Source organism: Salminus brasiliensis, chromosome 8 (genome assembly GCF_030463535.1).
Source record: "Salminus brasiliensis chromosome 8, fSalBra1.hap2, whole genome shotgun sequence".
NCBI lineage: Eukaryota > Metazoa > Chordata > Actinopteri > Characiformes > Bryconidae > Salminus > Salminus brasiliensis.
This window is the reverse complement of record NC_132885.1, coordinates 8,376,531-8,448,619: the sequence shown is the minus strand read 5'-3', so window position 1 is coordinate 8,448,619 and position 72,089 is coordinate 8,376,531. Positions and strand designations below refer to the sequence as shown.

General features: G+C 39.4%; 3 protein-coding genes and 1 long non-coding RNA gene across 9 annotated transcripts; all 4 read right to left on the bottom strand.

The window, feature by feature from the left end:
- Nucleotides 1-1,251: 1,251 nt before the first annotated feature.
- On the bottom strand, nt 1,252-9,998 carry LOC140560875 (nectin-1-like). Its single transcript, XM_072685500.1, has 7 exons — nt 9,812-9,998; nt 8,473-8,814; nt 6,652-6,954; nt 5,590-5,695; nt 4,318-4,460; nt 3,276-3,397; nt 1,252-3,069 (listed from the first exon to the last, which is right to left on the bottom strand). Exons 1-7 carry the CDS (start codon nt 9,876-9,878, stop codon nt 3,043-3,045), a joined length of 1,110 nt encoding a protein of 369 aa, XP_072541601.1. The 5' UTR covers nt 9,879-9,998; the 3' UTR covers nt 1,252-3,042.
- Nucleotides 9,999-13,148: 3,150 nt separating this feature from the next.
- Nucleotides 13,149-28,368, bottom strand: LOC140560874 (nectin-1-like). Of its 3 annotated transcripts, XR_011980002.1 has the most exons (8): nt 28,081-28,368; nt 24,278-24,619; nt 21,975-22,277; nt 21,370-21,478; nt 20,122-20,264; nt 19,030-19,150; nt 17,847-18,819; nt 13,149-17,724 (listed from the first exon to the last, which is right to left on the bottom strand). XR_011980002.1 is itself a non-coding variant. In XM_072685498.1 (7 exons), the coding sequence occupies exons 1-7, from the start codon at nt 28,145-28,147 to the stop codon at nt 18,747-18,749; spliced, it is 1,158 nt and encodes a 385-aa protein (XP_072541599.1). In that variant the 5' UTR covers nt 28,148-28,368; the 3' UTR covers nt 13,149-18,746. The 3 variants fall into 3 exon arrangements, 2 of the variants coding, with proteins under 2 accessions (XP_072541599.1, XP_072541600.1); XM_072685498.1 differs by having other exon boundaries at nt 13,149-18,819; XM_072685499.1 differs by having other exon boundaries at nt 13,149-18,784.
- A 4,807-nt stretch (nt 28,369-33,175) lies between these two features.
- Nucleotides 33,176-50,935, bottom strand: LOC140560873 (nectin-1-like). Of its 2 annotated transcripts, XR_011980001.1 has the most exons (8): nt 50,812-50,935; nt 44,945-45,286; nt 42,508-42,813; nt 41,413-41,518; nt 39,943-40,085; nt 38,875-38,992; nt 38,338-38,667; nt 33,176-34,176 (listed from the first exon to the last, which is right to left on the bottom strand). XR_011980001.1 is itself a non-coding variant. In XM_072685497.1 (7 exons), exons 1-6 carry the CDS (start codon nt 50,876-50,878, stop codon nt 38,919-38,921), a joined length of 1,038 nt encoding a protein of 345 aa, XP_072541598.1. In that variant the 5' UTR covers nt 50,879-50,935; the 3' UTR covers nt 33,176-38,667; nt 38,875-38,918. The 2 variants fall into 2 exon arrangements, 1 of the variants encoding a protein (XP_072541598.1); XM_072685497.1 differs by having other exon boundaries at nt 33,176-38,667.
- Nucleotides 50,936-52,840: 1,905 nt separating this feature from the next.
- LOC140560541 (uncharacterized) lies at nt 52,841-66,310 on the bottom strand. Of its 3 annotated transcripts, XR_011979979.1 has the most exons (6): nt 65,788-66,310; nt 65,020-65,328; nt 64,737-64,857; nt 62,843-62,882; nt 54,836-54,928; nt 52,841-54,266 (listed from the first exon to the last, which is right to left on the bottom strand). It is a non-coding gene; the product is annotated as an uncharacterized lncRNA (long non-coding RNA). The 3 variants fall into 3 exon arrangements; XR_011979978.1 differs by having other exon boundaries at nt 52,841-54,931; XR_011979977.1 differs by having other exon boundaries at nt 52,841-54,928.
- Nucleotides 66,311-72,089: the final 5,779 nt, after the last annotated feature.

Here is a 72,089-nt window from a genome sequence, read left to right as displayed (position 1 = left end):
GAACAACAAACTGGACTGGTCAGTCAACACTGCAGCTCTCTACAAGAAAGGCCAGAGCAGACTCTACCTGCTGAGGAGATTGAGGTCCTTTGGAGTGCAGGGAGCGCTCCTGAGGACGTTCTTCGACACAGTGGTGGCATCTGCCATCTTCTATGGAGTGGTCTGCTGGGGCAGTAGCATCTCGACGGCAGATAAGAAGAGACTGGACAAACTCATAAAGAGGGATGGCTCTGTCCTGGGATGCTTCTTAGACCCAGTGCAGGTGGTGGGAGACAGGAGGATGACAACCAAGCTGGCATCCATGCTGGAGAACAGCTCCCACCCCATGCATGAGACTCTGGCAGCACTGGGCAGCTCCTTTAGCGACAGGCTGCTTCACCCCAAGTGTGTGAAGGAGCGGTATCGCAGGTCCTTCCTTCCTGCTGCCGTCAGACTACACAACCAACACTGCTCCCAGCGGACCACATACACACACACTTAACTACACACACATGTTCATGTTCAGGGAATACTATGTGCAATATCCCACCCCCATGTGCAATTAAGAGTCTTTTGCTGTAAATAATATTGTTTATTGTTTATTGTTTTTTTAATTCTTATCTATATTGTGTGTATATAGTGTAAATTATTTATTTATCTAAATTTTTGTAACTGAGTGTCCTGCTATCCCTTTCTGCTGTTACACTGTGAATTTCCCCACTGCGGGACTAATAAAGGATTATCTTATCTTATCTTATCTTACCAAAGAACAGTTCATCCCCAACTCCCAGACTCCTCTGCACACCTGTGTCAGCAAGGGCTACAACCTAAAGTAGCTGGATGCATTCCTTACAACTGGTGTCTGTTCACAAACAGTCGGACATTATTTTGTTACACTATAAGAAATACTGCATTAATACTTTATTTTAATGAGAAGCCAGTTTGTCTTCCCCAAAGCTAAAATGAAATCTACACCACGGATAAACTGGTGACTGACAATCCTGTGGATCAAATCACTAGAGAACAGGACTATACAGCCATGTGACAAAAATGTAGACACCCGATGAATACTTCAAATTTTCATCTGAACACTACTGAGAGATGGAGGTAATTTACCTAACACATACAACAAAGAAATATCTTCAGCATCAGCAATGGTTACAACTGAAAGAAGCTGAATGCATTCAGTAGAAGAGTGTCCATAAATATTTGGACAAATAGTATATGTTAAAAAAAAAAAAAAAAAAAAAAAAGGGATGTGATGAAAATACATGACTGTATGGCCACCTGAAACAGCTCGGTTGTACTTTTATTTTTGGATCAACACCACCCTGAAGGCCTATTTACAATGTTGGAGGCTTGATGTCTGGGTGCTGGTCAGTTTTACAAGCAATCTAAAATGAAGGGACACAGAAAGAGCATTTACTGAGACATGCAGGACGTCTTACAAAACAACTTCAATCAGCTGCTTTAGAGTAGAGTTGTCTATTTAATCCTGAGATTTTTTGCAATTAACTAATGCAAGCAGCAGTACGTGGCCACTAAATGCACCAGTAATTGAACTTGATTGCTGAGGGTGTAGTGCAATCATACAGTCATAGCTCCAGGTCATTGTCATGGGATGATCACGCTCGTCTCATTAGAAAAACAGACACGTGGGATTCTGCTGGAGAGATTAGTCAGATGATAATTAGACCGATCCATGGGACAAATCCATTCACTAAACTTGATTCATAACTCAGGTTTAGAGTTACCTACAGACACAGATTACAGCAAAACAGCAAGACCTACCCTATCTAACCAGCACTAACCTGCCCTCGACCTGTTCTCAACTACCAGGTTATCCACTCTAGTCTGTGTATTAGTTTGTCCATATGTCCTCCAGGCAGCAGAGCTTGTGAAACGTGTAAAAATGAAACAATCTGTTGTTTACTTGCACAATATACAATATGACCCCTGTAAGGACATTTATGATATTTAGGAATTCTGAACAGACCGAACATGAACATTGTGAAGAGTCTGTTTAAAAGCAAAAGATTCGGTGCTACCTTCCTTTCTGTGGGCTATCTGCCCCATCGTTTCATCAAAGTATTTGATGTCCACTGGTCTTTTATTTTCTGCTCATCACTTTCAGCTGTCTGATCTGTTTACTAAGGAGCAGTACAGGGAAGAGGGGCAAGCAGGGCGGATCTCACACACCCCGGCATATCTGTAGGCAGATACAGTGAAACACTGTTTTGTGTTCCAGAAGTGTCCAAAATCAACAGATTACTGTTACTACTATTGCTGCTACTATTAGATTTGTTTTTTTTTCACTAAATATCTGTAAATTCCAGATCCGCTGTCACTATTTTTGTTTCTGCTGTTTTTCAGCGTTAGAGAGACGACAGCTTAAACTGAACATAGGCGTGGCATGTAATGGAGGACAGACAAGAGCAGTTGGGAGGGTGGCTTGGGGGCTTGTGGTCAAAGTATCACACACCACAGTATAGGCTCATTTCCAGAAAATGTGAAAATGAATAAGCTGTGGGAGACAATATTGGAGTTGGTGTTACCTCCAGAAAACCCAGGGTCTCCCTAAAACTGGCCTAGTGACACCCCTGGTGCTGAGGCCTGCAGTAACATAACATTAAGTAAAGTCTGAAGGACCATTTTGTTCCTCTAATCAAAACAGAGGTTAAAGCCTCCCCACCACGTCAAGGTATGGTCCAATCGGAGAGGGAAAAAAAAGACACCTACTGATCTCACTGATCACCTGACCTGAGATAAAGAATAACGGTGATGCCGACTTTCTTTTCGTTCTTTTAAACAGACCTCCGCTCTCTTGTGTGTCCTATTGTTGCTTCTCTGGTCCTTAGCACTCCTGCTCCTCTAGTCCCTTAAGCGAAGTCTCAGTGTTCGTGGTCATGTGCCTTGTCATCACATTATTTTCAGTTCTTCTGCTGCTACAGTTCCTGTCCCAGGAAGGTGACTGGACTGGTATAGTTGGAGAATTTAGACGACCAGCTCACACAGCTTTATAAGTTCATTCTGCCACTGCTGTCCCGGTGGTTCCCTGTGGTATCAGGCACAGGAACATGTCCAGAAGGCCTAGAGAGGATGGGTTTAAATTAGCATTACATTCATTGTTGGTTGGGTCTTGCATCAGGAATAATTTTGGAAAATATTTTATTAACAATGAGAAAACATTTTAGATGATGTTTGGGGTTATCAGGACTCAAAACATGAACAACAACTTTATAAATCATTTTAGACTTTTACAGTTCTGTACATTACATTAAAATGAATAAACTTACTTTTTGCTCAGTTGTAAAAAACATTTGGAAAATATCCAAGTATAGACACATTTCAAAATAAAAAAATATAGCAAGTCCAATGACAAGGGTGGAGAACAAACTCCAACAGGCAGTACTGGATCCTTAGAGGAAAGAGGAGAAAAGGTTCTTTTTAACACCATGTGAAAAAACGGCACTATAATCAGCTCAAACAGGCTTCACTTGGCTTATAAGAACACTGTTTAAATTACGGAGACCCATGGGACCCACACAATTGGATCAGATAATTCCAGGTTTCCCCAGAAAAAATAATGTATATTTATAAATTAATAAATGTATAAAATTAACTAAATGAATACTATGAATACTTTACTACAAAAGCAACCAACACACCCTTGCTACACATGAAACCGTACATTTAGTTTCTAATAGTTTGTGAGCATTTTCAGCTGACAGAAATAGAACTTGACAGCCACAGACTGATGTAAAAGTGCAGTAAAAGTCTGGTAATAAACACTTACCGATTAGAGCGCTGATTGGTAAGTGCTTATTATTATTGTTAAACTAGAGTAATGAAACCGCGCCAGTGAAGCGCACTGCTGTTTATGTATTGCATTTTTACAGCAGCACTCTGCAAAACCAATAAGGATAGCTGAAGGGTTCATATTGTTCGATCATGTTTCTTGAATATCAGACGTGGCGGCGGCAGAGGAGGCGGAGGCGGGAGTTGGCAGTGGGAATGACACCCTACACCACCCAGATGCTGCTCACCTGTGGCCGTGCAGGCAAATGAGCCAGATGAATGGCATAGAAGGACAGGCTCAGTCACACACAGGGAGTGGCACTGTACACATGTCTAGTGACCCTTTACAGCTCCACTCGGGCTGATCTGTTTTGTAAAGTTTTCGTTTGGGTGTGGTGGAGGGAGGTTAAATAAAGGTATGTGTGTCAGTTGAGCCCTGGGTTTGTGTCGTCAATATTGTACATACAGCCATATATATATACACACACACACACACACACACACACACACACACACACACAAAAAAAAATGCTCACTCACCTGCGGAAATATGCATGTACATAGTGGCTGTTCCATTTCCATACTGGTTTGAAGCTTTACACATATACAGGCCATTATTGTTAGAGTCCAGTAAGATTTCCAGCTTCTCATTATCAACTCTGCCAGAAAGCGTCTTGTTTACCCTGTAAAAAAAACCCCAAAAAACTAAATGTTACTATTCTGTAATACCCTCAAACAGCATAAACCAGGGATGGTCAGAATATTCCGATATTCTGATGACCGTATGCTTAAAACCCTCCCCCCCCCCTCTCCTCGTTGCAGGTTTAAATCTACCCCTACGCCCAAAACGAATGTGTGTCTAGCTGCCTAAAGAATGTGAATGCTGCGAACACAAAAACAAGAACGAGCTGTTGCATGATTGACTGTACAGATTCAGCAGGAGCTCTCCTTCTACAAAGTGCTGAAAGCTAAAGAAAAGAGAAACTGATGGATTGCTGCAATTCTGAAATCCAGGCACTGAACCGTGTGGCAGCTCACTGAATGATGAAGGCATGCTGTGAAAACAGGTGGGCAAAAAACAAGCTTACTGTAGATGCCAATTTAGCGACATGCTAAGGTCAATTACAAGAGAAAGCAATCTAAACCTGGAAGAGCCAGTCTACTAAATGAGCCTGAAAACAGTGGAAACCACTCCTAAGACCCTTCACTCAACTGATATGATGCTTTATCCTCTAAATGGGTATGGTTTGAGCCTCGGTTGGCTGGACATTCCTGGCTACACATCACTGTACATGGACCATTGGCTTTTTGATAATTTGAATGGATCACTGTAGAGTCCAACTGCCTTTAACTTCAGCAGATAATCGCTTGCATCATTCCCAGCTTGGTTGTTTTCCCTAATAAACGCAGCGGCTGTGTCGCAGACTAAAGGGTTGTGCTTCAATGGGAGTGTGATGTCAATGCATAACCCTCTATAGAAGCAGGTAGGAAACGTTCTTACTGTAATGTTTCCTGGGTTTTTGTTTATCTAACTTCAACACAGGAAGATCTAATAAATTTTAACAGGACGTAGTTTTGAATTTGTAGTTAAATAGCTGAGTTCCTCTACTGTAATACACTGTAAATCTGTCTGTGAAACTTTGAAAGTTGCAATTGCAAGTGAGCAAAATCTGAAAGTAGTCCACTAAAGAGAAACTAGAGGTTTCTGGCAGCTGAGCTGGTTCTAGACCAGGTTCTAGATAAACTGATATTTTACCAATGTCTGTTGTGAGCAGTGCAGCTGCACCCAGTCATTGTTCAGCGCTCCATTACCTGCTCCAGGTGAACGTTGTTGGTTGAGGATTGGCATCAGCTACACACCTCAATTCTTGAGATGCTTTAACATTAACTGAATCTATATACACAATCTGCGGAGGATCTGAGAGAAAAAAGCAAACACACACACACACACACACACACATACACACATACAAACAGTCTTTTAACATACAAAATAATAAAAATAAAAATGATTTAGAACTTTTGATAAAATTTAGAAACTAGGAAATCTTAGTTTGACCTTCTAAAAAAAAATGCAAAAAATGCAACAAAACATGCTGTTGCCTACACTATATGTGCAAATGTTTGTGGACACACCTTTTATTAAATGTGTTCAGGTACTTTAAGTTGCAGCCATTGCTGACACAGATTGTCGAGTCCCTGTAGAGAAGTACTGCCAAAAGAATAGGACGCTCTGGAGCAGATAAACATGAACCTGTTGGCACCATGTCTAAAGCCAGGCATGGGCTAGAGGGGTATTTAAGCCCCCCAGCACTGAGCTGTGGAGTAGTGGAACTGTGTTTTCTGTAATGATGGATGATGGGGCTTCATCCAGTACTTTTGGGATAAGTTGGAGAGTGTGGGGTTGTGATAATCCAAAATCCTGACCTCACTGCTGATGAATTTAATCAAATCCTCACAGCAATGCTCCAGAGACAGTTACTCCTAACAAAAGTTGGTGCAGTTAGTCCTTTTTATACCACTGATGTCCGAAAAAACAATGAATAGGCAGGTCTCCCAATACGTTTTCCCCATATAGTGTATTTATGATACTTCTTCTGTCAGATAATGAACAATGGAGGAAAATGAAGGTGGGAAGCACTTAAAGATCTTATTCTTTTGTCTCCAACAACAGAAACTGTGTTATCTTATGAGGGAAACTTGCAAACAGCACAGCGACATCACTATTTCAGTTTGTGTTGATATGAATAGAATGCTGGAGGTGAATACGGTGGTGTTGTTTATACAGCCTCATATTGTCTAAATACAATGATTGATTGTTTGCAATGGACCACTAGGGTATTAAGGACAGTCACCTTGCTGACAGCAACTTACAGTGGATGACTAGTGCATAGTCCAGTATGAGCTCCTCCTTCAGGGTAGGGTGATTCACCAAACACTGAACCTTCTGCTGGTTCAGCTCTCGGGATGCTACACCAATCAGGCGGCTTTTGACAGTGTAGAATCCATCAGGTTCTGCAGACAGATCAGTCTTTACTTTCACAAGGTCACTCAGAGCACCGAGATTCCAGGAAACATGTGCCTCAGGCTGAGCTTTAGCGGTGCAGGTTACCAAGATCACTTCAGAATCACCAGCAACAGGAATCACATCAGCGTTCACACTGACGACAGGAGGAACTGTAATAGAAGACAGATACATCAGTACACAGCAGAATGAAAATGAAAAGCAAATAAATGCAGCGTTTAATTTTGCATACAAAGATAAACTACAGTTTCTGCCAATTTGCAAATGTAAATTAGTTTAAGACCACAAACTAAATTTAAAATAAAATTAACCACACCACAAAGGAACAGGGAACAAACCAGACCATGTCACAGAAGTGACTTACACACCAGATTTCAAAATATTATATATATATATATATATATATATATATATATATATATATATATATATATATATATATATACACACAGTGCCCTCCATAATTATTGGCACCCCTGGTTAAGATGTGTTCTTTAGCTTCTAATAATTGAGTTTTTTTTCTAAATAATATAGGACCACGATGGAAAAAAAGGTAAATCCAACCTATATATATATATATATATATATATATATATATATATATACATAGCAGAACTGCAAAACAGTTGTTTTTAGTTCCTGCTTGATGTGCTGTTCCTCTTTACTAAAAACGAGCCTAACGGACACTATCTGTCTTTTAATCCTTTAGTTTCATTATCGGAATGAGGTTTCTGTCCTGCCGTGTTTTGTGCTGCAAGTAAACCATTAAAACCTTTTTAAATTCCACATTCTTGAAAGTCATTAAAGGGTCCCTAGAATGGAAAGCTTTCTCTCTTGGTATAACTGAATAATAAAAGTTACATGAATCTAACAAACTGAACCTCAAACACTCATCTGAGGAATCACATTTTCCTTTGCATTATTCAGACGCCCTGGTGTGTGTGCGTCACTTAACTGGGGAAAACATTGGACCAGGACGCACTGTAGGAAAAAGGCAAGCCAGCAGAGGCATTGAGATGCTTTGGCCAATGTTGGGCAACCTTGGGTCCTGGTATTCTTGTGGATGACTCTTTTGAAAGCACTGACTCCAGTAGACCTTGGAAGGTACTGTGGTATCTGGTATCAAGACGTAAGCAGCAGATCCTTTAAGTCCTGCAAGTGGTAAGGTGTGTCCTCCATGGATCAACTGGTTGCTGAATAATGGCAGGGTGTATTATCCTAAATAGGGAATACTGTTGCCATGAAGGGATGTACTTGGTCTGCAACAGTGTTTAGGAAGGTGGCATGTCAAATAAATATCCACATGAACAGCAGGGCCTAAAGTTTCCAGAAGAACATTTGGAAGAGCACCACACTGCCCCAGTTTGTTTGCCTTCTTCCTGTAGTGCATCCTGCTCCCATATCTTCCTCAGGTACGTGACTCACACAGAAAAACAAGAAAACAAGATTCCTCAGTTCTGGTGTTCAAATTTAGGCACATTCAGTGGTGGGCATCAGTATTCTGGCTGGTCTTCGGCTATGCAGACCCTCAGTCAACAAGACATTAGACAAGGGATTAGACAAGACAGTCTGGCCTTAACACCCCACGCCTATAAATGATCATTCAATAGAGTTGAAGAAAAAAAAATCCTAAATGTATTGCTTACATTAACATGAAGGACATCTCTTACCATGTACAGTAAGCGGTATCTCTCTCTCAAAGGGTCCACTTGGAAAGATGTTGAAAATGCACGTGTAGATTCCTTCATCTGCTAAGTTCACATTCTTCAGACGAACTGAACCAATGTATTCTTGAATGTTTCCAATAAATTCAATTCTGTCTCCTAATCCATTGATGTTTTCTGTTTTGCCGTCTGGAGTGATGACAAAAATATTCTCATTCTTAGGGCTGTTCGGTGTCCTTTTTTGCCATGTAATCCGTGTAAGTTGCTCACTTGTGTCGACCAGCTGACAGAACAAGGTGCCTTCCTCTCCTGCTGTGAAGGTGACCCTTTGACCAATGACCTTTATGGCTGTTCAAAAAGAAACAAACAAAAATGAAGTAAGGTTAAAACAATAGATCAATTATACCTAATAAATGTTGCCATCTGCTCTAGAGGAGATCTGCATGGAGGAATGGGCCAACATACCAGCAATGGTGTGTGCCAACCTCGTGAAGACTTACAGAAAAGTCCAACAAAGGATATATAACAAAGTATTGAGATGAACTTTTGTTATTGACCAAATTCTTTAAAAATCAGATTTTTATTTTCTCATTTTGTCTCTCATAGTTGAGGTCTACCTATGATGTCAATTACAGCCTCTCTCCTCTTTTTAAGTGGGAGAACTTGCACAATTGGTGACTGACTAAATACTTTTTCCCCCCACTGTATGTGTGTAGCATTGACCTCTATGTATGATCCACAAGACCTCTGAAGGGGGACTGTATTTTCTGGCACCAATGTTAGCAGCAGATCCTTTCCTAGTCCTTTACGTTGTGAGGTGAGACCTCCATGAATCACATTAGTGATTCGTATTTTCCCACATATTATCATTTGTCCTGCATCATCACCTTAATGTGTGTCTCAGTCTGTTAACTGCAGCATATTAAAATGGACAGAAATAAGGTGGAATTGGTCCTGTTAGACTGTTTAGTAGCTAGCAGTGTTTACACTGACTGGAGGAGGTAAGTGTGGAGCTGAAGGGAATAATACAGTGCTGGAGACTGCTGGATTAAACTACTGCCACACAGTCAGCCTGGCTGTAGGTTACTGCAATGTGTCCTTTAGAGTCAGAGAGAACATCTATGCTTTTCTGCTCAAGTAAAAATACTGAAATACATGTTAACATATTTTATAATACCACATTATTATAATAGTAATACTGAACAAAACACAGGTTTTAAAAAGCAGTTTTTAGTGTTTCTGTACAGGTTCAAACTTCTTCTTCCTCTAATTCAGTGTAGTTCAGCTGGAGCTAGCCCCCCAGCTCTGCTACATGAAAGACCACCGTGCAGCCATGAGCCCCTACCTGTACTTGTGCTGCAGAGCTGAATGGATACAAGACAGACCATCAGACGATGAGCAAGAAGATTCATGATCTTCAGGTCAAATTAATCCAGCAGAAAAACAAAAACTGCATCATATTTTAGAGAAGCCAGGTCAGACCACCTGGACCAAGCAGCTCTTTGCTCCTCCTCTACTCATGACGCAGCTTAATAATCAACCATAACCATTGATGATTATTATTTATTATATTTAATTAAACGATGGAGGAACAGAGGACAAACCATCGTTATATTTTGTCTCAATTCCTGAACTTTCTATTTTACCGAGTTCATTTAATCAAAATAGGAGGAGTCTCTGCATCTGTATGTTCACCTAACCAGGAAATATTAACCCCACAGCCACACCCTCTACCAAAAGTCCCCTTCACTGTACAACACTGCGCTCTACTGGCTCTGCAGAGGTCAACAAGAGCTAGTGCTGCTGATCATACAAGGTTCAGTGCCCTCATTTGATTCCTGTATTTGCTGGTAAGCAGACACACACTGGCAGCAGGCAGCAGTATAACAGTACCACAAACATCTCTAAATCAGTAGAATAATGCTGACATTGTGATTATTTGACACTATTGTTGAAAATTAAACACTATATTAAAGTGCTATAAAAACTTTAAGAAAAGTGATGGAAATGGTTGGTGTAGTAAAGCATCGTTTAGTATTAAAATCAGCTCACTCCCCTTTTCATATGACAAGAACAGGATGCCTGAGGTCCCTCACCCAGCTCCATGTGAGAGACACTGGACTAGTACCCACAGGAAGGTTTGAGAGGTTCCTAAAAACCATACAGAGGAGCAGAGACTCGCCTCAGCTGCATCTTTCTCTGTACTGAGCCTTTCAGACAGCAGCCAATAAACAGTTGCAGAAGAAGCAAGGGACCGTCTAAAAAGTGCGGACATTGTTTAAAAACGAAGCTTCATTTATTTTAAAAGATGGGTATTTTTTAAACTTCTAAAAAATAAATGAGTTTGACATATAGATGTCAAATCACTTGTGGTCTACAGGGACACGTAGATACACCTACCTTACTCCTCAGGCGAATTTCAATGATTATTATTATATATTATTAAGTTATTAAATTGCTTCTCATGTCTTTGGGAAACAGTGGAGGGCTTTGTGTTTTAAGCTACCTTTACTCCTGATTCGCCAGCAATGTGTAATGTGGTGTATTCTGGTGTCTGTTGTTTCAGGGTTAGTTAGTGTGCTCAGACAAAGGACATGCAGGCACTGAGTACCCCTAGGTGTTCTGGGCACTGGGGCTTCCACTGGGTGCCTTGCCGTTGCTGCCCTCTGCTGGGAGACAGCAGCACAGACCGACCCCTTACAGATACCAGCTGGATTAAACTACTGCCACACAGTCAGCCTGGCTGTAGGTTACTGCAATGTGTCCTTTAGAGTCAGAGAGAACATCTATGCTTTTCTGCTCAAGTAAAAATACTGAAATACATGTTAACATATTTTATAATACCACATTATTATAATAGTAATACTGAACAAAACACAGGTTTTAAAAAGCAGTTTTTAGTGTTTCTGTACAGGTTCAAACTTCTTCCTCCTCTAATTCAGTGTAGTTCAGCTGGAGCTAGCCCCCCAGCTCTGCTACATGAAAGACCACCGCGCAGCCATGAGCCCCTACCTGTACTTGTGCTGCAGAGCTGAATGGATACAAGACAGACCATCAGACGATGAGCAAGAAGGTTCATGATGTTCAGGTCAAATTAATCCAGCACTTAAACCTGCATCATATTTTAGAGAAGCCAGGTCAGACCATCTGGACCAAGCAGCTCTTTGCTCCTCCTCTACTCATGACGCAACTTAATAATCAACCATAACCATTGATGATTATCATTAATTATATTTAATTAAACGATGGAGGAACAGAGGACAAACCATCGTTATATTTTGTCTCAATTCCTGATCTTTCTCGACGCAGAAGCAAGGGACCGTCTAAAAAGTGCGAACATTGTTTAAAAACGTAGCTCCATTCATTTTAAAGGATGTTTTTTTTTTTTTTTTTTAGCACTTTCACATTTAAACTATGCATGTAGTGAACTTCTAAAACATAAATAACATATAGATATATTTGACATAGATATCAACTGAAAACTGAGAGAACTGAAATGGAGTATTTTGAAGTGATGTCCATAAAAATGGTATAGGATATAGGACAAAGGGTAGTGAATAGGGGAGAAGTTTTGGACTCAGCGTGTGTGAACCCTTGGCTAAATCTTAGAGGTATGTGGACAGTGGTAAGGATGGTGGCATGACCTGGGCTTGGGCACCAGAATATATATATATATATAAGTCATAGTACAGAATATTTTCATGCAATATTTTTAATACTTTTTCATCTTTTGATCAATACATTTTTATTTTTTTCATTTTTACATTAATTATCATGTGGTTTTCCAGCTTCACCTCATGACACAGTACATTATTGGCTGCAACTGTTTATTGGCTGCTGTCTGAAAGGCTCAGTGAGCTGATTTTAATACTAAACGATGCTTTACTACACCAACCATTTCCATCACTTTTCTTAAAGTTTTTATAGCACTTTAATATAGTGTTTAATTTTCAACAATAGTGTCAAATAATCACAATATCAGCATTATTCTACTGATGTAGAGATGTTTGTGGTACTGTTATACTGCTGCCTGCTGCCAGTGTGTGTCTGCTTACCAGCAAATACAGGAATCAAATGAGGGCACTGAACCTTGTATGATCAGCAGCACTAGCTCTTGTTGACCTCTGCAGAGCCAGTAGAGCGCAGTGTTGTACAGTGAAGGGGACTTTTGGTAGAGGGTGTGGCTGTAAGGTTAATATTTCCTGGTTAGGTGAACATACACGACAAAAGACATATGAAGGAGTTTCATATGCTGAATGAATGAATGAGTGAGTAAGGGAGGGAGGGAAGGGGAGAGAGGGAAGGAGAGCTATAGAGAAAGAATGAAGGGAGGGTAGTAATTTTCATATGCTGGAGAGGTTTCACTTTCCCAGTGCCTGGTTTATGAAGATGATTCAGTACAGAAACGATCATTGGGTTTTGTATGGGGTTCATATATACAGAGTCCCCTCTGTCCGGCTGGGGTTTTCCCTCTTGGGTTTCAGGACAGCGTCTAAGCGTTTACAAAACACTATGAATAGTGTTATATAATTATATAATGTGTTAAAATAAACACGAGTGTTAACATACCAGTAGTACACAGACACTAACTAAGATCACCTGAAACGGGTACAGAGTGAGTGAGGGAGGGAATGAGGGAAAGAACACAGAAGTGAGATAAGGAAAGGAAAAAAAGCACTATATTTCACTCCACTGCGCTCCAACTTTTTAATCATATAGACACAGAAATAAAAGACAGAATATGAGTTATGTTTAATGTGAAGATAAAAAGACACATCTATTCTATACCTCTAACACTGTTCATTATTGAGTAAATTCAGGTATTTTATCTGAATAAAAGCATAAATGTTGCGAACACCAGCCAGTTCTCATGACCCATTTCCTGACACCCAAAACCTGTTTTTTTAATCATCCAGGCCTGCAGCTCTAAAACATTCAAAAGTACAATATCACTCATACATGAGCCTGTAGTTTTATGGGAACTGTACAGGTTCCTCTGCAGATAAGATTAAGATCTAGTTTTTGACCTCATAAATGCAAATCCATTGCATCAGCAGTACAACAGACCTTACACGGTCGGTTGCTACACCAGTCCTACTGGATTCAGTCTTACTCAGTTTCCGCTTACACTGAATTCTTTACTGTTTGATTAGTTAAACAGGTGTTACTAGACCTTAAACACTGCAGACATTCTTTTCCCTACTTCACATTTCAACTATCAAAATGAGCCTTACTGCTTTCACTGCCTTGTTCCATTACAAATACATCAGTCCACAGGCACCAGCACTCTAAGTAAAGATGCTACATTATTTGGTTCTATAAAGAGCCATTACTGCAAAAGAGATTATTTTTTAAGAGTGAACTTGGTCTATAAACTGTTTTTGATAAAAAGAGCTAGACCATTCACTTATCCAGAGTGACTTTCCTCTCCTTTAGACACATATATGCATTAGAGGTCAGCTGCAGTTAACAATGTTAACACTAACACAGGTAGTGACTGATAAACCCATGTGAGCTCATTACAAATAAATATCCTTAACAGAGACTGACCAGAGTTTGTGTTTCCTAAATCTTGACTAACACTACTTTAATGCTTGTAATAAGGGTTTCTCAGGTCAGTCAGAAGTTACTTCATGTGATGAACAGTTTAAATCTAATAAATACTTAACAATGCAAAGCTAAATCAAATAGAAGAACAAAAGCAACTATTTTTTAAATCAATCAAAGCCACAACACTTCAGTTCAACTTCATGTCCAATAGTACTTCAATAGTGGCATTATTTTCAGCATGTTTAATTCATTAATAAATTAATATGAATAAATATTCATTAATAAATGAAAATGAAAAGCAGAGACAGCAACTCCTGTTGGCTCCTCTATTAGGTCGTCCTACAGTAAGTATGCCAATTTCAGGCTGAGCACAAAAACACCTTTAACAAGACATTTGAAGAGCTTTTCAGAGATCATTAGTATTAGTAATGCTTTGTGATGCTTTAGAGGTCATTCTCCCTACAACTTTGTTCTGCTCTGTGAAATGTTGATACTGAAACATGCAGACACACAAACATGGATAGGCTGTTAAAAAAACAGAATTGCATTTCAGTCTAAAGGATTTTGCAACAATAACATGACATCAGCAGCGTCAGCCTCTCCTTTTCTGAAGGACACCAATAGAAACAGGTGCAGCTGCTATTATTAGTCAGCCCTGTGAGTCATCACCTTAAGTATCTTCAAATTCCATTAGCAAACCAAAATAAGGCCTTAATGGCCTGCAGTCATTGTAACATGCTTTAAAAGGCTATCTGGCCAGGCTGTCTGGCTTCCTTCTGCATGCACCAGCTAGCTGTGAAGTGACAAACACACAATGAAAAGTGTTAGCACTTTCTGCAACTCCTTGAAAAAGCTGTTGTACTGTTCTGTACTGTACAGCTTCTCTCACTTCCTCTCACAAGGATGGCCTAGTCATTCCACCCACCCAAAAAAAACCCGAATCATGTGCAGATTGCTCATCCTCATCAAGGATACCTGCAAGGACTAAGGGGGCAGCATGAACAGCCAAAAAAAAAAAAAAAAAAAAAAAAAAACGTCCCCTAGCCACTGAGAACAGAGCCCCAAAATTGGCCTCATTAAATGCTAAATATTTAAATGAGACATAATATCGTATAAATAAAATACATTTCACACCTGCACTAACGTGCGTGTTTCTAATTGTATCCTTTGGTTTCCCATCAAACTCTTCCAAGGCTGACATTGCAATATTTACTTCAGGCAGTAATAAGGTTTGATATTTTGCAAATGCTGCAACAGCTTAAGCAAATGCTGCAACTCTCAGGCATAGGCGGCGAGGCTCATGCAATCAGCTCTAATCTCTTGCCATTCACCAACAGAACATTCCTCTCAGTACATTCTGAGCTGAATCCCACTCCAAGAACCTCACAAAATACATTATATGGACAAAGTATTGTTGGGAGTAACTGTCTCTGGAGCATTGCTGTAAGAATTTGAATGCATTCAGCAACAAGCGCGTTAGTGAGGTCAGATTGTGGGATGATCCCCATCCCAGTCAATCCCCAACTCCACAAATCATCCTAAACGTATTGGGTGAAGCAATATCCATCCATCATTCCAGAGAGCGCAGTTCCACTGCTCAATGCTGGGGGGCTTTTTACCCCTCTAGACCATGCCTGGCATTAGGCAGCATGGCGCCAACAGGGTCATGTTTATCTGCTCCAGAGAGTCCTACTTTATTGGCAGTGCTTCTCTACAGGGACTAGACGAGCTGTGTGTGTGTGAGTGTGTGTGTGTGCGTGTGCACGCATTTGCACATCTGTGTCAGCAATGGGGACAACTTAAAGTAGCTGAATGCATGGACTTCATGGGATGTCCTAATTCATTTACATGACTGTATGGTCACCTAAAATGGCTCAGTGGTACATTTTCTTTTTTTAATCGGTGAGACATGCCCTCTATAAATGTTTTTGATGGTTTGACCTCTGGGTGCTGCTGTTACAAGTCATCTTAAATGTATTAATGGGAGCATGTTGAGCTTTACATGAATTTAGATATCAAAAGTCATTTCCATTAGATTAGATTGCTGGTAACTCAAATTACAGAGGCCAGTGTAGTGTTAGGAGTCTTGCCCAAGGACTCTTATTGGTGTAGCACAGCATAGTCAGCCAGACTGGGAATCAAACCCCAGTCTCCCACGTGGTATGGTAGTTCACTGGCAGGTAGTGGTGTTATCTGTTGCGCCACACATACCACGTCATTACAGTACTCCTACTGTTAGTTCAGGACTTGGAAGTGAGCAATCTTGTGCCCCAGTAACTGCTGTGTTCATATATGATATAAGCTGACCATAAACTACCTGTGTGTTTGCATTACATAAACTATATGGACAAAAATATGATTATTCATGGACACAAGATTATGCTATATGGATGCTTATTCATTGTTTCTTCTGAAATCACTTTTGTTGGAGTGACTGTCCAGGGAAGGCTTTCTACTAAACTTTGGAGCATTGCTGTGAAGATTTGCTTGCATTCAGTGATGAGAGTTAGTGAGGTCAGGATGTTGGATGATCACCACCCCACCTCATCCCCAACTTATCCCATAAGTACTGTATGGAGCAACAGCGTTCTAAAGAACAGTTCATCCCCAACTCCCAGACTCATCTGCACACCTGTGTCAGCAAGGGCTACAACCTAAAGTAGCTGGATGCATTCCTTACAACTGGTGTCTGTTCAAACAGTCAGACATTATTTTGTTACACTATAAGAAATACTGCATATTATAACTTCATGAAGTCCTGTGTAGTGCTGTGTTGCTCTATGTAGCACCATGGTCCTAGAGGAAGGGGAGATAGCTTTGTAAGTGTTGCAGATTAATTTACCTAGCCTAATTAAAGATAGAAGTTAGTTCTGTGACTAACTTGGTTTTCTAAATATTAAGCTCCACTGTCCAGTTGGTCGTTAAAATGCCTGGTTAAGTCTCACTCTAAAAGCATTCCTTTTATTAGCATACATAAAGTGATGCTCTGTCATTGTGTCTCTGTCACACACTGGGGTTTTCACACAGCTTTCAGTACATGGTGTGACCTATCTGCATTAGAGCATATACCAGGGTATGTAAATGAAAGACTCATATTAGAACTTTACTATAAGTGTAAGGAGGTGTTTAAAATAGGCCTAGAGAGGCCCATCGTTGTTTTCACCCAGACCTCTACAGCCTCTGGTGCTAGACAGGGCGGCCTCATTTGTCTTGCGTGCAAAGCGATCGTGGGAACTGTGCTTAATACTTTATTTTAATGAGAAGCTAGTTTGTCTTCCCCAAAGCTGAAATGAAATCTACACCACATCTAAACTGGTGACTGACAATCCTGTGGATCAAATCACTAGAGAACAGGACTATACTGCCATGTGACAAAAATTTAGACACCCCATGAATACTTCAAATCTTCATCTGAACACTACTGAGAGATGGAGGTAATTTACCTAACACATACAACCAAAGAAATATCTTCAGCATCAGCAATGGTTACAACTGAAAGAATCTGAATGCATTCAGTAGAAGAGTGTCCATAAATATTTAGACATATAATATATGTTTAAAACAAATGTGATGTGATGAAAATACATGACTGTATGGCCACCTGAAACAGCTCAGTGGTACTTTTATTTTTGGATCAACACAACCCTGAAGGCCTATTTACAATGTTGGAGGCTTGATGTCTGGGTGCTGGTCAGTGTTAGAAGTCATCTAAAACGAAGGGACACAGAAAGAGCATTTACTGAGATATGCAGGACGTCTTACAAAACAACTTCAACCAGCTGCTTTACAGGGTTAGAGTTGTCTATTTAAGCCTGAGATAATGCAATTACCTAATGCAAGCAGCAGTACGTGGCCACTAAATGCACCAGTAAGTGAACTTGATTGCTGAGGGTGTAGTGCAATCATACAGTCATAGCTCCAGGTCATTGTCATGGGATGATCACGCTCGTCTCATTAGAAAAACAGACACGTGGGATTCTGCTGGAGAGATTAGTCAGATGACAATTAGACCATGGGACAAATTCTTTCACTAAACTTGATTCATAACTCAGGTTTAGAGTTACCTACAAACACAGATTATAGCAAAACAGCAAGACCTACCCTATCTAACCAGCACTAACCTGCCCTCGACCTGTCCTCAACTACCAGGTAATCCACTCCAGTCTGTGTATTAGTTTGTCCATATGTCCTCCAGTCAGCAGAGCTTGTGAAACGTGTAAAAATTAAACACTCTGTTGTTTACTTGCACAATATACAATATGACCCCTGTAAGGACATTTATGATATTTAGGAATTCTGAACAGACCGAACAAACTCTCTCTCCAGCAGAATCCCATGTGTCTGGTTTTCTGAAGGACCATTTTGTTCCCCTACTCAAGAGGATAAAGCCTCCCCACCACGACAAGGTATGGTCCAATCGGAGAGGGAAAAAAAAAAAGACACCTACTGATCTCACTGATCACCTGACCTGAGATAAAGAAGAACGGTGATGCCGACTTTCTTTTCGTTCTTTTAAACAGACTCTGCTCTCTTGTGTGTCCTATTGTTGCTTCTCTGGTCCTTAGCTCTCCTGCTCTTGCTCCTCTAGTCCCTTAAGCGAAGTCTCAGTGTTCGTGGTCCTGTGCCTTGTCCTCACATTATTTTCAGTTCTTCTGCTGCTACAGTTCCTGTCCCAGGAAGGTGACTGGACTGGTATAGTTGGAGAATTTAGACGACCAGCTCACACAGCTTTATAAGTTCATTCTGCCACTGCTGTCCCTGTGGTTCCCTGTGGTATTGGGCACAGGAACATGCTCAGAAGGCCTAGAGAGGATGGGTTTAAATTAGCATTACATTCATTGTTGGTTGAGTCTTGCATCAGGAATAATTTTGGAGGATATTTTATTAACAATGAGAAAACATTTTAGATGATGTTTGGGGTTATCAGGACTCAAAACATGAACTTACAACAACTTTATAAATCATTTTAGACTTTTACAGATCTGTACATTACATTAAAATTAATAAACTTACCTTTCTCTCAGTTGTGAAATACATTTGGAAAATCTCCAAGTAAAGACACATTTTGAAATAAAAAATATAGCAAGTCCAATGACAAGGGTGGAGAACAAACTCCAACAGGCAGTACTGGATCCTTAGAGGAAAGAGGAGAAAAGGTTCTTTTTAACACCATGTGAAAGAACGGCACTACAGTCAGCTCAAACAGGCTTCACTTGGCTTATAAGAACACTGTTTAAATTACGGAGACCCATGGGACCCACATAATTGGATCAAATAATTCCAGGTTTTCCCAGAAAGATCAAATAATATGATAAAATTAATCAAATGAATACTATGAATACTTTACTACAAAAGCAACCAACACACCCTTGCTACACATGAAACCGTACATTTAGTTTCTAACAGTTTGTGAGCATTTTCAGCTGACAGGAATAGAACTTAACAGCCACAGACTGAGGCGTTAGTTTAACATGCAGTAAAAGTCTGGTAAACTGCTGCAACTGCAATTTAATATAGTTACTCACATGCTTGAGTGCTGATTGTGTCTGTGACAGCATGTTCACGTACAGAGTGCTGGTCGGTAAGTGCTTATTATTATTGTTAAATTAGAGTAATGAAACCGCGCCAGTGAAGCGCACTGCTGTTTATGTATTGCATTTTTACAGCAGCACTCTGCTAAACCAATAAGGATAGCTGAAGGGTTCATATTGTTCGATCATGTTTCTTGAATATCAGACGTGGTGGCGGCAGAGGAGGCGGAGGCGGGAGTTGGCAGTGGGAATGACACCCTACACCACCCAGATGCTGCTCACCTGTGGCCGTGCAGGCAAATGAGCCAGATGAATGGCATAAAAGGACGTGCTTAGTCACACACAGGGAGTGGCACTGTACACATGTGTAGTGACCCTTTATAGCTCCACTCGAGCTGATCTGTTCTGTAAAGTTTTTGTTTGGGTGTGGTGGAGGGAGGTTAAATAAAGGTATGTGTGTCAGTTGAGCCCTGGGTTTGTGTCGTCAATATTGTACATACAGCCATATATATATATACATACACATTATATATATACACATACATACACACACACACACACACACCTTACTCACCTGTGGAAATATGCATGTACATAGTGGCTGTTCCATTTCCATACTGGTTTGAAGCTTTACACATATACAGGCCATTATTATTAGAGTCCAGTAAGATTTCCAGCTTCTCATTATCAACTCTGCCAGAAAGCGTCTTGTTTACCCTGTAAAAAAACCCCAAAAAACTAAATGTTACTATTCTGTAATACTCTTTAACAGCACAATCCAGGAATGGTCAGAATATTCCGATATTCTGATGACCGTATGCTTAGAATTCCCCCCCTCTCTCTCCTCGTTGCAGGTTTAAATCTACCCCTACACCCATAATGAATGTGTGTCTAGCTGCCTAAAGAATGTGAATGCTGCGAACACAAAAATAAGAACGAGCTGTTGCATGATTGACTGTACAGATTCAGCAGGAGCTCTCCTTCTACAAAGTGCTGAAAGCTAAAGAAAAGAGAAACTGATGGATTGCTGCAATTCTGGAATCCAGGCACTGAACCGTGTGGCAGCTCACTGATTGATGAAGGCATGCTGTGAAAACAGGTGGGCAAAAAACAAGCTTACTGTAGATGCCAATTTAGTGACATGCTAAGGTCAATTACAAGTGAAAGCAATCTAAACCTGGAAGAGCCAGTCTACTAAATGAGCCTGAATGCAGTGGAAACCACTCCTAGGACCCTTCACTCGACTCTGTGCTCTCAGATATGATGCTTTATCCACTAAATGGGTGTGGTTTGAGCCTCGGTTGGCTGGACATTCCTGGCTACACATCACTGTACATGGACCATTGGCTTTTTGATAATTTGAATGGATCACTGTAGAGTCCAACTGTCTTTAACTTCAGCAGATAATCGTTTACATCATTCCCAGCTTGGCCAGGTTTTTCCCTAATAAACGCAGCGGCTGTGTCGCAGACTAAAGGGTTGTGTTTCAATGGGAGTGTGATGTCAATGCATAACCCTCTATAGAAGCAGGTAGGAAACGTTCTTACTGTAATGTTTTCTGGGTTTTTGTTTATCTAACTTCAACACAGGAAGATCTAATACATTTTAACAGGACGTAGTTTTGAATTTGTAGTTAAATAGCTGAGTTCAATTTAAGCTGAGTTCCACTGAAATGGAGTTCCTCTACTGTAATAGACTGTAAATGCTGATAATACCAAGTGAAAGCACAAAATGTCTGTGAAACATTAAAAGCACTGATATTTTACCAATGTCTGTTGTGAGCAGTGCAGCTGCACCCAGCCATTGTTCAGCGCTCCATTACCTGCTCCAGGTGAACGTGGTTGGTTGAGGATTGGCATCAGCAACACATCTAAATTCTTGGGATGCTGTCGGAACATTAACTGAAACTATATACACAATCTGCGGAGGATCTGAGAGAAAAAAGCAAACACACACGCACACACACATTAACAGACTTTTAACAGACAAAATAGCAAACCAACCAGACCAAATTTCACTAAAAATTATTTAGAACTTTTAATAAAATTTAGAAGTTGACCGAACACTAAACAGAACGGTCAGTCTGCCTGAATGAAGGGCAGTGGAGTGCTTCTAGTGAGTGGATCCATGCCTTTGCTGGTGCTTTTCAAGCCTAGCTTAAAGCCTAGCTTCAAGTCATGTTCTTTGGTACAAACATACTTATGAACCTATCTTAATTTGACCTTCTTCTGCACATTTTTGCTGAAAATGCAAAAAAAAAAAAATAGAAAAAACAAATATGCTGTTGCCTACACTATGTGTCCAAATGTTTGTGGACACTCCTTCTATTGAATGCATACAGCCTCATATTGTCTAAATACAATGATTGATTGTTTGCAATGGACCACTAGGGTATTAAGGACAGTTACCTGGCTGACAGCAACTTACAGTGGATGACTAGTGCATAGTCCAGTATGAGCTCCTCCTTCAGGGTAGGGTGATTCACCAAACACTGAACCTTCTGCTGGTTCAGCTCTCGGGATGCTACACCAATCAGGTGGCTTTTGACAGTGTAGAATCCATCAGGTTCTGCAGACACATTAGTTTCTACCTTCACAAGGTCACTCAGAGCACCGAGATTCCAGGAAACATGTGCCTCAGGCTGAGCTTTAGCGGTGCAGGTTACCAAGATCACTTCAGAATCACCAGCAACAGGGATCACATCAGCGTTCACACTGACGACAGGAGGAACTGTAATAGAAGACAGATACATCAGTACACAGCAGAATGAAAATGAAAAGCAAATAAATGCAGCGTTTAATTTTGCATACAAAGATAAACTACAGTTTCTACCAATTTGCAAATGTAAATTAGTTTAAGACCACAAACTAAATTTAAAATAAAATTAACCAAACCACAAAGGAACAGGGAACAAACCAGACCATGTCACAGAAGTGACTTACACACCAAATTTAAAAAAATATATTTTATATATATACACCAGAACTGCAAAACAGTTGTTTTTAGTTCCTGCTTGATGTGCTGTTACTCTTTACTAAAAACGAGCCTAACAGACACTATCTGTCTTTTTAGTCCTTTAATTTCATTATCGGAATGAGGTTTTTGTCCTGCCGTGTTTTGTGCTGCAAGTAAACCATTAAAACCTTTTTAAATTCCACATTCTTGAAAGTCATTAAAGGGTCCCTAGAATGGAAAGCATTCTCTCTTGGTATAATTGAATAATAAAAGTTACATGAATCCAACAAACTGAACCTCAAACACTGTTCCCTTCGTTAAAAAGAAAGCCCTGCTCTGCTAGCTCCAGTCAAACTCGATGAAGCTGTTGTTTTCTGACATCCAGTTATACGATATACTTCTATGGGAGAACACAGTGTTTTTGTTACTGACTGTTTTCTGAGAACAAATTAGCCACAATTGTGCTTCAGTAGAACAAGCTGGAGAACAACACCTCACAAACAAACACCTCACAAACCAGGTCTCTACTACAGCTTTGCCTGAAACTGATGTATGGAAGGGGGAGGGCTGGGTGCAAAAGCTGGGGAAGTGGCATCTCAGGTATCTGTGCTAGACTAAAAGCTAATCCCAGCGTTTTCTTCATTTTTTTGTGGTTTGCAGCAGCAGCAGACCCAAACTCACCCACACGCATATGGTGCATTTCTACATAAGAATTGTGAAACTCTTGTGAAAGGGTTGTGAGACTTTCATCATGTTGTCTGCTTGCATGGCTCTGCATCGCTCCATCCAATTGTGAAACCTGTCTGTGTTAAAAGTGACCTGGTCACAGAGTACAGCTCCCTCCAGAATTTCTCACAGCCTTAAAATATTATAAAATGAAAAAATTATATATTAATTGGACCCCCCCTTATCCCTTCAAAACAGTCCATCACTAAAAGCGCCTACAAGGGGCATGTGAGCATCAGAACTAGACCATGGGGCAATAGTTCCTCATCTGAGAAATCACATTTTCCTTTGCATTATTCAGACGACCGGGTGTGTGTGAGTCACTTATCTGGGGAAAACATTGGACCAGGACGCACTGTAGGAAAAAGGCAAGCCAGCAGAGGCATTGAGATGCTTTGGCCAATGTTGGGCAACCTTGGGTCCTAGCATTCTTGTGGATGACTCTTTTGAAAGCACTGACTCCAGTAGACCTTGGAAGGTACTGTGGTATCTGGCATCAAGACTTAAGCAGCAGATCCTTTAAGTCCTGCAAGTGGTGAGGTGTGTCCTCCATGGATCAACTGGTTGCTGAATAATGGCAGGGTGTATTATCCTAAATAGGGAATACTGTTGACATGAAGGGATGTACTTGGTCTGCAACAGTGTTTAGGAAGGTGGCATGTCAAATAAATATCCACATGAACGGCAGGACCTAACGTTTCCAGAAGAACATTTGGAAGAGCACCACACTGCCCCAGTTTGTTTGCCTTCTTCCTGTAGTGCATCCTGCTCCCATATCTTCCTCAGGTACGTGACTCACACAGAAAAACAAGAAAACAAGATTCCTCAGTTCTGGTGTTCAAATTTAGGCACATTCAGTGGTGGGCATCAGTATTCTGGCTGGTCTTTGGCTATGCAGACCCTCAACCAACAAGACATTAGACAAGGGATTAGACAAGACAGTCTAGTCTTAACACCCCACGCCTACAAATGAGCATACAATAGAGTTGAAGAAAAAACCTAAAAATCCTAAATGTATTGCTTACATTAACATGAAGGACATCTCTTACCATGTACAGTAAGCGGTATCTCTCTCTCAAAGGGTCCACTTGGAAAGATGTTGAAAATGCACGTGTAGATTCCTTCATCTGCTAAGTTCACATTCTTCAGGCGAACTGAACCAATGTATTCTTGAATGTTTCCAATAAATTCAATTCTGTCTCCTAATCCATTGATGTTTTCTGTTTTGCCGTCTGGAGTGATGACAAAAATATTCTCATTCTTAGGGCTATTCGGTGTCCTTTTTTGCCATGTAATCCGTGTAAGTTGCTCACTTGTGTCGACCAGCTGACAGAACAAGATGCCTTCCTCTCCTGCTGTGAAGGTGACCCTTTGACCAATGACCTTTATGGCTGTTCAAAAAGAAACAAACAAAAATGAAGTAAGGTTAAAAGAACAGATCAATTATACCTAATAAATGTTGCCATTAATGAATAATACAAATAAATAAATTAATTAATTAATTAATAAATAAATGGAAAAAAAGGATAGGAACCCGTAATCAGGCTTCTCCCAGCTTCCCAGCCCCTAGTCTACAAGCCCACCTGCCCACCTACAAGATGCTGCCTTAAGACCTCCCCTTCCCTAGAACATACCATCCTAAAGGGTTACAATCTAGAGATGCATTAAAATCAGTATGTAATATACATTAGTTAACTCAGAGACAATTAATTTAGATTCCAATATATATACATAGCACAAATCTACAGCATAACACAATAATTCATTTCTCCATTCACTTTCTACATGAGATATTGACAGAGGACCCCCCCCCCCCACCCTGCTTTGAGGAGATTAACCAGGTAAGTACCATTATGCCCAACAATATAATTTCAATATAATTATTATATTTATATAATTTCAGGTATAAAAAATACTAAGATACTAAGAAAATTAGCTGGATCGGGTATGGGATAATTAGTCTGATCCAAGGGAATTCATTTTTATAGAATCACCGGTATTCTAGGCTTCATAACTCAGAATCAGAGCAACCTACAGGCATCATACACATATATCATCATATCATAGCAAACAGTGTAGTAATCCAGCTCGTTTTCCATAAAAGAAGAACCGAGAAGGGAGGAGCTGCTCGCTCCTCTTTAGTCTCATAGACTTGGAACTTCATAATAAAAGCCTGAGCCCAGACAACACTGTGTATATAAGCACAAGTATTATATATAGGTGACAACTTAACAGAAATTGGGTTCATTTATATCTGTAAAATCGGTATCAGGTCTTGGCCGACACACAAAGTTGTGTAAAAGTGTGAAAAAGATGGATCGGTGCATGCCTAATAAACAGTACCACCTTTTAGACATGGCACCACATTTGAGGAAGATGAATAGAAGGAATGCAGCATGTTGCTGTAGAAAGGTGGCAGTGGTAATGGTGATGCATTGCTTTGTTAGTACTGTGCACACCTAGTTCACCCCAGAGTTCAAATGTATTAGAATTATACATTTAAAAAAGTTGGATAAAAAGGGGTTAACTCTTCACACTTGGCCGTTTGAGCTACGCAGCAGTAAAGATGCAAACTTGCACAGACCAGTCAATTTTTACTGTATACTCTGTGCCTTGGAATGAAATTACACCCAGGACAGCACTTTGCTCAGCAGCTGCATCAGCAGTGCTATTCACCACTATCCTTAAGATCAAAATCTGCAGACTTAAACGGACATTTAAACTCCTCCACGAAGACAACATTTTCTCTCAAATCGAGCCACAAAACTAGGTGAGAAATGTATGGATTAAAATTAATTTCCTGCAAGATTGTATGGTTAGGGTTCATTAACCTTAAAACACAGACCTCATGTGTGTATATCACTTACATCTAAAATGTCTTTTCAGATGTCACCAAAAGGGGTTCAGTACCCAGGAGCAGAAAATACTTGAGACAGTACTTTGCTGCTATACTAGTATTATTTTGGACTTATATAAACTTATATTTGAGTATTATTTATATTGAATAATTATCTTTTTACTCAATTACACATTTCAGTAAAACAAAAAAAACAAGCTTCTTAATTCTTACATGTCCATTTTGTCCTTAAAGATATAGACTACAAGTCTCAAAGGCCTGTTGTTTTTTCTCTGTTCTTATCAGTAGTGTTGGTGAGCTTTAAGATTTATTGTTGTTGTTATTTGTACTAAAACATCCAACAAAATTCATTCAAAATCAGTGTAACAATGGGAATTTGTGTTGGGACCAGTACCACACATTCATCACTGCACCATACAGCAAGAAATAAAATGCAATATTCTTGTTGGGTCAAAACCCTTTAAACTTTTTGAGTACTTCACAGAGTTTCAATACTGTGACACTTTCATAATTTTGCCACATTATTTTCTCTTCTAACTGAGTATGAATCTGACACATATCCATACCTCCACAAGTTTTAGGAGCCCTAGAATGTCAAACTGCAATTTGGCATGATTTACAATGTTAAAAAAATCCAGCAGAATCAAAACAGAGCTGTAAAACAGGCCGATTCCAAAACCCCCAAACTGTTACATCACAGTCTTGACTGGTTATATTTTCAACCTGATTTCTAGCATCTCTTTGGCGTTTTCTGGGATGGCAAATTCTACTTTTCAGTTTGTCTCACTTTCGGTTGTAAAAGTAGTCCAAAGATTTTCGATACCCTCGCTGAAGCCCTCTGTTGGATACTGCTTAACGTACAAAGGTTGCCTTTTGTTCTCCACCTCCTTGATGAGTCTCGCAGCCCTTTCCGACACCTTTCGTCACCTGGGGATTCCCCTCTCTGATGAGAAAACCATGGGCCCTTCAACCTTCCTCGAATTTCCTTGGCATCACCTTGGACTTCGTTTTTTTCCAAACCTCCCTTCCTCAGGAGAAGCATGACCGCATTACTCAGTCTCTCTCTGCTTTTCTCAGTTCTCCTACCTGTACCAAACAGCAGCTCCTCTCCCTTCTGGGCCACCTTAACTACGCGACCTTATGATTCTCTTGATAACCAACATGTGCACACACAAGTAACTAGGCAGACGCCTATCCACATTACCATAGTTACTTTAGCTGGAGTGAATAAAAGCTAAGGTGTGAGCTAAACTACAGCGTCTGATAAACGCCTTAAATGTAAATGTAATGTGAGTACAATACATTTACATTTAAGGTGTGTATCAGACGCTCTTATCCAGAGCGACTTCGCTGTTTACTCAGAAAATATCCCTAGATAGTTTGTGTTGGCTAGGATCCAAAATATCCCTCTAAGCTTAGATGCTACTAAATCTAAAAGTCAGTATGGAGACCACAGTACTCTTGTTGTCCTCCATGGATCACATCAGTGAGCTTTTTAGAGTGTTCTGACCCAGTCTTGGCTTCAGCTACACTACAGTTACTGATAATGAGAGATGAACAGAGGTCTTATGGGCATTTTTCCCCACTGGTTGGTTGAGCAGAGGGTGATGGCAGATGGACTACTGTTGATAAGCTACGGTTACAGACACTTGATAATGTAGCCAGTGAGCTTATGCATATATATCTTATAACCAGTAGTCCATCTGCCATCACCCTCTACTTATCAGGAACACTGGCATGGTAGTAGTCTCGTGTTAACATATATTGTAATACCATATTATTATTATTATTATTATTATTATATTATTCTCTGGATATGGAAGCAGCAGAGAACTGCTAACCTAGCTACTGAACAAAACACAGGTTTTAAAAAGCAGTTTTTAGTGTTTCTGTACAGGTTCAAACTTCTTCCTCCTCTAATTCAGTGTAGTTCAGCTGGAGCTAGCCCCCCAGCTCTGCTACATGAAAGACCACCGCGCAGCCATGAACCCCTACCTGTACTTGTGCTGCAGAGCTGAATGGATACAAGACAGACCATCAGACGATGAGCAAGAAGGTTCATGATCTTCAGGTCAAATTCATCCAGCAGAAAAACAAATCCAGCATCATATTTTAGAGAAGCCAGGTCAGACCACCTGGACCAAGCAGCTCTTTGTTCCTCCTCTACTCATGACGCAACTTAATAATCAACCATAACCATTGATGATTATTATTTATTATATTTAATTAAACGATGGAGGAACAGAGGAACAAACCATCGTTATATTTTGTCTCAATTCCTGATCTTTCTATTTTACCGAGTTCATTTCATCAAAATAGGAGGAGTCTCTGCATCAGACGCGGAAGAAACAAGGGACCGTCTAAAAAGTGCGGACATTGTTTAAAAACGTAGCTTCATTTATTTTAAAAGGTGGGTATTTTTTTTAGCACTTTCACATTTAAAACATGTAGTAAAATTCTAAAACATAAATGAGTTTGACATATAGATGTCAAATCACTTGTGGTCTACAGAGACACCAGTTACAACCTTTAGTTTGGGAAAGTATTATTTAATGATTTTATTATTAAGTTATTAAATTGCTTCTGTGAAACATCCATATGATACATAGATCTAGATAGATCACTTACAATCACGTACAGACACAAATATTCCTTCCAGTGGCCAGTGTGGCATGAAGTTTCTCCTTGAGTGATGCCTTAGAAGACCCACTTTCGGCTCCATAAGTAACAATATCTGTATGTTTGAAGTATGAAGAACCTTTAAATTCAAGAAGAACATTAGTTCTTTTAACCTAAAAGAACTTTTCTTAAAAGTGTTCTTCATGTGTTTATCTAGTAAACAAAAACAGCACTTTCAGTGTCTGCTGTATCTCGAACATGCTATATGCTGTTGTGGTCAGTACACACCTGTCCTTTAGCGTTTATTATAGAGTATGTTTTCAGTTTTTATTCATTTCTGAATATTGGAAACACACCAATTCCTGTGTCCAATGTCTCAATTCCTGATCTTTCTAGTCGCTGCATCAGACGCGGAAGAAGCAAGGGACCGTCTAAAAAGAGCAGACATTGTTTAAAAACGTAGCTTCATTCATTTTAAAGGATGGGTATTTTTTTTAGCACTCCTAAAACTTTAAACTTCTAAAACATACATGAGTTTGACATATAGCTAGATGTCAAATCACTTGTGGTCTACAGAGACATGTCTGATACATATACTACAACCTTTAGTTTGGGAAAATATTCTTTAGGCGAACTTTTTAATGGTTTTATTATTAAGTTATTAAATTGCTTCTGTGAAACATCCATATGACATATAGATCTAAAATCACTTACAGTCACGTACAGACACATGTCTGATACACATACTACAACCTTTAGTGTGGGAAAATATTCCTTAATTAGAAATGTAATTAATTGCGACTGTGTTGCGACAGTGTGTCAGCAGTGCCCACCACTCCCAGAACTTTTGCCAGTTCTGGGCCAAACCCTGTGTTTGTTCTTTTTCCCTTGTCTGTCTCAGTTCTGGTCCCTGTGTCAGTGGATGTTTCTGTAGCTGTTTGTGGCCCCAGTCCGTGTGCTTCTGTCATGTTCCCAGTCCAGTGTGGCATGAAGTTTCTCCTTGAGTGATGCCTTAGAAGACCCACTTTCGGCTCCATAAGTAACCATATCTGTATGTATGAAGTATGAAGAACCTTTAAATTCAAGAAGAACATTAGTTCTTTTAACCTAAAAGAACTTTTCTTAAAAGTGTTCTTCATGTGTTTATCTAGTAAACATGGCTCTTTATGGAACTAAAAGTGGTTCCTCAATACCTTTGTAGTACCTTTATTTTTAAAGGGTGCTTGTGGACGGCAGGACTGCACAAATAATGAAACAGCATACCAATATATTCACACCCTTTCCATAAGATATGAGTGACCGTCACAGCTGCAGTGTAACCTCATAGGAACAGACACACTCTAAAGAGTGTTAGTAAGAGACGTCGGATTGAGAGAGATTCTTTTTTTGGCTTCAATCAACAACTCCCAAATTCCAAATTCAGCTGAACCGACAAGATCCTGGTCAGTTTATAAATATCGACCCCTGTGCTTATTCTCCTCAATCCTGGACAAGCCAAATTCCTCATATCCTGTGTTTAGTAAAGATCCTTCCTCCACCATATGGTGGACAGGTGTCCAGTCACAATTTACCTCCATCCAGGCTCCATTCAACCCCTAGCTATCAAACCCAATGTCCCAGTCAATCAGCTCTGGTGGACTATATCTGGAGCTGCTCAGTGGATAATATTAAATATGATGCCATGTTTTCCATCCTCTCCTTCCTTCCATCCTCAGATACATGACTATCGGGCCTCTCTCAAAAATACCACTTCTCTCAGAAAGTCACATTTTAAAGAAGTAGTTAATCAGATTGCCTCTTCTAGAATTAACCTTTCCAAAATAACAATAACAATAAAAAGATAACATTAATAAAATTATACATGAAAGCAAAGGAGTGATCAAAGATTGCTTATGATCCTCAGCCGATATCATGTGATATATATGTATAGGGAATACAAGTAGAGACCTGAAAGAACATCCGACCCGCCACGTCCACTTTGTTAGCTTAGTTACATTCTCTAAAAACTCATGTCTTTGGGAAACAGTGGAGGGCTTTGTGTTTTAAGCTACCTTTACTCCTGATTCGCCAGCAGAGAGCTGCTAGCGTAATGTGGTGTATTCTGGTGTCTGTTGTTTCAGGGTTAGTTAGTGTGCTCAGACAAAGGACATCTAGGTGTTCTGGGCACTGGGGCTTCCACTGTGTGCCTTGCCGTTGCTGCCCTCTGCTGGGAGACAGCAGCACAGACCGACCCCTTACAGATACCTGTTCACCCCATATTTCTAAGTCTAATTCCCTACACTGCCTGACAATAACTTGACTGGTTCAAACACCTTTACAATGTCTATTATTTGGTCTGACAGAGGGTCTAGGGAGAGAGCCCACTCTCGTTTTCTGTGCAGGTGAGAATAATGAGAGTAATGATGGATAAAGGTGGTAACAATAATAATAGTGGCAGATGGTTCGAGTCCATGTAAAGCAATGATTACGCAGATATTCCTCTGTGGCTGAAACTCCAGTAAAATTCGGAGACACTGTGTGTTCTGTAGGAACCCAGCCTGAATTATCAGTGCTACTTGATGCAGAGTTAATGAATGCCTGGCCAATAATGCTACTAAAAACAAGACTGCAAATCAAACACTAGTATTTTATATTGAGTGTGTTCTTGTTTTATCAGCAGCTCTGCTTCAACATGTTCTACTATGATAAGATGTGAACATGTTCCCTAGTTTTTATATTACACACACATACATTGTCATGTCTGCCTTTGTTTGGCTCTGTTTGTGTCTTGTCCGCTCTAGCCACACCTGTCCATTAGTGTTCCACCAGTGTCTCCTTTGTAGCCACACCTGTCCATTAGTGTTCCACCAGTGTCTCCTTTGTAGCCACGCCCCCTTGTTAGTCCCAGGTGTTCCTCGTGGGTCTCTTGTTAGTGTCTGTATAAGTACCCCTTTGTTTCAGTTGTCCCTTGTCTGGTCTTGTGCATAAAATAAATAAATAAAGGTGCACGTATTTGTCATGCATGTATGTGTGCAAATGGTCTTGGTCTTGGGTTCATGCCAGTTAATGCTTTGTAGATTTGGTGTGTTTATGGGATTTTGGTGTTTATTCGGTAAGCTTTGCTTGTCTGGTTTCTGTTTTCTTGTCTAGCATTAGAATATATTATATAATAGAATATATATTAAGCAGCTGTAGTATATTCATTGGCTATGCAGATGTTCATAGGCCTGAAGGAATGGTATGGAGTTGAGGAGTGATATGGTAAGCCACACAGGGTAGATGTAGAAAAGAAAGGGGCCCCCGTTTCTTGACCAAATATACACAAATTGAACAGACATAAGATGCTGTTTAGATTTGGACATCCCTTTGGGCGGACATGCCAGTGATTTAAACGCTGTCCAGATGTGGCTGTGGACCACATATGTAATGGTGGAGCTAAGGACTGTTCCTTATGGATGAAATGCAAACATTCCATATATGGCAACAATTCAACAGAATATGAGGTGAAGTAAGGTATAAAAACTCAAGGTATTCCTAAATCGGGGAGAGAGAGGCCGAGGGGCACTCAGAATTGGCAGACTCTCTCCACACTGTTCTTTCGATTACAGACTTTCCTTTTTAAATAAGAAGGCCATCTCCAGAGGAAGACGAACCGAGACGACACAGCTCTTTGCTCCTCCTCTACTCATGACGCAACTTAATCAACAACCATAACCATTGATGATTATTATTAATACATTTAATTAAACGATGGAGGAACAGAGGAACAACCCATCGTGTCTCTATTCCCGAACTTTCTAGACGCAGAAGATGCAAGGGACCGTCTAAAAAGTGCGAACATTATTTAAAAACGTAGCTCCATTCATTTTAAAGGATGTTTTTTTTTTAGCACTTTCACATTTAAATTATGCATGTAGTGAACTTCTAAAACATAAATAACATATAGATATATTTGACATAGATATCAAATCACTTGTGGTCTACAGATGCACGTCTGATACACATACTACAACCTTTAGTTTAATATTAATATTCCTCAGGCAAAGTTCAATGATTCTCTTTCCTCTCTCCTTCCACCTCCTTTCTCTCTCCTTCCACCGTATCCTCCTCTTCCCTCTTTTCTGAGCATATGCAGCTTTGGCCTGCTTTGGCCTGCTTTGGCCCGGTTCCGGAGGAACCAGAAGAGAAGAGAATCATCTCAGTACAGAGCAGAATGAACTGGAAACTGAGAGAACTGAAAATTGAGTATTTTGAAGTGGTGTCCATAAAAAATGGTATAGGATAAAGGGTAGTGAATAGGGGAGAAGTTTTGGACTCAGTGTGTGTGAACCCTTGGCTAAATCTTAGAGGTATGTGGACAATGGTATGGATGGTGGCATGACCTGGGCTTGGGCACCAGAATATTTCCAGAATTTTTCCCTCTAGGTCATATTGAAAAAAATAGTCATAGTACAGAATATTTTCATGCAATATTTTTAATACTTTTTCATCTTTTGATCAATACATTTTTATTTTTTTCATTTTTACTTACATTAATTATCATGTGGTTTTCCAGCTTCACTTCATGACACAGTACATTATTGGCTGCAACTGTTTATTGGCTGCTGTCTGAAAGGCTCGGTACAGAGAAAGATGCAGCTGAGGCGAGTCTCTGCTCCTCTGTATGGTTTTTAGGAACCTCTCAAACCTTCCTGTGGGTACTAGTCCAGTGTCTCTCACATGGAGCTGGGTGAGGGACCTCAGGCATCCTGTTCTTGTCATATGAAAAGGGGAGTGAGCTGATTTTAATACTAAATGATGCTTTACTACACCAACCATTTCCATCACTTTTCTTAAAGTTTTTATAGCACTTTAATATAGTGTTTAATTTTCAACAATAATGTCATATAATCACAATATCAGCATTATTCTACTGATGTAGAGATGTTTGTGGTACTGTTATACTGCTGCCTGCTGCCAGTGTGTGTCTGCTTACCAGCAAATACAGGAATCAAATGAGGGCACTGAACCTTGTATGATCAGCAGCACTAGCTCTTGTTGACCTCTGAAGAGCCAGTAGAGCGCAGTGTTGTACAGTGAAGGGGACTTTTGGTAGAGGGTGTGGCTGTAAGGTTAATATTTCCTGGTTAGGTTAACATACATGACAAAAGACATGAAGGAGTTTCATATGCTGAATGAATGAGTGAGTGAGTGAGAGAGAGTGAGTGAGAGAGAATGAAGGGAGGGTAGTAATTTTCATATGCTGGAGAGGTTTCACCTTTGTTTACAAAACACTATGAATAGTGTTATATAATTATATAATGTTTTAAAATAAACACGAGTGTTAACATACCAGTAATACACAGAAACTAACTAAGATCACCTGAAACGGGTACAGAGTGAGTGAGGGAGGGAGGGAGGGAGGGAATGAAGGGAAAGAACACAGAAGTGAGATAAGGAAAGGGAAAAAAAAGCACTATATCTCACTCCACTGCGCTCCAACTTCTCCATCATCTAGACACAGAAATAAAAGACAGAATATGAGTTATGTTTAATGTGAAGATAAAAAAGACACATCTATTCTATACCTCTAACACTGTTTATTATTGAGTAAATTCAGGTATTTTATCTGAATAAAAGCATAAATGTTGCGAACACCAGCCAGTTCTCATGACCCATTTCCTGACACCCAAAACCTGTTTTTTTTATCCAGGCCTGCAGCTCTAAAACATTCAAAGACACATATATGCAACTGCAAGGTCAGCTGCAGTTAACAATGTTAACACTAACACAGGTAGTGACTGATAAACCCATGTGAGCTCATTACAAATAAATATCCTTAACAGAGACTGACCAGAGTTTGTGTTTCCTAAATCTTGACTAACACTACTTTAATGCTTGTAATAAGGGTTTCTCAGGTCAGTCAGAAGTTACTTCATGTGATGAACAGTTTAAATCTAATAAATACTTAACAATACAAAGCTAAATCAAATAGAAGAACAAAAGCAACTATTTTTAAATCAATCAAAGCCACAACACTTCAACTTCACAGTTCAACTTCATGTCCAATAGTACTTCAATAGTGGGATTATTTTCAGCATGTTTAAATCATTAGTAAATTAATATGAATAAATATTCATTAATAAATGAAAATGAAAAGCAGAGACAGCAACTCCTGTTGGCTCCTCTATTAGGTCGTCCTACAGTAAGTATGCCAATTTCAGGCTGAGCACCAAAACACCTTTAACAAGACATTTGAAGAGCTTTTCAGAGATCATTAGTATTAGTAATGCTTTGTGATGCTTTAGACGTCATTCTCCCTACAACTTTGTTCTGCTCTGTGAAATGTTGATACTGAAACATGCAGACACAGAAACATGGATAGGCTGTTAAAAAAACAGAATTGCATTTCAGTCTAAAGGATTCTCCAACAATAACATGACATCAGCAGCGTCAGCCTCTCCTTTTCTGAAGGACACAAATAGAAACAGGTGCAGCTGCTATTATTAGTCAGCCCTGTGAGTCATCACCTTAAGTATCTTCAACTTCCATTAGCAAACCAAAATAAGGGTTTAATGGCCTGCAGTCATTGTAACATGCTTTAAAAGGCTATCTGGCCAGACTGTCTGGCTTCCTTCTGCATGCACCAGCTAGCTGTGAAGTAACAAACACACAATGAAAAGTGTTAGCACTTTCTGTAGCTCCTTGAAAAAGCTGTTATACTGTTCTGTACTGTACAGCTTCTCTCACTTCCTCTCACAAGGATGGCCTAGTCATTCCACCCACCCCCAAAAAACCCCGAATCATGTGCAGATTGCTCATCCTCATCAAGGATACCTGCAAGGACTAAGGGGGCAGCATGAACAGCCAAAAAAAAAAAAACGTCCCCTAGCCACTGAGAACAGAGCCCCAAAATTGGCCTCATTAAATGCTAAATATTTAAATGAAACATAATATTGTATAAATAAAACACATTTCACACCTGCACTAACGTGCGTGTTTCTAATTGTATCCTTTGGTTTCCCATCAAACTCTTCCAAGGCTGACACTGCAATATTTACTTCAGGCAGTAATAAGGTTTGATATTTAGCAAATGCTGCAACTCTCAGGCATAGGCGGTGAGGCTCATGCAATCAGCTCTAATCTCTTGCCATTCACCAACAGAACATTCCTCTCAGTACATTCGGAGCTGAATCCCACTCCAAGAATCTCACAACATACATTATATGGACAAAGTATTGTTGGGAGTAACTGTCTCTGGAGCATTGCTGTGAGAATTTGAATGCATTCAGCAACAAGCGCGTTAGTGAGGTCAGATTGTGGGATGATCTCCATCCCAGTCAATCCCCAACTCCACAAATCATCCTAAACGTATTGGGTGGAGCAATATCCATCCATCATTCCAGAGAGTGCAGTTCCACTGCTCAATGCTGGGGGGCTTTTTACCCCTCTAGACCACGCCTGGCATTAGGCAGCATGGCCCCAACAGGGTCATGTTTATCTGCTCCAGAGAGTCCTACTTTATTGGCAGTGCTTCTCTACAGGGACTAGACGAGCTGTGTGTGTGTGTGTGTGTGTGTGCACACGCATTTGCACATCTGTCTCAGCAATGGGGACAACTTAAAGTAGCTGAATGCATGGACTTCATGGGATGTCCTAATTCATTTACATGACTGTATGGTCACCTAAAATGGCTCAGTGGTACATTTTCTTTTTTTAATCGGTGAGACACACCCTCTATAATTTTTTTTGATGGTTTGACCTCTGGGTGCTGCTGTTACAAGTCATCTTAAATGTATTAATAGGAGCATGTTTAGCTGTACATGAATGGAAAAGTTATTTCCATTAGATTAGATTGCTGGTTGTTGTTAGGGTTTTATACAAAAACATTAGTGCAGTGATGCAGACAAATTTGGGATCACACACACACACAATCACCTCAATTGTATGCACCCTCACCCAACCTCATTACATTTACATTTATGGCATTTAGCTGACGCTCTTATCCAGAGCGACTTACAAGGTAACTCATATTACAGAGGCCAGTGTAGTGTTAGGAGTCTTGCCCAAGGACTCTTATTGGTGTAGCACAGCATAGTCACCCAGACTGGGAATCGAATCCCAGTCTCCCACGTGGTATGGTAGTTCACTGGCAGGTAGTGGTGTTATCTGTTGCGCCACACATACCACGTCATTACTGTACTCCTACTGTTAGTTCAGGACTTGGAAGTGAGCAATCTTGTGCCCAAGTAACTGCTGTGTTCATATATGATATAAGCTGACCATAAACTACCTGTGTGTTTGCGTTAAATACACTATATGGACAAAAATATGATTATTCATGGGCACAAGATTATGCTATATGGACAAAAATATGCTTATTCATTGTTTCTTCTGAAATCACTTTTGTTGGAGTGACTGTCCAGGGAAGGCTTTTTACTAAACTTTGGAGCATTGCTGTGAAGATTTGATTGCATTCAGTGATGAGTGTTAGTGAGGTCAGGATGTTGGATGATCACCACCCCACCTCATCCCCAACTTATCCCATAAGTACTGTATGGAGCACCAGCTTTCTAAAGAACAGTTCATCCCCAACTCCCAGACTCATCTGCACACCTGTGTCAGCAAGGGCTACAACCTAAAGTAGCTGGATGCATTCCTTACAACTGGTGTCTGTTCAGAAACAGTCGGACATTATTTTGCTACACTATAAGAAATACTGCATATTATAACTTAATGAAGTCCTGTGTAGTGCTGTGTTGCTCTATGTAGCACCATGGTCCTAGAGGAAGGGGAGATAGCTTTGTAAGTGTTGCAGATTAATTTACCTAGCCTAATTAAAGCTAGAAGTTAGTTCTGTGACTAACTTGGTTTTCTAAATATTAAGCTCCACTGTCCAGTTGGTCGTTAAAATGCCTGGTTAAGTCTCACTCTAAAAGCATTCCTTTTATTAGCATACATAAAGTGATGCTCTGTCATTGTGTCTCTGTCACACACTGGGGTTTTCACACAGCTTTCAGTACATGGTGTGACCTATCTGCATTAGATCATATACCAGGGTATGTAAATGAAAGACTCATATTAGAACTTTACTATAAGTGTAAGGAGGTGTTACCCTTGACCTGTCCTCAACTACCAGGTAATCCAGCCGAACACTGTCTTCTGTTCCAGAAGTGTCCAAAATCAACAGATTACTGTTACTACTATTGTTGCTACTATTAGATTGTTTTTTTTTCACTAAATATCTGTAAATTCCAGATCCGCTGTCACTATTTTTGTTTCTGCTGTTTTTCAGCGTTAGAGAGACGACAGCTAAAACTGAATGTAGGCGTGGCATGTAATGGAGGACAGACAAGAGCAGTTGGGAGGGTAGCTGAGGGGCTTGTGGCCAAAGTATCACACACCACAGTATAGGCTCGTTTACAGAAAATGAATAAGCTGTGGGAGACCGTATTGGAGTTGGCGTTAACTCCAGAAAACCCAGGGTCTCCCTAAAACTGGCCTAGTGACACCCCTGGTGCTGAGGCCTGCAGTAACATAACATTAAGGACAGTCTGAAGGACCATTTTGTTCCCCTACTCAAGAGGTTAAAGCCTCCCCACCGCGACAAGGTATGGTCCAATCGGAGAGGGAAAAAAAAAAAAAGACACCCACTGATCTCACTGACCACCTGACCTGAGATAAAGAAGAACGGTGATGCCGACTTTCTTTTCGTTCTTTTAAACAGACTCTGCTCTCTTTGTGTGTCCTATTGTTGCTTCTCTGGTCCTTAGCTCTCCTGCTCCTCTAGTCCCTTAAGCGAAGTCTCAGTGTTCATGGTCCTGTGCCTTGTCGTCACATCGTCGTCGGTTCTTCTGCTGCTACAGTTCTTGTCCCAGGAAGGTGACTGGACTGGTATAGTTGGAGAATTTAGACGACCAGCTCACACAGCTTAATAAGTTCATGCTGCCACTGCTGTCCCTGTGGTTCCCTGTGGTATCAGACACAGGAACATGTCCAGAAGGCCTAGAGAGGATGGGTTTAAATTAGCATTACATTCATTGTTGGTTGGGTCTTGCATCAGGAATAATTTTGGAGAATATTTTATTAACAATGAGAAAATATTTTAGATGATGTTTGGGGTTATCAGGACTCAAAACATGAACTTAAAACTTTATAAATCATTTTAGACTTTTACAGATCTGTACATTACATTAAAATGAATAAACTTACCAATGTCTTTCTTTCAGTTGAGTATAGTATATATGAGTATATATTCATTTCGAAATAAAAAATATAGCAAGTCCAATGACAAGGGTGGAGAACAAACTCCAACAGGCAGTACTGGATCCTTAGAGGAAAGAGGAGAAAAGGTTCTTTTTAACACCATGTGAAAAAACGGCACTACAATCAGCTCAAACAGGCTTCACTTGGCTTATAAGAACACTGTTTGAATTACGGAGACCCATGGGACCCACATAATTGGATCAGATAATTCCAGGTTTCCCCCTGAAAAATAATGTATATTTATGAATTAATTAATTTATAAAATTAATCAAATGAATACTATGAATACTTTACTACAAAAGCAACCAACACACCCTTGCTACACATGAAACCGTACATTTAGTTTCTAACAGTTGGCTTAACAGCCACAGACTGAGGGGTTAGTTTAACGTGCAGTAAAAGTCTGGTAAACTGCTGCAACTGCAGTTTAATATAGTTACTCACATGCTTGAGTGCTGATTGTGTCTGTGACAGCATGTTCACGTACAGAGTGCTGGTCGGTAAGTGCTTATTATTATTGTTAAATTAGAGTAATGAAACCGCGCCAGTGAAGCGCACTGCTGTTTATGTATTGCATTTTTACAGCAGCACTCTGCTAAACCAATAAGGATAGCTGAAGGGTTCATATTGTTCGATCACGTTTCTTGAATATCAGACGTGGCGGCAGCAGAGGAGGCGGAGGAGGGAGTTGGCAGTGGGAATGCCACCCTACACCACCCAGATGCTGCTCACCTGTGGCCGTGCAGGCAAATGAGCCAGATGAATGGCATAGAAGGACGTGCTTAGTCACACACATGGAGTGGCACTGTACACATGTCTAGTGACCCTTTACAGCTCCACTCGGGCTGATCTATTTTTGTTTTTGTTTGGGTGTGGTGGAGGGAGGTTAAATAAAGGTATGTGTGTCAGTTGAGTCCTGGGTTTGTGTCGTCAATATTGTACATACAGCCATATATATACACATACACATTATATATATATACACACACACACACACACACACACCTCACTCACCTGCGGGAATATGCATGTACATAGTGGCTGTTCCATTTCCATACTGGTTTGAAGCTATACACATATACAGGCCATTATTGTTAGAGTCCAGTAAGAGTTCCAGCTTCTCATTATCAACTCTGCCAGAAAGCGTCTTGTTTACCCTGTAAAAAAAAACCCAAAAAACTAAATGTTACTATTCTGTAATACCCAGTATAAACCAGTAAAACCACTAAAAGATCAGTCCAATCTTTCACTTTAAGGTTTCAACCCTATTCCTGGGTCCCATGGTGACTGTTTTGCACTCTGCTAACTACCTAGTGTGCTTGCCTATTTATACGTGCAGCAAACCCCATCATGTGGCATCTGTGACCTCCTGGGTCGAGTTCGGTCCAAACCAGGGATGGTCATAATTTTCCGATATTCTGATGACCGTATGCTTAACCCCCCCCCCCCCCCTCTCCTCGTTGCAGGTTTAAATCTACCCCTACACCCAAAACGAATGTGTGTCTAGCTGCCTAAAGAATGTGAATGCTGCGAACACAAAAATAAGAACGAGCTGTTGCATAATTGACTGCACAGATTCAGCAGGAGCTCTCCTTCTACAAAGTGCTGAAAGCTAAAGAAAAGAGAAACTGATGGATTGCTGCAATTCTGGAATCCAGGCACTGAACCGTGTGGAAGCTCACTGAATGATGAACGCATGCTGTGAAAACAGGTGGGCAAAAAACAAGCTTACTGTAGATGCCAATTTAGTGACATGCTAAGGTCGATTACAAGTGAAAGCAATCTAAACCTGGAAGAGCCAGTCTACTAAATGAGCCTGAAAACAGTGGAAACCACTCCTAAGACCCTTCACTCAACTGATATGATGCTTTATTCTCTAAATGGGTATGGTTTGAGCAACAGTTAGCTGGACATTCCTGTCTACACATCACTGTACATGGACCATTGGCTTTTTGATAATTTGAATGGATCACTGTAGAGTCCAACTGCCTTTAACTTCAGCAGATAATCGCTTGCATCATTCACAGCTTGGTTGTTTTCCCTAATAAACACAGCGGCTGTGTCGCAGACTAAAGGGTTGTGCTTCAATGGGAATGTGATGTCAATGCATAACCCTCTATAGAAGCAGGTAGGAAACGTTCTTACTGTAATGTTTCCTGGGTTTTTGTTTATCTAACTTCAACACAGAAAGATCTAATACATTTTAACAGGACGTAGTTTTGAATTTGTAGTTAAATAGCTGAGTTCAATTTAAGCTGAGTTCCACTGAAACAGAGTTCCTCTACTGTAATACACTGTAAATCTGTCTGTGAAACATTAAAAGCAAAACCTGAAAGTAGTCCTTCTATATTAACCACTAGAGAGAAACTAGAGGTTTCTGGCAGCTGAGCTGGTTCTAGACCAGGTTCTAGATAAACTGATATTTTACCAATGTCTGTTGTGAGCAGTGCAGCTGCACCCAGTCATTGTTCAGCGCTCCATTACCTGCTCCAGATGAACACCGTTGGTTGAGGATTGGCATCAGCTACACACCTCAATTCTTGAGATGCTTTAACATTAACTGAAACTATATACACAATCTGCGGAGGATCTGAGAGAAAAAAGCAAACACACACACACACACACACAAACAGTCTTTTAACAAAATAAATAATAAATAATAATAAATAATAAATAAATAATAACAAAATAATAAAAATTGAAATGATTTAGAACTTTTGATAAAATTTAATAGTAGACTGAACGCAAAACTAGGAAATCTTAGTTTGACCTTCTAAACAAAAAAATGCAAAAAATGCAACAAAACATGCTGTTGCCTACACTATGTGTCCAAATATTTGTGGACACACCTTTTATTAAATGTGTTCAGTACTTTAAGTTTCAGCCATTGCTGACACAGCTTGTCAAATCCCTGTAGAGAAGTACTGCCCAAAGAATAGGACTCTCTGGAGCAGATAAACATGAACCTGTTGTCTAAAGCCAGGCGTGGGCTAGAGGGGTATTTAAACCCCCCAGCACTGAGCTGTGGAGCAGTGGAACTGTGTTCTCTGTAATGATGGATGATGGTGCTTCATCCAGTACTTTTGGGATGAGTTGGAGAGTGTGGGGTTGTGATAATCCAAAATCCTGACCTCACTGCTGATGAATTTAATCGAATCCTCACAGCAATGCTCAAGAGACAGTTACTCCCAACAAAAGTTGGTGCAGTTAGTTCTTTTTTGGACATCAGTGGTATAAAAAAAACAACGAGCAGGTCTCCCAATACTGTTTTCCCCCTATATAGCATATTTATGATACTTCTTCTGTCAGACAATGAACAATGGAGGAAAATGAAGGTGGGAAGCACTTAAAGATATTATTCTCTTGTCTCCAACAACAGAAACTGTGTTATTCTATGAGGGAAACTTGCAAACAGCACAGTGACACCATTGTTTCAGTTTGTGTTGATATGAATAGAATGCTGGAGGTGAATACGGTGGTGTTGTTCATACAGCCTCATATTATCTAAATACAATGATTGATTGTTGGCAATGGACCATGAGGGTATTAAGGACAGTCACCTGGCTGCCAGCAACTTACAGTGGATTACTAGTGCATAGTCCAGTATGAGCTCCTCCTTCAGGGTAGGGTGATTCACCAAACACTGAACCTTCTGCTGGTTCAGCTCTCGGGATGCTACACCAATCAGGCGGCTTTTGACAGTGTAGAATCCATCAGGTTCTGCAGACACATTAGTTTCTACTTTCACAAGGTCACTCAGAGCACCGAGATTCCAGGAAATATGCGCCTCAGGTTGAGCTTTAGCCGCGATGCAGGTTACCAAGATCACTTCAGAATCACCAGCAACAGGAATCACATCAGCGTTCACACTGACGACAGGACGAACTGTAATAGAAGACAGATACATCAGTACACAGCAGAATGAAAATGAAAAGCAAATAAATGCAGCGTTTAATTTTGCATACAAAAATAAACTAATTTACATTTGCAAATTGGCAGAAACTGTAGTTTAAGACCACAAACTAAATGTCAACTAAAATTAACCAAACCACAAAGGAACAGGGAACAAACCAGACCATGTCACAGAAGTGAATTACAAACACCAGATTTAAAAATATTTTATATATATTATACCAGAACTGCAAAACAGTTGTTTTTAGTTCCTGCTTGATCTGTTCCTCTTTACTAAAAACGAGCCTAATGGACACTATCTGCCTTTTAATCCTTTAGTTTAATTATCGGAATGAGGTTTCTGTCCTGCCGTGTTTTGTGCTGCAAGTAAACCATTAAAACCTTTTTAAATTCCACATTCTTGAAAGTCATTAAAGGGTCCCTAGAATGGAAAGCTTTCTCTCTTGGTATAATTGAATAATAAAAGTTACATAAATCTAACAAACTGAACCTCAAACACTGTTCCCTTCGTTAAAAAGAAAATCCTGCTCTGCTAGTCAAACTCAAAGAAGCTGTAAAATCTGACATCCACTTATATGATATAATTCTATGGGAGAACACAGTGTTTTTGTTACTCACTGTTTTCAGAGACCAAATTAGCCACAATCGTGCTTCAGTAGAACAAGCTGGAGAACAACACCTCACAAACAAACACCTCAAAAACCAACACCTCAAAAACCAACACCTCACAAACCAACACCTCAAAAACCAACACCTCACAAACCAACACCTCACAAACCAACACCTCACAAACCAACACCTCACAAACCAACACCTCACAAACCAGGTCTCTACTACAGCTTTGCCTGAAACTTGATGTATGGATGGCGGAGGGCTGGACGCAAAAACTGGAGAAGTGGCATCTCAGGTATCTGTGCTAGACTAAAAGCTAATCCCAGCGTTTTCTTCATTTCTTTTTGGTTTGCAGCAGCAGCAGACCCAAACTCACCCACACGCATATGGTGCAAGAATATTTGCTTTGCAATTCACCCTTCATTTCTACAGAAGAGTGTGAAACGCTTGTGAAAGGGTTGTGAGACTTTCATCATGTTGTCTGCTTGCATGGCTCTGCATCGCTCTATCCAATTGTGAAACCTGTCTGTGTTAAAAGTGACCTGGTCACAGAGTACAGCTCCCTCCAGAATTTCTCACAGCCTTAAGCAGCCTAATCTTCAATAAAAACTTTTAGTGAAATATTATAAAATGAATATTAATTATATATTAATTGGACCCCCCCTTATCCCTTCAAAACAGTCCATCACTAAAAGCGCCTACAAGGGGCATGTGAGCATCAGAACTAGACCATGGGGAAATAGTTCCTCCGGGTGTGTGCGAGTCACTTAACTGGGGAAAACATTGGACCAGGACGCACTGTAGGAAAAAGGCAAGCCAGCAGAGGCATCGAGATGCTTTGGCCAATGTTGGGCAACCTTGGGTCCTGGCATTCTTGTGGATGACTCTTTTGAAAGCACTGACTCCAGTAGACCTTGGAAGGTACTGTGGTATCTGGCATCAAGACTTAAGCAGCAGATCCTTTAAGTCCTGCAAGTGGTAAGGCGTGTCCTCCATGGATCAACTGGTTGCTGAATAATGGCAGGGTGTATTATCCTAAATAGGGAATACTGTTGCCATGAAGGGATGTACTTGGTCTGCAACAGTGTTTAGGAAGGTGGCATGTCGAATAAATATCCACATGAACAGCAGGGCCTAAAGTTTCCAGAAGAACATTTGGAAGAGCACCACACTGCCCCAGTTTGTTTGCCTTCTTCCTGTAGTGCATCCTGCTCCCATATCTTCCTCAGGTACGTGACTCACACAGAAAAACAAGAAAACAAGATTCCTCAGTTCTGGTGTTCAAATTTAGGCACATTCAGTGGTGGGCATCAGTATTCTGGCTGGTCTTCGGCTATGCAGACCCTCAAACAACAAGACATTAGACAAGGGATTAGACAAGACAGTCTAGTCTTAACACCCCACGCCTATAAATGAGCATTCAATAGAGTTGAAGAAAAAAACCCAAAATCCTAAATGTATTGCTTACATTAACATGAAGGACATCTCTTACCATGTACAGTAAGCGGTATCTCTCTCTCAAAGGGTCCACTTGGAAAGATGTTGAAAATGCATGTGTAGATTCCTTCATCTGCTAAGTTCACATTCTTCAGACGAACTGAACCAATGTATTCTTGAATGTTTCCAATAAATTCAATTCTGTCTCCTAATCCATTGATGTTTTCTGTTTTGCTGTCTGGAGTAATGACAAAAATATTCTCATTCTTAGGGCTGTTCGGTGTCCTTTTTTGCCATGTAATCCGTGTAAGTTGCTCACTTGTGTCGACCAGCTGACAGAACAAGGTGCCTTCCTCTCCTGCTGTGAAGGTGACCCTTTGACCAATGACCTTTATGGCTGTTCAAAAAGAAACAAACAAAAATGAAGTAAGGTTAAAACAATAGATCAATTATACCTAATAAATGTTGCCATTAATGAATAATAAAAATAAATAAATTAATTAATTAATAAATAAATCGAAAAAAAGGATAGGAAGCCAGCAGCTGCATCAGCAGTGCTATTCACCACTATCCTTAAGATTAAAATCTGCAGACTTAAACGGACATTTAAACTCCTCCACGAAGACAACATTTTCTCTCAAATCGAGCCACAAAACTAGGTGAGAAATGGATGGATTAAAATTAATTTCTTGCATATTTGCACAAGCATGCAGTAAAGATTGTATGGTTAGGGTTCATTAACCTTAAAACACCGACCTCATGTGTGTATATCACTTACATCTAAAATGTCTTTTCAGATGTCACCAAAAGGGGTTCAGTACCCAGGAGCAGAAAATACTTGAGACAGTACTTTGCTGCTATACTAGTATTATTTCGGACTTATATTTGAGTATTATTTATATTGAATAATTATCTTTTTACTCAATTACACATTTCAGTAAAACAAGCTTCTTAATTCTTACATGTCCATTTTGTCCTTAAAGATATAGACTACAAGTCTCAAAGGCCTGTTGTTTTTTCTCTGTTCTTATCAGTAGTGTTGGTGAGCTTTAAGATTTATTGTTATTGTTATTTTTACTAAAACATCCAACAAAATTCATTCAAAATCAGTGTAACAATGGGAATTTGTGTTGGGGCCAGTACCACACATTCATCACTGCACCATACAGCAAGAAATAAAATGCAATATTCTTGTTGGGTCAAAACCCTTTAAACTTTTTGAGTACTTCACAGAGTTTCAATACTGTGACACTTTCATAATTTTCCCACATTATTTTCTCTTCTAACTGAGTATGAATTTGACACCTATCTATACCTCCACAAGTTTTAGGAGCCCTAGAATGTCAAACTGCAATTCGGCATGATTTACAATGTCAAAAAAATCCAGCAGAATCAAAACAGAGCTGTAAAACAGGCCGATTCCCCCAAACTGTTACATCACAGTCTTGACTGGTTATATTTAAACCCTCAAATTTTACATAAGCCCAGCCCACTAGCGAAAGCCCTTGTCCAAAGCTGGTGAATGGGTAAAACACAATGGCGACTTCAGGAGAATATAATGTTGTTGGTACTGGAGAGCAGCTCCTCACCCTCAGACTCTTTACTCTGGGAGAAGAAAAATGAAATGAAAAATGGGTTGCTACGTAAACCATATCTCGAGAATGTGGCTTTTCCATGAGGAGGACTGAAACCTGGCACAAGACGAAGTGAAAGCCAATACAAGCAGATGTACCTTTTGCCATCGATTTCCTCCCCCCGACATCCGCTTCCTCAAAAACAATCTGCACTACCTCAGCTGAACCATGCTGGAGGCAAACACACATTAGAAGGGAAAGCATCAGCCAATTTTTTTATCTTGAGAAAATCAAACCCTGGGGATGCAAGTGGAGACCACGCCAAAAGCAAACTGGCTACAATCTCTTCAGGTTGCTAACAGCAGATGAAATTAAGGACAGGAAAGGAACAGCAACATTATCCGGTCAGACTTTGGAATGATTACAGTACAAGGCAAAATAACAGGGTTGTAAATAGGTTTGTTAAACAAACTGGAAATACATCAGAAGGTAAAGCACCACTTTATTATTTAAACCGTTTCTCTATTTATATGTCAAAGAACTAAAACATCCAATAAATGCATAGTTTAGGTGTGAATGCAAATGTAAGTTTGTTGAACAAACAAATCAAGTTTAAGGTACTTAAGATATTAAACCCTAAACTCTTTTTTGTACTGTCTCGAACCTGGACCTGAATAATTAAATTCAATGTGACATTATTATATTTCGTTTTATTTTAGCTTTTACGTGAAAACAGTGTGCAGCGTTTTACTTGATCTTTCTTGATTATATTGGATTGGATTGGTTAGTCATTTGAACTATGTTAAGATAATTTGTGGACGTTAGGGTCAAGTCAAAAAAAAAAAGGAATCAGTCGTGAGTAAAGTAAAAAGTAAAGTCATAAGAACTTTAACTAGCTGTCCAGTCCACATCTTTTGACCTCTTAATGATGCCTTATAAACACATTCTAAAACAGACACAACTGAAAAGAAACTTTTGTTGGAAACAATTTGCTGTATTTTTGATGCTACCTCACATTGTTTGCACAGATTTGACATTGTTCAGTATAAAATGTATTAGTTACTTTTACTAAACATTTGTGCCTAGCTATGGAGCAGTAAATTGGAATTAGACATGTGTAGCTGAACATTACTGAACATTATTTATCAAGTACCGAACAAAAATACATAAACTGAAACCAAGAAAATGACCTTAATAACTAATCCTGGGATTTTGAAACGAACTCCGTGTTTGCTCAGCTATTCAGGTTTGGAGTTATAGCACAATTGCCCTGGGGAAGAAGATACAAAAGACATTAACTAGTGAGATGGAATTGATACGCTTAAAATGTATGTATTATTTCTAAGTGAAAACCAGTAAAAATGAGGACAACATCATGAAACGGTAATGTCTTTACATTAATATATAAGAATCTGGCTAATCATTTGGTTACTGAAATAACAAGATTTGTTGGATAATGAGTACCCTGGTTGCTACAACAGTTCATGCCCATTGAATCTGTGGATGGCATTGCCATGTAGCTAGCTTTTACCTGATGACATGTGCACACACAAGTAACTAGGCAGAAGCCTATCCACATTACCATAATTACTTTAGCTTGAGTGAATAAAAGCTAAGGTGTGAGCTAAACTAAAGCGTCTGATAAACGCCTTAAATGTAAATGTAATATGAGTACATTACATTTACATTTAAGGTGTGTATCAGACGCTCTTATCCAGAGCGACTTCACTGTTTACTCAGAAAATATCCCTAGCTACTTTTGTCAATATGGAGACCACAGTACTCTGCACTACACTTCGCCAAAGTACTCTTGTAGGAGCTGGGTCTTCAGTCTGAGTTTGAAGATAGTGAGCAACTCTGCCTCGAGGAGGGCATGGCCCAAATTTACATTTACATTTATGGCATTTAGCTGACGCTCTTATCCAGAGCGACTTACAAGGTTACTTGTATTACAGAGGTGGGTCAGTGTAGTACAGCGCAGCATAGTCACCCAGACCGGGAATCGAACCCCAGTCTCCCACATGATGTGGTAGCTCAGTAGCAGGTAATGATGTTATCTGTTGCGCTACACCAACCAAATGAATAATTAATGAATCAGGATGAGTACTGACTTTGTCCATAAGTTAATGTGTTACTGTAGCATACTCAGCTAACTTGCAGGGGCAGTGTGGTCTCATGGTTATTAAACATGTTTTGCTGTCGGGGATGCAGCAAGGCTTTGGTGTTCACACTACAATACTAATGGCCATATGCATCTCTGACCACCTCCGATTGAGGTTTGGATGATCAGATTACAGTGCCTTCTTGTCCTCACAATAGGTTGGAGGGTCTTGCGGTCAGAGGCTGTGCAGGCCCCAAACCAGTCAGTGATGCAGCTGCTCAGGATGCTCTCTATGGTCCCTCTATAGAGGATGGGTGGAGGGAGACGGGCCTTTCTCAGCTTCCAGAGGAAGTAGAGACGTTGCTGGGCTTTCTTGGCTGTAGAGCTGGTGTTCAGGGACCAGGTGAGGTTCTCTGCTAAGTGGACACCAAGGAACTTGGTGCTCTTAACGATCTCCACAGAGGAGCCGCTGATGCTGAGCGGAGAGTGGTCATGTCTTCTTTTCTGAAGTCTTTCGGAACAGCATTCTAACATAGGTGTCCTTCTCCAGGTGGGTAAGGGAGAGATAAAGGGTGGTGGTGATGGCATCGTCCGTGGAGTAGTTGGGACGATATGCAAACTGCAGGGGGTCCAATGAAGAGGGCAGTTGGGTCTTGATGTTCCTTATGACTAGCCTCTCGAAGCATTTCATGATGATGGTCGTGAGAACAACGGGACGGTAGTCATTAAGGCAGGCCACTGTGGACTTCTTTGGACAGGGACGATGGTGGTGGTCTTGAGGCACGTTGGGACAAGGGAGCTGCACAGGGAGACGTTGAAGAGGTCCGTGAGAACATCCGTCAACTGGTCTGCACACTCTCTGAGCACTCTGCTGGGGATGCTGTCTGGTCCTGCAGCTTTCCGTGGATTGACTCTGCGCAGAGTTTTCCTCACATCCAGTGTAGTCAGGCACAACACCTGCTTGTCCGGCTTGGGCATGATCTTCCTCACCGACGTGTTGTTTTGTGCCTCAAACCGTGCATAGAAGTCATTCAGGGCATCATGAAGGAAGGCATCACTGTCACAGGACGGTGGCAGTGTCCTGTAGTTTGTGATTGCCTGGATGCCCAGCCACATGCGCAACATTCCCTTGTTTGAGTTTAATATCATTTTATTAGTTTGTTCAATCAATCATTCATACTGTTGGCTAGGTCAGAGTGAACTAGCATGCTGGTGCACATGATGGCAGACTAATGCTAATATTGTCTAACCTGATTTGATAGTTATGAGGAGAAAGAATTAAACAGCAGGGCATGATGAGAGCAGTGAATCATCCAACAAGGGGAATTACAGAGAATTCCCAGAAACATTATCTACACATGACTCTGTCCTGGACACTCAATTGCAGACATTAAGCTGTGTTTCCTGGTATTGTATATATTTTCTAAGCTGTCTAGATCTGCTGACCATTGGGAGAGCACTGGTCAAGTCCACCATGGATCACATCAGTGAGCCTTGGCATCTCATGACCTTGTTGCTGATTCACTAGTTGTACAAGGTTGTACCTAGGATCAGTTTTGGTAGGTACTGACCACTGCATATCAGAAACCATACAAGGCCTTGCCTTTTTAGAGTGTTCTGACCCAGTCTTGGCTTCAACTACACTTACCGCCCTGTTATATCAAACAAAACATTCGATCATCATCATTAAAACAACAGAAAGTCATTTGGGAACATCAACAATGTATAATCTTGTAGGAGGCGGCTTAGATATTAGTGCACGGTGAAGCAATAATTGATATTCTAGCATAAGCAAAAGACTACTATGCCACTGTTACTGATAATGAGAGGTGAACAGAGGTCTTATGGGCATTTTTCCCCACTGGTTGGTTGAGTAGAGGGTGATGGCAAATGGACTACTGTTGATAGTAGTCTTAGATAGTAGTCTGACTACTGTAGTCCATCTGCCATCACCCTCTACTTATCAGGAACACTGGCATGGTAGTAGTCTCGTGTTAACATATTTTGTAATACCACATTATTATTATTATTATTAATATTAATATTATTATTATATTATTCTCTGGATATGGAAGCAGCAGAGAACTGCTAACCTAGCTACTGAACAAAACACAGGTTTTAAAAAGCAGTTTTTAGTGTTTCTGTACAGGTTCAAACTTCTTCCTCCTCTAATTCAGTGTAGTTCAGCTGGAGCTAGCCCCCCAGCTCTGCTACATGAAAGACCACCGCGCAGCCATGAGCCCCTACCTGTACTTGTGCTGCAGAGCTGAATGGATACAAGACAGACCATCAGACGATGAGCAAGAAGGTTCATAATGTTCAGGTCAAATTAATTCAGCAGAAAAACAAAAACCCCACTGACTTGGAGAGAAACCAGTTCAGACCACCTGGACCAAGCAGCTCTTTGTTCCTCCTCTACTCATGACGCAACTCCAACAACCATAACCATTGATGATTATTATTTATTATATTTAATTAAACGATGGAGGAACAGAGGAACAAACCATCGTTATATTTTGTCTCAATTCCTGATCTTTCTATTTTACCGAGTTCATTTAATCAAAATAGGCGGAGTCGCTGCGTCAGAAAAAGCGTAGCTTCATTTATTTTAAAAGATGTGTATTTTTTAGCACTTTTACATTTAAAACATGCATGTAGTTAAAATTTTTTTTTAAAAAACAAACATAAATAAGTTTGACATATAGATGTCAAATCACTTGTGGTCTACAGAGACACGTCTGATACACCTACCTTACTCCTCAGGCGAATTTCAATGATTATTATTATATATTATTAAGTTATTAAATTGCTTCTCATGTCTTTGGGAAACAGTGGAGGGCTTTTTGTTTTAAGCTACCTTTACTCCTGATTCTCCAGCAGAGAGCTGCTAGCGTAATGTGGTGTATTCTGGTGTCTGTTGTTTCAGGGTTAGTTAGTGTGCTCAGACAAAGGACATGCAGGCACTGAGTACCCCTAGGTGTTCTGGGCACTGGGGCTTCCACTGGGTGCCTTGCCGTTGCTGCCCTCTGCTGGGAGACAGCAGCACAGACCGACCCCTTACAGATACCTGTTCACCCCATATTTCTAAGTCTAATTCCCTACACTGCCTGACAATAACTTGACTGGTTCACACACCTTTACAATGTCTATTATTTGGTCTGACAGAGGGTCTAGGGAGAGAGCCCACTCTCGTTTTCTGTGGTGTTGTGTGTGCTTTGAGTTATGATGTGGTGCGGGAATCAGATTCAGTGATCCCATAATTATCCCATACTCGAGCAGTGGCAGATGGTTCGAGTCCATGTAAAGCAATGATTACGCAGATATTCCTCTGTGGCTGAAACTCCAGTAAAATTCGGAGACACTGTGTGTTCTGTAGGAACCCAGCCTGAATTATCAGTGCTACTTGATGCAGAGTTAATGAATGCCTGGCCAATAATGCTATTAGAGGCTACTAAAAACAAGACTGCAAATCAAACACTAGTATTTTATATTGAGTGTGTTCTTGTTTTATCAGCAGCTCTGCTTCAACATGTCCTACTATGATAAGATGTGAACATGTTCCCTAGTTTTTATATTACACACACATACATTGTCATGTCTGCCTTTGTTTGGCTCTGTTTGTGTCTTGTCCGCTCTAGCCACACCTGTCCATTAGTGTTCCACCAGTGTCTCCTTTGTAGCCACGCCCCCTTGTTAGTCCCAGGTGTTCCTCGTGGGTCTCTTGTTAGTGTCTGTATAAGTACCCCTTTGTTTCAGTTGTCCCTTGTCTGGTCTTGTGCGTGTATGTGGGCAAATGGCCTCGGTCTCGGTCTCATGCCAGTTTATGGTTTGTAGATTTGGTGTGTTAATGGGATTTTGGTGTTTTTTTGTAAGCTTTGCTTGTCTGGTTTCTGTTTTCTTGTCTAGCATTAGAATATGTTATCCTGTGAGTATGCCCGCCTCTGTCTCATGATAAACTGTGACATACGTACTTTTGTTTGTGTTTGGTTTTTTTTTCCCCTCTTTCTTGTGTGTGTGTGTGTGTGTGTGTGTGTGTGTGTGTGTGTGTGTGTGTGTGTGTGTAAATAAAATTACACTTGGCTCCAGCTACATTTTTAGGATCTGGGCCTATTTTAGTTAGGGGGGGGGGGCTGGTCTATTTTTGGCTAGGTATTTTAATCTGATATGAGCAGCTACAGGAAGCCAGTGAAGAAAACAAGGATTTTCACTCGCTCCAGTTCTTTGGGTCTGTTTTGCTGTAAAGTCTAAGAACAACTTCAGACAAAGTGAAGGGGTTTTAAGATTTTATTTTCAGTTGATGAATAAAGGCCCAATGCTCATGAAAGTGGGTGTGTGTGGGTGTGTGTGTGTGTGGCAAAACAACTGTGTGCATTGTTTTTATGCAAATAATATCTAAAGGGTTGCATATCCTCTACCAACTCAAGTTACTTACTGATTTTACTGGATCTTATACTTGCTGATCTTTCTGGCATTAGTATCTGTGTAACCCATTTGATGTGACTGAAGCCTGCTTTAGCTTCTGTGTTGTGTAAAGAGGGTCCTGGTTTTCTCTTGGAGCTGAGCTCCACTCTTATAAATCTGAATGTTCTTGCACTTCAGACTATAATCTGTGCAATACAAATTAAGTAAAATGGAAATGTGTTTTTTTTTTTTTTTTTTTTTTTTTTTTTTTTTGTAATTTTTAACCGCAGTTATGCTAGGATTACATAATGCTCTACTCAATGCTCTTGGGAAACTAGGCCTTCAGGTATCATCTGTTGCATCTAATGCATATTTAGAATAGCTGTATTCCCCCACTGCTCACTTGCTGAGCATCAGTGCTTTAACTTTCCATAATTTGAGATGAATCTCGGGTCTCCTAAACTCCAATGTAGTCAAGTCTGAGAGGTGTCTTCTTATACCATTGCAACATAGCACCTTGGTAAATCTGTTACTCTGGTAGCAAAAAGGAGTCTATATAATAATGACTGACATACTTTTTTTTTTTGGTGCTATATAAATCAAACTGCAGTAAAGCGCTCTTTCACATATGCAAAGAACCATTTACCTATCCCAGTGGTCCTTGGTTCTAAACAAAAGACTTTTTTTTAAAAAAGACTGTACAACAGGAAGAACTTGCTATTGAAGGGCAGCTCCACTGCAAACGTTAATTTCCTTTGTCTTCAGACTGTGAAAGAGTTCAATTGTATCAGGTTTCTTTAGCATGTCGTGGGAACTGCTGGAAAGCAGTCTTCCATGAACAGGCCTGGAATGGCTTTAATGGCTTTAATCGCCCACTTAAAGTGGTGGAGGAAATACATCTTATACAAACAGGCACACAGTATATATGTCAGTTTTTAGATCCTCCTTCAGCTGCTTTAAGGTGCTAAAACAGTTGTTCAACTGCACACACAGGTTGCACATTTCCCAAAAAAGGAATGTCAATAGAATGGGACGCTCCACAGCAGCCACACTGGGGCCTAAACTCATCATTCCTAATGCCATGTGTCAGCGGGGTATAAAGGCCCAGGCATTGGGCTGTGGAGCAGTGGAACTGTGTTCTCTGGAGTGATGTTAGAGTGGCAGAACTGATCATCCAACATCAGAACCTGACCTCACTAATACTCTCGTGGCTGAATGGAATCAAATCCACACAGCAATGAACTAAATGTTCCAACATTTAGTGTAAATTCGCCCCAGAAGCGCAGAGGATGTTCCTGCAACTAAAAAAGAAACATTGTGCGGTCAAACATTTTGTGTTTGATTTCATACCGTTTATATACTTTTGGTGTAAAAAAAAACAACTATTAGGAGCGTTCGTACCCCTTCATATCGCTGTCCAATGAAAAACATGTATCTCCAAAATGGTGACTTTACAGGATAAAGCAAAACTGATCTGAACTCTGAATGGAAGTCAATGTAAAATAAAGAGTTTTTCCCATTAAGAGTGATTCTATTGGTCCATTCCTGCAGAATTATTGATACAGTGTACAGAGCAGCTGCAGGGTTCAAACCATGGAGAAAACTAAAAACGGTGAAAAATGGAGATACATGTTTTTCACTGGACAGCAGCAATATACACTATCTGCATAAACTGTCCAAAGTATAAGATCCTTGAAGAACCTTTGGTGGTTTGTCAGTTTGAAACTGTGGAGGGACCCTTTTATGTGCTTTGAGGAACCTTCAAGAAAAGTTTTTTCATAAGAAAAAGGTTCATTGAAAGCTCCTCAAGGATCTTCTACTTTTAACAGTGAGAAATGAATGAAATGAATGAAAGTCATGCAGAGCTTACCAGTAAGATTCATGTGCTGATTTGTCCATATATGGAGTTAAATCTCTCGAAATACTGTCTGCTCTGAACTGGGTCCATTCTTCGTCCTTGTGTCTGCTGTTAAAAAACAAATAATAAAAGCCTGGAATTCAATTGGTGCCAAATGGATTAAACAGGCATAGAAGATTAACAAGCGAAATTAGAAAGTAATGGTTTAGAAAGTGCTTTTGAAAGTTACTGAGCCCCCGAAAGGAAATGGCGAAGGGGGGTGTCCATGTGTTTTTTTTCTCTAAGGGTTTTTCTTCAGCGGTGCTCTGTAATTAGGGGAATTACTGGCTGGCTGCACAAACTGGCTGCTCTTGAATGAAAGCCAATGCCTCAGATATATTTGTGTAATCCTTCCTGTTGTGATTTAAGACATGTTTCAAGCGACTCTCTGGTATAATATAACCTTTGTGTGTATAAGTCTTTGTGATTAATTATGTTGAGATAATTATTTCGTGATCATTTATTTTTAAGCTTGAGATTCTGAGTTTTTGAGGGTTCCATGTCCTTCCAGGGTCTCTGTAGAAAACACGAGTACTAAAGTTGTATTGTTGTATGATCAGTAAGTACGTGAATTTGGTTGGGGTGAAATGTTCAGATGCAGTTTTACACACCAATCTACAACCCTGTCATTTTACTAAATTTCCTTTTACAGCGGGCTGTTGAAAACATTAACTATGCTCATTCACTGTTTCTTCTGAAATCAAGGCTATTAATGCAGAGTTCTGCTTTCATTGGAGTAACTGTCTCTACTGTCTTCTAGCGTCCTCGTCTATACAAACTAGTTATGGGTATTTTCTGAGTAAACTGTGAAGCACTTTTGTAAGTCACTCTGGATAAGAGTGTCTGCTAAATGCCTTAACTGTAAATGTAAGAACATTTATGATGTTATCAACTTTCCAAACACATCCCATAATTATTGGATAGAGCACCAGTATCATTCCAGAGAAGACAGTAGTTCCACTGCTCCACAGCTCAAAGCTAGGGGCCTTTATGCACCTTTAGCCCACGCCTGTAATTGTCCTATTCTACTAGCAATACCTCTCTAGAGGAACTGGACAAGTGTCAGTGTATGTGTGCATTTGTACATCTGTGTCAGAAAGTAGTGCAATCTAATGTAGCTGAATGCATTTCTTATCATGGGTGTCCACAAACATTTGGACACATAGTGTATTACTCAGGAAAGGCCTGGTTAAGAGCATAATCATTATAAACCTAACTTTATTAAACATTTATCCACCCAGAAAAGACCTGAAGATCCACATGCTAGTCCTGGATTCTTCTGCAGGCTGATGAATAAATTAGTATTTATAAAATTTTCGTCAATCAAGAAAAATATTTCAGGGAAAAAGAGCACAAAGCAAAGACATCTGCAAGGGAGCAAAGCCGTAACAAAGAGGAACAGCATTTGATTCCAACTCTGTCCACGAGAGGGAGATAACAGTCCTCTGTTGGAGCTTCATTCTCACTTTTACAAGATAAACTCATCAACATCATCAGAGAAATGTTCCAGCATCAGCCTATATTTGCATATTCATTCAAATAAGTATGTTACAAGGTTATTTGCCTGACTAGTCTCCACTGTAATGATGATTATCAATAGCAGTTGTAAATATGCAGTTAATATTGTTGTGAACTGTGGAAATAATTATACTAATAACTAACCCAACAGCTGTACATCTCTATTTAGACCGAATTTAGGCCAACTGGTCTGGACAGAGTTCAGTAGTCAAGGTAAACATAAGAGAAACCTGTTTGACTTTTTTTTGGCATCTGAAATAATCCTATATTAGCAAGTAACTTAACCATACTTTATGTCCAAATATTTGTGGACACCCCTTCTAAAGAATGTATTTTGCTACTTTAAGTTTCACCCATAGCTGATGCAGATGTGTAAATGCACACGCAACTTGTCTAGTCCCTGTAGAGAAGTACTGCCAATAGAATAGGACTCTCTGGAGTAGATAAACATGAACCTATTGGCAACATGCTGCCTAATGCCAGGTGTGGACTCTATAGAGGGGTATAAAGCATCCCCCTGGCATTGAGCTGTGGAGCAGTGGAAGTGTGTTCTCTGGAATGATGGATGGTTTCCCATCCAGTACTTTAGTACTTGTCTGCTATTCGGTGTCGACCAGAGGAGGGTGGGTTCCCCTTTTGAGTCTAATGGGTTCCCTTTTTGAGGTTTCTCAAGGTTTCTTCCTCTTGATCTTAGCACTGGCTTGTTTAGAAGAGGCTCGGACCCGGATCTCTGTAAAGCTGCTTTGTGAGAACATCAGTTAGCTGGACGTTCCTGGCTACACATCAATGTCCATGCACCGTTGGTTCTTTAGTAATGTGGCTGGAGTCCCTGATAAACACTGCAGCCGTGCTGTCAAATGTTTTGCCACTTAGTCTGACTAAAGTGGGCGTGTTCTAGCAGGAACATGGAGTCAATGCATACTCTCTATAGACCTTTATCACAGTCATTGGGTCATCACGTCAGGCTCTGAATAGTGGCGTTATCGAACTTCTGCCTGCACTGTTCAAAACAGTGCTCGCTGTTTTTTTAGGCTACCTTAAAAATCACCTCCAATCTCCAGAGGGAGGGCAGTTAACATGGAAGTCGTGACAACATGGACGAAAGGCTAGTTAGTCTTGGCCAAGTTCTAAGCATTTGTGTGACCCACATCTACCTCAGCTAAGGGGGCTGACCAGACGCTGAGGGGTCTGTTTCTCAAGGGTTTTAACCAAATCTTGCTAAAACCGTTTGAATGAATGTTGAATTAATTAACGTTGATCTCTTCAGCCCTGTGTTCACTCCGGTTCTGATTAACCAAGTGGTTGGTGTGACGCAACAGATAACACTAGCTGCCAGTGAGCTATTACACCATGTGGGAGACCAGGGTTCGATTCCCAGTCTGGGTGACTATGCTGTGCTACACCAATAAGAGTCCCTGGGCAAGACTCCTAACACTACACTGGCCCAGCTCTGTAATATGAGTACCCTTGTAAGTCGCCCTGGATAAGAGCGTCAGCTAAATGCTGTAAATGTAAATTAACTCTGATGAGCAGAGCTTTTCAGCTGGATGGAGTGGGAGTGGAGTGTCTGTTTGAATTATGGGTGTATTTGGATGAAAGGTCAGTAGCCTCAGCCATTGTTTGAGAAGCCGGTTAACACTACTATTTACACCTCAGCAATAATCAACACAGAGGTCTGATAATGGTCTATATATGTTTAAAAAATGGTCTTTATACTTTTCACTGACCACTAAACCAGCTTCAACAGAGCATAAAGAGCAGGCTACAGGCCAGTCATTGTACAGAAACTACTGTGGGGAGAGTTCACCTACACTGATCGCTAACACACTGATAGCCTACACATGTAGCTAAGTCTTCTGAAAGCGTCCGGTGGCAGGTTAGCAGCAAACAGAGATGGAAGAGGTGGAAGTGAGGCAAGAGAATGGAGCTAGAGATGCTAACATTAGCTGTATAGAAACAGACACATGGTATATGTTTAAAAATAGTTTTTAATCTTTTTCACTGACCTCTAAACCAACCTCAAAAAAAACCCAAAACAACAACAGCTGCTACGGTCGTTGAACAGAAACTACAGTGGTGAGAATTCACCCACATTGATTGCTAACAGCCTACAGAAGCCTTTCTGGCAGCAGGTTTGCAGCAAGCAGAGCTGTTGGACTTGAGATGTATTGCATGTTGTCACGACTGTCACAGACAAACTTTAATTATCAATTTTTGTTGTTTTTCACTGTTTGGCATCACTTGAATCTGTTCTTTACACTGTGTCAAAATTATAATGAAGAATAGACCATAAGAGTGGGGAGAGTTTGCAGGTTATTTTATGTACTTTTTTTTTTACTTGCAAAATTTCAATCTGACCGTTGTTTACACTGTGTTGACTTCCACTGAAAGTTAAGATGACATTTTTCTTCTGAACGAGTCAGAGGGAATTCATTAGTTTAGTTTCATGGGGTTTATAACAAAGCAAGCTGCCAGTAACTGAGGAGTCATGGTTCTGATATGAATCTTAAATCCGACATGGTCTTCTCTGAAGGTTAAGAAGGATTTTCCTCCTTCTTAACCTTCTTAATCTCCTCCTCCTGAATGTAAATACAGGTCTTGTCAATAATAGAGAATGTTTTCGGCTAAAGTACAATGGAAAATCATGGAAACACACTGTCAGCAGTCACCTAACATCTATACACAATGATGGTGCCAAAAATAAGTGCATCCTCACATTTACTAGTTAAAGTTAGAAAGAACTGAAGAACCACTTTTGATTGGCTAAGGAGTCTTTCAAATTGATTTTTTTTAAGTGTATGGAAACCTCACAACCTCCCTCAACAAGAGGGTGAGAACATTCTTCATTCTCGCATACAGTACAATTACAATTAGAGACTCTTTAGGAGAACCCAGAACATTACCCAGAACCCAGAACCAGCACGTTTCAGTAACGGACTATTAGACTTTTGTATTTACCACAAAATCAGTATATTATCAGGCAGTTGTTTTACCCACTAAGTGCCACTTAAATGATAGATAATAGAAAATATTGATGAATATATATATATATATATATATATATAAATATAAAAAAAAAAAAAAAATATATATATATATATATATATATATATATATATATATATATATATATATAAATATATAGGTATATAATTAACAGTTTTACATCTGTATATAGACTGTAACTCATTGGACAAGTTGAATTAGTAACCATACTGGTAACCATAACATTTATTCCTAGAAAAATTAATTTCTATTTGCAGAATTAATTAATTGGTGATTCATTATTATACATCAACATATGAATAAATTAATTCAGTAGTTGTTAGTAGTTATTATAGGCGCTAAAAATGTACAATGGAATTTATATTCCAGTCATACAGAAAGTCGAGGACTAACTGGTTTATTTTTGTAAAGGAGTGATTCCTGAACTAGCAGGCTATCTAGATTGAAGATTAAAGTAGATATCGCTCTAGCTTCTAGTTATGAAGTGATGAAGTGACCGCAGTGAAGTTGGCTTGCCGTTAGCAATTTGCCTAAAAACCCAAATGAAACCTTATAGCTATTGTTACATTTAAATAGTGTTTCACAGTCAAACCCTCCAAATAATCACTGTTTTAGTGACATAAAATATTAAGAAATACTTTTCCTGATTTACTTTTAAGTCTTTTATCTAAATATATGTGAATATAGCTGTATAAATAAAACACAATACCAAACTATGTTGGTGAAAGTTTTTACAAGTCAGATGCTTAAAGCAAATGATATGTAAATGGCATATTAGAGCCAAGCCCTGTAATTATTTAGCCTTTTTGTACCAGAATAAAGGCTTGATTGACAGAAATACATTAACGTTTGTATCTTAATATGTGATCAGCATTCAATGTTATAAGCAATAATGTTTTATATTTACCTCAAAGCTGAACTATTGTATTATTACAAATGAACTGTGAATAAAGCTGTGTAAATAAAAACAATACCTATAACTATATTTGTAAATGTTTTCACAAATCAGATGCTTAAAACAAGTGAAATTACATTTATATCATTAGTAAGTTGAAAGTAGTGCATTAGAGTCAAATACAAACAATCTAAGCAATCACATTTTAATTGCCAAAAAATATTAGTAAAGGACCTTATCATAAAATATTACAAATCAGTCAAATTAATTTATGTCTGCTTTTATCTCAAAATATAATCAATTATCAATGTTCCATACCTCTCCCAAAGCTGAACTATTGTATTGTTGCATATAAACATGTGAATATAGCTGTATAAATAAATATTATAATTAACTATATTTGTAAAGGTTTTTTACAAATCAGATGATGCTTAAAACAAGTGACATTTTATCTCTACTGTGAGTGTAAATATAATTTTAGAGTGAAGCCCTGTAAATATTCAGCCTTTTTATGCCAAAACATACAGTATTAATAAAGGACTGACAGACAGAAATATGAATCAAACCAAATATAGGCGTGGAGTATTTTACAAATCAGGAACATTAATGTGTGCCTGCTTTTATCTTAATATGTGATCAGTTATCAATGTTATAAGCAATATTTATTCTAATTATTCTATATTCACCATAAAGCAGAACTACTGTATTATTATTATTACTGTATTATTATTGTGAACACAACTAAAATATCTATGCCTATACCTAAGGGTTTTCACAAATCAGATGCTTAAAATAACTATTGTTTCATTTAAATTGTTCGTGTAATTGTTTGTGGCAGTTTAAAATATACATTTTTTACTGCCACAAAATATTAGTAAAGAACCAAGAGACAACAATATATTTGTGAAATATTTCACAAATCAGGAAAATTAAGTTGCGTGTGCTTTTACCTCTATACATGATCAATTATCAGTGTTATATGCCCTAATGCTCTATATTTGCCCCAATGTGAAAACAACTGTTTAAAAAAACCCCATAAAAACTGCATTTGTGCAAGTGCAAAAACCAATGCCTAGAATATGAGCAGTTTCATTGCTATTGTTAGCTTAAATAGCATTTCACAGTCAAACCCTTCAAATAATCATCTTTTTAGTGCCAAAAATATATTAACTAAGGCCTGATGGACAGAAATATAGTTGTAAAATATTTCCCAAATCAGGACTTGTGTTTACTTTTAACTTAAGTTAACTTAAGTCATCAAAGTTATATGCATTAGTGTTCTATATTTGCCCCAAAAGCTGTTTTATTACACATGAAAACGTGAGCAGAAATGCATCGATCATTCAAATACACCAAACTGTATTTGTGAAATTTTCACAAATAGAGTTCTGCTTAATCAGACACATTTTCATAGATGTATATGGTATTTGCACTGCCAATCAAAACAAATACTACGCTTATATTTCACTTAGTTTGACTTTCCTTAATTGCAGTCACACAGGCCACGGACGGACAAAATAAGAACGATGAAATTGTTCACAAATTAGCCTGGTGAGTTTGAACCTGGTTTTTTTTATCTGAGCGCCCAACCTTTGAAGTTCAAAGTTTTAGAAAATAAACCCCTGATTTTGGCATAGACCATAATCTGAATTCACAAGATAGAACGGACAAAACACACCAGTGTTTGCAGATGTGCGTTACTGCATTACAGAGTTAAAGTTGCTAGAAATCAGAATGACTTTACTGTGGTAAGTGAGGCATGAGAATGCAGCTAGAGATGCTAATATTAGTTTTATAGACGTAGACATGCTATTTATGTTTAAAAAAAATGATCTGAATTTTTTCCACTGACCTCTGAACCAACTTCAAAAAGGGCAGAAACAGCTGCTACAGACTGGACATTGTACAAAAAATACAGTGGTGGGAGTTCACCCACACTTGCAGCAAACAGAGATGGTGGAAGTGAAAACTGGTCAGTTTGAACCTGGTTTCAGTTATCTGAGCGCTCAACTTTTGAAGTTCTAAGCTTTAGAAAATAAAACCCTGATGTGTAATATTGGTGGATTTCGACATAGACATCATCTGAATTCATAAATTAGTACAAATAAATCTACAGACCGGTCATCGTATGAAAACTACGCTGGTGCGAGTTTTACCCACACTGATCTCTTACACTCAACACAGCAAACAGTGATGGTGGAAGTGAGATGCCTTACATATTGTCGCTGTCACGTTTTTCACTTTCTGCTTTAAAATGCTAAAAAAAACTTACTATTAAGAAGAGCCATCAGATTTACTTTTTGAAATATATACATAAATCTGGTTATGTATTCCGAGTTGACTGAGCATGCCCACATGCTGCATTTTTTGAAGATTATATACATGTAAAAACACTCATACTTGTCTTTCTGTCACCCAACACCAAAACAAAAGATGTCTATCACACCTCACTTCTAGTTGTACAGAGAATTGTTAGCAACCCCCGCAATGTATCTAGCACTACTCGTGTGCCCACCATCTATATATTAATCACATATATCAAAAACAAAGAAGGAACTTACAAGCTCGTTCCCAACTTCCCTGCTTTCCGCTTTCCGTTTCCTGTAACACAAATCAGATCCTTTGTTCTTTTATTTGCAAAGAAACATACGCTACAACAAACATATTGAGACACCTGCTCATTTGTTGTTTCTTGCTTCACAGGTCAATGCTGGGGGGCTTTATACCCCTATAGCCCACACCTGGCATTAGGCAGCATGGTGCCAACAGGTTCGTGTTTATCTGCTGCAGAGAGTCCTATTCTATTGGCAGTACTTCTCTGCAGGGATTACACAAGCTATTGTAAGTGCATTTGCACATCTGTTTCAGCAATGGGTGCAATTTAAAGTGGTGGGAAGCATTCATTAGAAGGGGTGTCCTCAAGCAATTGGACACACAGTGAACATTTCCCAAACAATGTCAGTCTAATTTACTTTAAGGTTTACTTTAAAGAAGCCTGAGAACAACAATAATGAAACCAGACTTTAAATATTCTCATCTACAACAACATCACCGGCTCGGTTTTCAGTATATAGGTCAGAGCAAGAAAGCCTGGAAAATAGGTTAACCAAAATAGGTTAAAGCCCATAGAAGCCATTCATAAAATTGATCATATATAAATGTAATGCTGCCACACACACACATGAACATATGTATAGATCTAAAATGACAAACTATACAGTAGAAGGAAAAAACATACAATGGAAGTGTCTTTCTGAGCATTTCTATTCATCACAGAATTTAGACAGCTGCCAGATTTACATTATGTCATTGTGCTTAATAAAGTTCCAGTTGAGCTATCAAGCTGCTACTGAATTAAAAAATGTATACTTGAGATTGATAAGGTGGTCTGGTAGATAACATCAGCTAAGCTGACGACTTTAGGGTTAGTTCATTTTGCTGCACACTGTGCACTCAGTCCTCTGTGAATGGTCAGCCTCTTCACCAATCTTATTTAAATAATGTGTACTAGCATTAGATTTTTAACTATGTCCAACAACAACTCTCTAACACTCCTTTTGTCTCACCTCTGTGCATTAAGTTAAATGCTTATTGGTTCTTGAAAAAGCAGAAATATATATGTAAATATATCACTTATGTAAATATACCATTTAGTATCACACTGGATCAATAGTCAATAGATGGAAAGTGTTCATATCTATCCAATGTAACTCTATTGAACATAATGACTATTTTGATATATTACTACACAGCACCTTCCAGACCTATTGGAGCTTTGCTGTAGATTGAATTAGTTTCAGTTGAATATTTGCAACATTAGAATCCAATATAATACATTTAATTAGACATCTTGGCAATTTTAAAGCATATAAATCCAAAAGCTTATAGCTTAGTGTAAAGCTTGTATTGTCTGGGCCACAATTCCTCTCATCACATATGAATGTTCAATGTTTTGTTTTCATCTAATTCATTTTTAACAAATTTGAAATTGTAGCAAAGTCCTAGTTTTTGCTCAGCAAAGTCAAACTCTAGCCATGCTTTCAGTCATTCATTCTTCAGTCATATAAACACTATGTACACAATGTAAAATTACTATGTAAAATGAGTCTGTTGTTGCCTCTACAGCATAAAAGTAAAGGAAAAGCTTAGATATAAGTAGTTTGGTGTATTTATCATTCATCTGATGAGGAGAGTTTAATTAAGACCTAAGAAAGACTGCAGATAAAATATTTGGATAAATCTTGATATTTTGTCAAGAGGTACAATATTTTCATAACAGTCCATTTCACTGATGATTAAGGAATCTAGGGTGATAGGGTGTTAGACTTTAGGTACCTGACTGGATTTTATGTAGAAATACAGAAAGAGGTTCACATCACAATTATAATATACAGCATGAGAGAACCTCTGTGGTCATCATGAAGTTTCTCAGAAACTGTTTGACTGGCCACTCACCTGTGAATCCACACAGTGCAGAAGATAATCAAGCATATTACAACAGCTCCTGTAATTGAGGAAACGATATAAAGGAGCTTTTCTGTAGGTCTGTAGTTGTGTACGCTTTCATTCTTTGTGACTGGAAACAAACATAAGATAAAATAAATGAACAATAATCAAATGAATACAAATATATTATTATTTATTTAGTATCTCCCCATAAATCGATATTCAAAAACACAAATGATAATTAATAAATTAATCAATAAAGTAAAGAAACTGGCAACAACTGGACAATCACCTTCTATGGTCAGAATCCACTGAATTCTTGATGGGAAACATGAATAGTTTCCTGCGTCTGAAGGCTGAACGTTGGATATCTGTAGATTTAGTGGATGTTTGGGATCAACACTCATCCTGCGTGACGTGTAGTTTGTTACAGTTTGGTTAAGATAAGGGCTGTAGAGGAAAAGACGAGTCTCCTCCTTACGCCAAAAAATATCTTCTCCACTATCCACACTTCCATTACAGTGAAAAACTACAGTTTCTTCCAGAGCAGCAGTTTTGTTGATCCAGTGATCAATATGCTGCTTATTTGACTCAGAAAAATCTGTGGAAAAAAAGAGTTGTTTTTGCTTCAACATACTAAGGTGTGTATGTGACCTGTTTCATATTCCATATACAAATTTAACTAAAAGCAAGTGCAATGACTTCACATCTGACTGAAGACAAATATTCTACCTTGAATTTCTATACCCAATGGATTTTGGATTATCTGAACTGTGTAGAATTCTGTAGAAAGCTCTAAAACATCTCTGTTCTCTGCTCACATTCTTTAGAGATTTTGAAAATTTCCAAAATAATGATTTTCAAACTTAGTTGGCATCATTATTTATACATCCACATCCTTTTAATTTCTTAAACACAGTGACAATCACAGTGACAATCACAAGCCAACATTACATTTGGTATATGACCCACACTACACTCACTCACGAAATGTGAAAAGGTTTGGTTACATCACTGAGGTAGACTGAATAAATCCGAAAAAACAACATGAAAGGACTACCTCCACAAGCCAGGAGAAAGACGATGATACCAAGACCCAGATGCAGAACACCAGTCTGAAGGACCGCCATAACAGTATCATTCCCCACAGGGACTAAATAAATGTGTGTCTGTCATACACACTCAGCATTGTGTTAGATAAGAGATCTACTGCTGAAGTTTTGCCAGTTCCAAAGAGAGTGGAGGTAGAAGAGGAAGTGGGTTTTTGAAAGCAGAACATTAGACCACAGCCCCTCAAAGTCAGAAAGGTGGTGAAAGACTGACCTTACCGTTATGTACATCAAAGTTTTTAATCTCATTTTTTAACCTTAGAACTTATTCCGACCTGTGAGGAAGGAGTGAGAGGCATGCAGTTGATCTGAGTGTTGCTCTGAATGGCTGTAAACTGTTAGGATCAAGACTGCATGAAGAATGGAGTCCCCTCTTCTCCGTAGCCTCAGACAGTCGTAAGTGAAACTGACAAACTGATGATGTTTTAAAGAGAAACAAGTCTGGGAAGACAAGTGGCAAGTTTCGCTGTGCTGTGAAATGCTTCCTAAACAGCCTCGTGATTGTCAACGATGTCTACAGCATGACTCGTTTCCTGTCTCTTCAACATTAACAAAACTTTAGTTGCTAGAAAGGGTTCTTTGAGCCATGCCATAAAAGAACCACTTTGGTTCCATAAACTCTTTTACTAACATGGCCTAAAGAACAGTGGGACTGATTTACCAACCATTCTTATGAAGAAACGTCCTCTTGAAACCCACAACGTTTCTGACATTCATCAGTTTTTATTATTTGGGATTTGTTCAGTTTACAAGGACAATAGGATCCCTCATTATAAGCTGTATGAAATTCTGAGCTTAGATAGATAGATAGATAGACAGACAGACAGACAGACAGACATGTGTAAATAGATAGATAGATAGATAGATAGATAGATAGATAGATAGATAGATAGACGGACGGACGGACGGACGGACAGACAGACAGATAGATATATGTGTAAATAGATAGATAGATAGATAGACAGACAGACAGATAGATAGATATATGTGAAGATAGATAGATAGATAGATAGATAGATAGATAGAAGAGATAGAAGAGAGTGTAAATATGTAGAACCTTTCCTTTTAAAGGTTTGAAGAACCTTCATGTAACATAATGTTGTTTACCAATTTGAAGGTTATTTACGCATCTGTTTTACAAACATGCTTTATTAGCTGCCCCAAAACAAGAACCAGCATCATCAATCAGCATTAAGATACCCTGAGCTTATATATATATATCCAATGGTTGCTTTAATCCATTCTCTGCTCAAATTGTGTGATTTCTGTGTCTGGGCTGTTCAGGACGATCTGACTATATTTAATACACATTGTACGAATCCTGATATTGTCTTTAGTCACATTTGTTCCTCATGACACCAGGCTGGCTAGAGTATTAAAAAGCCAATTATCAGATGATGTTTATGTTTCTTGGAATGATGAATGATGATGATTTCTACATACACTAATTAGGAATGCTGACAGTAGTGGCTCAACGGTTAAAGCACTAGGTTATTGATCACAGGGTTGTATGTTTAATATCTGGGTAGTTTAGTGAAGGACAAATATGTTAGTGAATGGGGCCCATTCTAGTAAACGTGTGTGTTTTAGAGTGGGGAATTTTTTTTTTTTAATAATATAATAATTTTGTGATTCTAAGGCCATCCGAAACTGAAACTGGATAAGCCTGAATGGCCAGTAAAGCATTGTATGTATGTTACACATACAAGGAATTGGTCTTGGTGAGAGCAACACGTATGACAAGTAACAAAAAACACAGAACACAGTCTTAAACTAAAGGAAAATGACACTAAACAATAAATAGGGTAGGGGATAAATTAAAAAAGTAAAAAGTACTAATGGTAATAAAGAGCTGATATTTACAGAAAGTAAAGAGCTGATATTTACAGAAAAGAACATCTGTACAGGTGTGCAAATAGTCATAGTGCAAAATATCTGTTCAGTCCGGTTTGGTACAGTTCAGTTGTATGTTTTGAGGTTTCATTCCAAACCCAACCCAATCCAACTATAGCACTGAGATATCCTGTGTGTGACTGCACACGCACACATGTGTACTCACAGCCTTATTACACTGAAACACAAAATGTAATAAAATGGCTTTTTATTAAGGTTTGCAAATAAATCCTTCACATGCAAACAAACATTTACCTTTATAATAGCATACAAAGGACAGTTTGAGATGATTATTAACATGTACATCCCTAAACATTTAACAAATTAGATGTATAAATAGTTTATATACCACCCCATTTAATAAAACAAGCTTTTACTGCGATCAGATCTCGGTGCTTCCCAACATTAATACTATTAATACTAGGCTATACAGACAGCTAAAGGTGTTCACACTCCATTTCTGAGACCATGCATGCAGATCTTCAAAGCAAGCTTTTTTTCAAGTCTGGAGATGGTGGCACAGTGAGCAGCTAAAGATGTTGGCAGGCCTATCTACAGCTGTCAGGCAGCAGGCCGGTAGCTCCCTGTGGCAGCTTCTTTTAAGCTCGTCCTGGTGTATTTCTGTCCATACATTAAGCAAATACACATGTAGATCAAGACAAAAACAGAAGAGTTAGGCTTAACCGTAAAGTGTGGTAATTATTGCATAAGACACTTGGTGGGAGTAGTGTTGGGTGCTGGGGGTGGACTCGTGGGTTTGGTGAGAAACTTACACAGGAAGTCAGAGTGTCTCTGTGAAGGTGAGCATTCTTGAGTACGGTTGCCTAAGAGCACAGACAGATTACAGAAGGGAGGAAAGCACATTCATTTGCCAGGACATCTTTAATGTGGATAGTTCAGAAAACTGGCCTAATCTAAAATAGCTGGATTTACTTTAAAACTTTATTATTATGTAATTAATATGGCTGTAAAAACACTGAAAGCATGAATCTTGACAGATAACAGATGAATCTTGAAGGTTGCCCTGGTGTTCTTTTTTTACAGAAAGGATTTCCTTCTTGTACACCTCTCATGAAAGTTAGATTTGCGTGGTCTCTTTCTGAAGGTAGATGCTGTTCTTTGACACTGACTGTGGTAAGGTCTAGATGACATTTTAGGGGTTTTAGAGATGCCTTTACACATCCTGTGGTCTGCCTTTGGGCTGAAATTGCTAGGACGGCCTGACCTGGCCATGTTGTCAGTTGTTTCACTTAAATTATTTTGCATACAGTGGAGCGGCTGATTTCTATATGGTCAAAGATCTTTTTAAACCTCTTCCCAGAAACATCTGCATCTACAAGCATCTTTCTGAAGGCCTCAGAGAGCTCTTTGAGAGGATCTGGCCATGGTGATCTTCACCCCTCACTTCAACAATGAAGAGCAGACCAGACTAGAATCCTCTCTGACCATGTTCTGATCATCTGCAGCTGATGTTCTGCACCTGATTCAGATTTTACACATTTTTAATAGTAAGAATGTGGGGGTGTTCTAACTGTTTCCTTACAGGGAAAAAAACATTTTTATTAATTACATTTTATTAATGATTTCTAAAGACATTTCCTCAGTTGTATGTGCTTAGTTATACTACCTCAATTTCTCAGTGTTGTTCAAATAGAGATCAAATATCCAGATGTTTAAATATGTGGAAAACACAAAGCTTTTCATGGGGTGTCCTAATCTTTTATGTAGGTGTGGGCCATTTACAGTACAGCAGTGACCCTGCCATGCTAGTGTGAGTTAGTTTTCCAAGTTTTCCTTGGGTTTTTACACATCACTTTCACTGCTACAAATACACTACCATGTCAGGGTCCCTGCTATGCTGAGAATAGTCCACCTCCCAAATACTATCTGGTCAGCAATGGTCCTATGGTATCTTCTAATTATGGATGGGGAAGAGGAGGCTGGTAACTTGTGCAGCACATGCAAACCTACAACAGGCATGAAGGCAGCCATGGCCTAAAGGTTAGAGAAGCAGACTTAGGACCAGAGGGTTCTCAGTTCAGTCCTCTCTCAGGAAGGAAGTGGGGGGCAGGGGGAGTGGAGGAATAGTACACAACTGCAGTGTTCTTGCCCATTTACTCTCAGGTGTTTACACACTCTGGGTGTGTGTGTTCTCACTGCCTTGTTCTCTAGTCTGAAAGTGTGTGCTTGGTTAAATGGCTGGTGTCAACACAGTACTAACAATGAAACTGGCAACTCAGTGTAAACCCACAATTGTATGAAAATGCTTATGATGCCCTGATAAATGCCCCGATCTGGATTTCTGCAAGAATGGGTAAAAACTGCATTATCATCTTTATCTGGTATTTAACGACCCTTATTTTACAAGCATCTGTCTGTCTGAATTGACTAATATTTAGTAAATTCTGCTGTTTAATTATACCAGACAAGTCAGAGTTCATTTGTTCATGAATAGACTGCAAGCCGCCCAGACCCTGAAGCAGTGAAGTGGAAAGTAACCCCACATCATTATCATCCCCCCACTTAGTTTTTTCCAAGGCCACGTACATTGACCAGAAAACTTTTGTCTTATCTGTCATCAGAAGTTTGTTTCTGTAGCACTGTGGAACATCAGTATTTAACAAACCACAGAAGAGCAGTTGTAGTTTGGAGAGTAGTTGTTTCCTTGGTGCTAACCTCCCATAAATACTGCTTCTTCAGTGCTTTTCTTATGAACACAGATATTATCAGTTCATCATAATGTTTTTTGTCATTTTTTTGGCATGTTCTGGTCTTGCGTTTGCAGAACACCCAGACATAGTGTGGGTAGTTACAGATCTGAACCCTATTTGCACATTCCAGTCATGGACAAAGGTGTTAGTATCTCTGGGGCTGTTTTGCAAAAGTGGATGGAAGAATGCAGAAGGAGAACTACTTCAGAATTTGGCCTGAAACCAGTTAGACGGTTAAAACTTGACGTGGGTGAACAGAAGTGGGTGTTCCAACAGAATAGTGACCCCCAAACACACATCTAAGTGGGCTGTGGAATGGAGGCTCACATTAATCTTCCCAAAGTCATAACCTTAATCCTATAGACATTATGTGGACTAGGTTAAAAAGTTGGGTCCATGCCAGGAAACCAACAAAACAATCAATCAGTCAGTCAATCAATCCATCTTTTGCCTTCCTGGCAAAAATTCCTCATGGGCAGTGGCCTCCAGTTCACGAATATTCTTGGCTTCTTCGTCACCTGATTTTAAAATGTGTGCTCTAATGAGGGATTCTGTTGAATAATTCAGAGACTGCAGTCGCCATTAAACATAGTTGTGTTTTTGAAGTACTTGTCTGTCTGTCTGTCTATCTATCTATCTATCTACCTGTCTGTCTGTCTGTCTATTGATCTACCTGTCTATCTATCTATCTATCTATCTATCTATCTATATGTCTCTCTGTCTATCTGTCTGTCGATCTGACATCCTATGGACTTTTTGCAGGTTAGATGGGTTTTACAGTGTAGCAGGTTACTTTAGGCACAACATCATATCTAATGTATGACCAGCTCAGTATAAACTCCTGTTTATCACAGTAAAGGTCATTTTTTTGTGAAAAAATTGAATATTTCTGAATAAACAAATAAACAAACAAATCACAAAATATATATTTCTAATAAAACAAATGAGTAAAGTTATTTTGAAAACAAAGAAATACTATTACCATGTTTTTTTCCCCTAAATGCTAGTTTTGGGCTGGCGGTGTGATCTGAGAGTAAGTTCTGCGCTTGACTGTTTGATCTGTAAAATTCCTTATTATTCCTTTATTTATTGAAAACATCCTGGTTATTTGGAAACTGATTTATTTTAAACTCCTTGTGAGCTCTAATAGTGTGATTTCTGGGTGATTTCTGCAACTGAGGCCACAGCATGAGTAAGGTCTCTGTGTCAGGTTTAAATAGAGGGTGATTATGTTAAAATGATTTGTTCATTTCAACAATGCAAAGAAATGTAAAGAAATATTATGACACCATGCCTTTAACATTGTCATTTTCTTTAAACATAAATGATTGTGTTTTAAGAACTGAGCACAGACAGTGGCAGCCATGTTAGTTCCAACAAAAGTTTTGTTGTTTTGTCAGCATTAATATTATATATCATATAAAATGTGATGTGTAAAGAACTCACAAACTCATCCCTTGTTCCAATCATTTCAGCAGTCTGTTTTTTTTCCCATTTCCTGTAACAGAAATTGAATGCTGAATTCTCTCACGTACAGGAAGTATATTCTCTTACAATGTAACATGATTTGCCCAAACATCCATCTAACAGTGTTTAGTGCCAATCAGAACTAAACTATAACTGAGGCATTATAATTCCACAAGATTGCA

What these genes read in the sequence shown, in the direction of transcription:
- LOC140560874 (XM_072685498.1), bottom strand. Translation starts at nt 28,147, where the DNA reads ATGAACCTTCTTGCTCATCGTCTGATGGTCTGTCTTGTATCCATTCAG. An exon ending in GATACCGCTTACTGTACATG is followed by an intron (nt 22,278 to 24,277) that starts GTAAGAGATGTC and finishes CTTCTATTACAG; the next exon opens with TTCCTCCTGTCGTCAGTGTG. An exon ending in ACCACGTTCACCTGGAGCAG is followed by an intron (nt 20,265 to 21,369) that starts GTAATGGAGCGC and finishes GTTTTTTTACAG; the next exon opens with GGTAAACAAGACGCTTTCTG.
- LOC140560875 (XM_072685500.1), bottom strand. Translation starts at nt 9,878, where the DNA reads ATGAATCTTCTTGCTCATCGTCTGATGGTCTGTCTTGTATCCATTCAG. An exon ending in GCTCTGCAGCACAAGTACAG is followed by an intron (nt 8,815 to 9,811) that starts GTAGGGGCTCAT and finishes CTTTTTGAACAG; the next exon opens with CCATAAAGGTCATTGGTCAA. An exon ending in GTACATGCATATTTCCGCAG is followed by an intron (nt 3,398 to 4,317) that starts GTGAGTGAGCAT and finishes CTTTCCTCTAAG; the next exon opens with GATCCAGTACTGCCTGTTGG.
- LOC140560873 (XM_072685497.1), bottom strand. Translation starts at nt 50,878, where the DNA reads ATGAACCTTCTTGCTCATCGTCTGATGGTCTGTCTTGTATCCATTCAG. An exon ending in GATACCGCTTACTGTACATG is followed by an intron (nt 42,814 to 44,944) that starts GTAAGAGATGTC and finishes CTTCTATTACAG; the next exon opens with TTCGTCCTGTCGTCAGTGTG. An exon ending in CTATGCACTAGTAATCCACT is followed by an intron (nt 41,519 to 42,507) that starts GTAAGTTGCTGG and finishes TTTTTCTCTCAG; the next exon opens with ATCCTCCGCAGATTGTGTAT.